Source organism: Lycorma delicatula, chromosome 2, assembly GCF_047948215.1.
Source record: "Lycorma delicatula isolate Av1 chromosome 2, ASM4794821v1, whole genome shotgun sequence".
Classification (NCBI taxonomy): Eukaryota; Metazoa; Arthropoda; class Insecta; order Hemiptera; family Fulgoridae; genus Lycorma; species Lycorma delicatula.
In genome coordinates, this window is record NC_134456.1 from 159,727,856 (window position 1) to 159,783,095 (window position 55,240).

The 55,240-nt window shown below is 31.2% G+C and overlaps 1 protein-coding gene across 4 annotated transcripts; it reads right to left on the bottom strand.

Annotated features, from left to right (window-relative positions):
- Positions 1-5,769: 5,769 nt before the first annotated feature.
- LOC142320288 (macro domain-containing protein PG1779-like) lies at positions 5,770-41,434 on the bottom strand. 4 transcript variants are annotated; one of them, XM_075357988.1, is made up of 10 exons: positions 41,287-41,390; positions 38,294-38,342; positions 28,692-28,821; positions 23,977-24,108; positions 22,678-22,827; positions 21,934-22,050; positions 16,934-17,037; positions 10,556-10,586; positions 6,657-6,730; positions 5,770-6,027 (listed from the first exon to the last, which is right to left on the bottom strand). In XM_075357988.1, the coding sequence occupies exons 2-10, from the start codon at positions 38,327-38,329 to the stop codon at positions 5,938-5,940; spliced, it is 864 nt and encodes a 287-aa protein (XP_075214103.1). In that variant the 5' UTR covers positions 38,330-38,342; positions 41,287-41,390; the 3' UTR covers positions 5,770-5,937. The 4 variants fall into 4 exon arrangements, with proteins under 4 accessions (XP_075214103.1, XP_075214104.1, XP_075214106.1 ...); XM_075357989.1 differs by lacking the exon at positions 38,294-38,342 and having other exon boundaries at positions 41,287-41,434; XM_075357991.1 differs by lacking the exon at positions 10,556-10,586.
- Between the last annotated feature and the right edge of the window lie 13,806 nt (positions 41,435-55,240).

A 55,240-nucleotide genomic window follows, 5' to 3' on the forward strand; every position in this document is an offset into this window, starting at 1 on the left:
AAGGTAATTACCAGAAGCTAAACAGGAAACAGAAAGGAAAGACCTTTATTCTTTACAACAGGCATGACAGACATTAACATGTCCACAAAGTTGGTTGTAATGAATTACCAGTCATAAATCTGTGGAGTTGATCTGAAATCTGCCTTTTTAAAGATTTATGCAAGAATGTGTGAACCACTTCTGTAAAAAAGTTTGGTTATCACCCTCAATATACAAGATGAATTATCAATGAATCGGTAGATTTAAGATCATGCAATTCCCATTTTTTTTTTGTATATGGGTTACAAGAAACAAGTTTCCAGGATCTCAGGAAAATAGCTGTGATTAAACTGAAGTTAAAAAAATTGAATAAATATTTAATGAGCTCACTAATATCCTAAATTACAGTTGGAGAATCCATTCACTCCAACAGCAGCTCTAGCATTCAGCCCTTCATCATTATTTCTGACATCTCATCCATTACCACTGTAAAATTCTAAGGCTCACCTCCAATATATTGTTGCAAGTCAAAACCATTACTGGGTAGACATACTAACTGTAAATAACTACAGAAGTAATTGCTCAGGTGCCCAATCTCCATCCTCAATTCTGTTACCAATTATTTTATCTTATACGTATAGCTTGTATCTCTTGTTAGCTTAGTTAGTCACATAAATTATGGTAATTACCTTGTATTTTTGGTGCCGCTTCTATTTGTTTAACTCATGATCAATTTTTTACAAAGCCATCCAGGAACTACTTTTATAAGAGCAAAAATTGGGATGCACTGATTAACAATTGTGTTGTATCAACTGCAACGATAACTGTATACACAGGATCCCAGTTACCTTCCCTCTTAAATATGAGTGCTTATAATCATATACTGTATATCATCCATCATTATGTATATTAAAGAAACACTTATAGTCACAATTAAGAGGTTGTGTAGAACATCCAGAAGAGCAAATAATCTGCATCTGAGACAATAGTAATTCAAAAATTCATCATGACTAAATCAAGAAAAGATTTATCTCTTGGAGAAATGGTATGATTACCTGGAATATTAAAATCATAGAGTAATATTACTCTGTGTTTGCTGAGGTAGGCTACAAATGTTATCACAAAATATTATTATTAAATTTTATTTTTCCTTGATATTGCCACATAAGCTTCCATTTCCAGTGGAAGCTTATGTGGAAATATCAAGCTTCAAAATTCCATGGAATTTGAGCATATGAAAAATGCTGTGCCTGACTGGGATTCAAATCCATAACCTGCGGATGAAAGGCTAGGATGCTACACTTTACCATGGGATCGGCAAATAATATTTTTAGATTTATAAGTCTAAGTGAATACAAAGCTTTTAACATAATATTGCTTAAATTAATAATAATGGATGAGGTAATAATTTTTTTATGGTATAATTTTATTTTATTAAATTTGTATAGAATTTTATACATGAATTGAGTATGAAGCTCTCAGCCTGCAAACCTAGTTATAGTACTACTACATCAATGCAGTTTCGTCAGCTGGTCAAAATTGGGATTACACTTGTGCCTCATCCACAGTACTACATTATATTACTGGCAGTAGAAGCAGCAGTAATGCGATTATACAGATTTATGTGGTTTTTGCAAATTCATTGATTGAAATGCATTAAAATAAATATACTTACAATTTTCTGATCTCTGAAAAAACTGAATCGCAAAGTGTGTTTTAGTGATTTTGAAAAATTCTCTTAAATAGAATAAGAAATATTTACTAAAAAAAAAAAAAATTAAAATATAAGTAATAGTTCAAAACCTAACAACTAAATTTTCAAAACAGATATCACAATCTTTCACGACTTGAATTTACTACATTCTAACCTTCAGTAAAGAAGCTTAAGCTCAGGAAAACGAGGAGGTATTCAGTTAAAGCTGGGGTATAATAATTCTGTGGTTTAATCATGAAGAATGTTATCATTTTAAAAATTTTACATTCAATTATCATTTAATGTGATTTCATTCAGCATTTTGAGTAAATACATACCGAATTAAAGCATAATAATTTGGTAACACTGAATTAATTCCAAATGATTAAATGATATTATTTAATCAAAATTTTTACATTCCTTCTATTCAGTCATTCTTTTAGCCTCAAATACCTGTTACGATCTATGACCTCAATTTTTTTATAACTAATTGTGCTTTTATGATTTTATGACATATACACCCAATGTGGTTTTTCAAGTAAAGAGCATGATTTGCTACTTTTTTAAATAATAAAAAAAGACATAGCTCTGCTGTTATGTTAACATTATTAATTAATTTAATAGTTAGTTCATTAAAGAAGAGTATGGTTGAGTATTTTTGGCTTGAAATTAAACCAAAAAAAGTGAATCAAACAAGTTTAAAGAAATTATGGACAAATTTTATAACATCTTCAAACAAAACACACTATAATAATTAATAAAAAAAGTAAACATATGCAATAAGTAATGATGAAATTAAAATAATGACTGAAGTTGAAGAAGAAACAGTAAAATGCATACATAGCTCTTTTTTTGTTTAGCTTCCAGAACCACCGTAAGGTATTACTTCAGATGATGATATGTATGAATGTAAATGAAGTTAGTCTCAGGTTGACTATTCCTGAGATGTGTGGTTAATTGAAATCCAACCACCAAAGAACACATATATCCACGATTTAGTATTCAAATCTGTATAAAAGTAACTGCCTTATAAAATGCCTAGTACAATGCATAGCTTAGATGATGTTAAATTTAAGAGAATATTAAATCAAAGGCTGGAAAAAATCATGTAAGAGAAATAGAAAAGAAACTGGGGTTGGGCAAGCCAAGTGGGAATTAGGGATCAAGCATTTGTCAGCGTAGAATAATTAACTTACTAAAGATTTCCTTTTATATCATATTTAAGAGAATAATTTGGAAAACAAGATTACATTCAAAAACGATTTATAAAAATTATTTAAAATCTAACCTTATCATTTTTACTGTTAAACAGTCATCATTAGTAGATATAAAGTCAAATATATAAATAAAAAAATCTGATGTGGACACTACATGACTTCCTTGTACACCTATTAAATTCTGTACTATGATGATTCATAAGACAATAATAATGTAAAATCCTGTGAGTGCTTTTAAGTATATTTTAGTAAAATCTGAGGTGTAATTTACCTTAATATTACCTATAATATTACAGTTTAATGTAATTTTAGTAAATTGTTTTGTTTCTTCATTACCACTTAACAAATAGTCTGGTTACTTAGACCTACAGTGTTTACAAATCTTCTTGATCAAATTAAGGGAGGAGGTCAACCTTTGAACATTAATGGGACATTCTTCAAATAGTTCACTATTATTGATATTTCCATAATAATATGGAAAAAAAAATTGCATAACCATACTTAGTTTTTTAAAGTAATATCTGAACATTACTACCAATTTCTGTAAAAGGTATTTTTTCTTACTAAAGAAAAATGATTACATTTAAATTGTAAATGACTTTGGAATTGTCACATGCTTTTACATTGTTATTGTCTTATGAATCATCATAATACAGAATGACAAGACATTTTCACTGCCAATACTAATTTTATATTGGCCTCTATTCTCAGAAACACAAAACATAAATTTAAACTATCAAAAGAGCAGGTGTTTACAAATTGATTATATATAGGACATGCTAAAAAAAAAAGTTTAAAACTTGAATAAAGGAGCATGCAGCAAACTAGAGAAATTGGCTGTAAACCATCATTGTCTGAAAACAGATACAACAAATTATTTTATTAAAAGCAATAGTTTCTAAAAAATATGTGCTTAATAAATATAAATTAGTTAATTGGGAAATCTACTTTATCAATATGAAGGAGAAATGTGTTTAGCCAAGAGATTCATCAGTAACAGGGAGTTGCAAGAAGTATCCATATATTAATCTGGATCTAAACACATATGACAACTTCATGGAAACTATTTCATACTGACAACTTTCAAGGAAAAATATTAGTTTTAATATGGTGTAATTTGTCAATAATTGTGAACTACTCTCTTATCAAGTCATCTTCATTTGATGTTTACCAAAGAATGGATAAGCAGAATGTATAATATTGTCCTCAAAAAACGATGTTTTAGTGTTTACTTATTTTTTTAACTGCCAAAATTAAAATAGTTAATGTAGTTTATTTAAAAATACATACATACCTATTTTTTTATAAAAACCTTTAAATATTAGAAAAAGCTATATAGATTTTTTTTAAAATTCTTACCATAAAAGAGTTTCATAGCTGAAAACATATTCTTAACAGGTATTTTGATTTCTTAAATATTTATCAAAACTATCAATCTTGAAGGTACAGTAAAGAAAGAAAATGCAGATCAAAATAATACAATTTCCCTAAAACCGTTTTTCCAAGTATTATTTTTCTTAAACTTTTAAATATAAACTTAATAGTGAAATACAAGCATATCAAACAGTTTGAGGGTGGGAGAGAGAAAATTGTAAAAACCTAAAAAACATTACTATAATTTTTATCATACAGAAAAAAATAGACTGAAAGTAACACTTTTTGTAATACCTGTCAAAAAAAAACAACAATATTTCACTTAATTTCTTCTTCAACACTCCCTATTATGCATTTGCTACGACATTCTGGTACATTATGATGAAAGTTAAAACAGCTGATGTCCCTGAATTATTTATTTATAACATACCTTTTTTTTACAATTTATTAAATTTTAAATGGGCTACCAATTATTCATTCATATAGAATGAACTTTCTATAAAAGTAAAGAACTTTCTATACTTCCCTTTCAAACTACATATACCTCTTAGAAAAAAAAACAACAGACTAGCCTATGACAGAATCAATTTAGATAACTTTAATTTAATTCTTCAATGAAACAGTTGATTAGTACTGATCATCAAGTTCTGTTTATTGATTAGGAAGAGGTTGAGCTGTATAAACAGATTTTACCAGATTACCAGACGCCAGTCACCTTTAAATGATAAATCTGGTCAAAGAATTAGCTTTGCAAGAGCCACATATATGTTTCCATTGCTTGCAAATAAAGCAATTATTGTAGGTTCATCTCATGCATAAATTGTAATATTATTTAGGCCTACTCCTAGCAAAAAAATAACCATTAACATTATTATTTTTTCTACCCAGTCAAATCGAGATTCAATTGATCAGATTAATTTACAGCCCGTGAAATCACAAAATTTTATTATCCTTAAGGTAAGCCCAAACATGTTTTGGCATTAAATCTGGAAAACAATAATTACTAGTACAAAATTTAATGTGAACATATTCCTTCTAATTTTTAATGTTCTTATTCCTTGTACAATCAGTATGTTCTCTTACCACAATAAAGAACTTTCTATTTATTTTTTTATCATGCTAGAATCATATCCAAAACAGAGCTTATCAAATTGAAAACGAGGAACACAGGAAAAATCAGGATTAATATTATCCAGGCAGAATACTAATTCAGTTATTTCAATGATGAATATACCATAAATAACAGGAAAATAATTTCTTCTGTTTTAGTTAAGAGTCTTCCGATATTCTGTTACAATGTAGAAAGTGTTATATTTAGGCTATATTTATTTAATGTTATACTTCTATTGTATAAGACTGTAATCTATGAATCTGAACTTTATTAAAAAAGGGTCCTTTAACCAATAATGAACAGGATATAGCAAAATATTATATAAGAGGCATAAATATATATAGATGATGTTAAGATGAAGTAGATGATCATGAATAAGTACAAAATACTTTCATTTCATAGTAATATGTATTTATTTATAAAGACAAAAAAAATAAAATAAATATATAAAATTATCAAAAAAAACCATTATCTGCCATTATGTAATGTAAAAAATTAAGCATAATTAATACGCTGGACTAGTTAATTTATCAGTCCTGAAATGTATGGTTACTTAATGTAGACTATTTTTCAACAGGAAAATACATTTGAAGGAGATTCTCGTAAATTTTTACATCTTCCGGTAGGAATACACAAAATATTACTCTATCCACCTGTAATAAAAACATACATAAATTCTGATTATTAAGTACATATTAAATTCTTCATGTCTATAAAAAAAATTTTTGTTTAATTTTCATTAATAAATTAGACTATTTGTTAAGATTTAGTAGGTAATATTGATTGGATCTGGCATTTTGAATTTTAACAATCAAACATTGATTCTGACCCAGTAATCTTAAATACCCTAATACTAATTATGTATTCCTTTTGCAGACCAACTAATAATTTTTTAAAAAATATATGTTGGATCAGGTTCTATGAACATAACATTTTACGTTTTTAATATTAGAATTGAATCCAATGATCCAAAAACCTGAATTATGAAAAATATTTTGATAATTCAGTACCAAAAATTTATGATACTAAAAAAACTGTAGTTTAAAAACTGATTTAAAGGGTAAAAAAATAATAATTATATTTGATAAATTAATATGAAAATAAATTGAAAATAAAGATAAATATTTGAATTCATCTGTAAAAATCTGAAATTTGGTTTCTTTTAGCTGTAATGGGTTAACAAAATAAGTCAAAACATAAAAAAATGAAAAAAAAAATTAACAACGTAATAGATATTTTAATAGAAAAGCTAACAGTAATAAAACTTTATATTGCTACTTACAGAAGTACTATTCTTTTCGAGGAATGATCTGACAGTCTTTAAAGCAACATGAGCAGCTGATTCCTGGGGATAACCTGCAGACAGCCAAAATAATATTACCATTACATCTGTTAGAAAAAAAAATTGTACATTAGGTATTTTTACCCTATAAGTACTGCAAGAAACGGGTAATATAATGGATATATTTTTTTGTACCAGTTAACTTCAGATTGTGAGTAATGGTTTTCATAAAACAGGTATCAAATAATGATTTATCCAGCTGTATGAATGAACCAAAGTGTATGGGAATTAGAAGAAAACAAAATGGCTGATGGAAAATATTATTCTCTGTACTGTAAAATCTAAATCTATTTAAAATTTATCTAGTCACGTATAAAAGGTGTTTGTAAAGCAAATACTAAAAACATATATAACATACTTTGCAGGATTTTGTAACAATATTATGCATAAAATGTAGATACAAAAATTAAAATAAAGTATATCTGAATTGAATTATTTTTTAAAAGAAATAGTTTGAAACCGAGAATAAAAGAAAGCAAGACCAGCAAACCACACAAAGCTAAATTAAATTAATATTTATTAATTAATTAATTATATTTATAATTTGAATACAGATTTGAAAAAATAAAAAAATAAATTATTTGAATTTTCATAATAAATTATTAAATATATTTTCTATGCCCAATAACTGACAATTTGAAAAAAAAATTTCAAAAACATTATTAAATGAAATTATATTGGTTTTTCTTCCCTTCCTTCATAAAAAAAGTTATTTAATAATAATAATAATAATAATAATTAGTTATTATTAAATAATAAATTTTCCTGAGCTAAGGCAGTGCATGTAATTGTAAGCATTTGAAGAACAAGCACCAGTAAGAATTGCTTCTTCAGGAGTAATGATGATCACTTTGTAGCCAGTTCCTGTGGTAATAGACTAATGTTACAACTTTAGGGCCGAATGTCACCAGTACTTTAATGAACATAAATGTAATGCATCACAGTATATTTAGCTTAGTGAGAAGGCAATGGGGAACTACTTGATACTATTCTCTCCCTAGAAAGGTTACTCAGGATGCTTGTATTCATGAGAATGATTAAACAATTTTCAAATGTAAGTAATTTTATTGATGTGAGGTTAGTTCCCGCCATATAAAGGAAAACCTAACACATATACTGTTAAGAACTTTGTTTTGCAGTTCGTATACTGTGAGACCATTTATGTACGTTACTGTATGTATAGTTTTGCCATTTTTCCCATGAGTGATTTACAGAAACTATATTAACATGTAATTTTGTGTGGGCTTGGAAAAACATCTTAGGAAACAAATTATTAATAGAACAATTTTACAGAGATGATTGTTTAAGAAATACTTATTATTATGAACAATTTATGGTTTAAAAATGGATGTAAACCAGATGATAATGAACTATGCTTGGGAAGCACATTAACATTGACAGATGACTCTCACAAAAGTTAATGAATTTCTGCATTCTAATTACTGTTTAACTGTGCAGTATTCAGGAGACATATGCAACATTTCAATTGGCTTATGTCATAATTTTTTTTTTACCCCCCAAAAAAAATAAGGTATGCACTGGATAGCAGCAAAGTACTTGTCTCAGTTGATGTTAAAAACCAAAAAGATCACTGTAATTTGTGATCTCTCAGGAGCTGTTAAATGGTATTTAAACACAAATTTATGGTTATGACCAAAACTTAAGTTTAATGTTTGCAATTGGCAGAGAAAAATTCCACGACCAAAACATGTCAGGTGCAATCTAATGTTAATTAAACATGGTCATGTCATATTTTTTATATCATGTCATGTTATAGGTCATGATAATTTTTTTTATAGTAAAGATGTCATTAACAAATTTATTTTTTTAAGAAAAGTAAATGAAATTTGCTATCTTTTGAAGTTTAAAAAAGACTACAAAAAAGGCCAGAAGGAAGAAGCTCATACTTTGACACTCCACTAAGACAATCAGCCCTTGCATTTGAAAGTTAATTGTCTTATTAACTTGCAAGTTAATAAGACAACGGCAGTTTTTCCACAGTTCCCACCATTCATGACCCCCCCCCCCCGCCCGTATTCTCCTCACCTAACTGTCAAACTGTTTTATGTTTAGGAAACAAAAAATAGTCTTTAATTCAATATTAACGATTGTTTAATTCAATATTAAAGATGGAAGAATATCACGATTACAGGAAAAATTATAAAAAAATTCACTTGGCCCTGAAGGCAATTCTAATCAAAGCTTTTTATAATTGCTACTTGAAATGGTATGGGGATATTTAAGATAACCTTAAAAATTTATAAAACAGTGCTCAATTACATTTTGAAACAACTGCACAATAATTTTTGCCTTTCCCATATGTAAAATATGTATTCTATTTTTAGCTTTATTGCCTTCATTCATTTCTGATGTCTGAAATAGCTTTCTTAACTATTTTTGTTGTTAAATACAAAAGAGTACAATTGTATTCATTTTTTTTTTCATTTTATATATATATTTTATAAATGAAAAGTAAATAAAAGTCCTGAAACAGTTTATATTAATGTCATAAGTAGATTGGTCAAGCCAAGCCAAATGTAATTTAAAACAGGGTCTAAAATATTATTCGTCTATATTAAATAATTATCACTCTTTTATTTAAAACAATTAAATCCAATATTTCTAAATCTAGTACTCGGTACTAGATTCTAAGTGCTAGAATGTAGCACCTAGTAATACAATATCTTAAAAAGGGCAAGTATAAGTGGCTACCATTTTGTTACAAATTTCATTTTTTAAATCTTTTCAAATTCATATAAATTTTGTAAAATATTATCTTCAAAATAATTACTGACCTCCACGACAGAATATTATACTCCTCTTTCATCTAAAGGTTCCAGGTTTAAATCCTGGTAAGGCTTGGGATTTTTTATGGTACAAATATTCCATACCATATTTCAAGACAATAGCTTATTCTTGAATGGTAATTAACTATTTTTTTTTTAATTATAATTAATTACAACTTAACACTCAAATTATTTTAACACTCTGAATCTCATGCACGTAATTAATATGTCATTGAACTAAAAAATGCCTTGCCCATTATATTACATAGTCCTGTTCTAATGGGATTTCATACTTTTTTTATAAAACTACAGGTATAAAAGTCGGATAAAAGGGGAAATTATAACATACAGTATACTTTTTATTTAACCAATGGAGTTATTGATATATACTTTTAATTTGTATAAATTTACTAAGAATTTCTAATATAAGTTCAAAAAAAAGGTGGTTTTGACCTGTATTGTTGCCAAAGTTCCAATTGTTCCATTTAAGCATATATATATATATATATATAAATAATATAAAAAAGATCACAAATACAACTTATTAAAAAAAGTTATTTAAAAATTTACAATTTAAAAAAAATTAGAATCTGCTTTAATTAAAAGTTTTTCTAATAACATTTATTTATTAAAATTCTATAAGTGTGGAATTATAGAGGATAGTGTATGGTTTAAATTGATCTAAATATCACATTTACGTCTTAATTATTAAATAATGTATTGGTGTTTGAAATTATGAAAATGGTCAACATTTCAAGAAAGATGATAAAATAAATAACTGACAGTCTCAGTAAAAGATTCATAATAAATATAAATATGGTGGTTCTCAAAGTATTTTTTTTTTTTAATAAACTATAAATGTTTTCTAACAAACTTCTAGTTTATCTAGAATCTAAATTATTTGATTCAATAACAAAATCATTTATTTTTTTATTTTCTAATTTGCAGATAAAGTATTTTTAGATGTAACATGAGAAACTTGCAAGTAAAATTTAATGATATTAAATAATAAACAGAAACTTCAAGAAAACTCCTTTTACTGAAAAAACTTACCATATACTCCAGTAGAAATACATGGAAATGCCTGAAAAAAGAATCAGATTAATGAGAATTTTAATTCACTATATTTTAACTGACAAGACATACTAATAAAATTAAAACAAGTAATTCATAATATAAAACACAAAAATATGTGTAATATAAAAAATACAAAAATTGTAGACGGTCAATGGACATCACATGGGAAACAGCAAGGAGGAATAATATCATCTTGTCTTTGGAGTCCAACAAAGCATCAATTATGGATGATAATTGGATAGTTGATGAAACCTTGGTGGCAGTCATTGGATTCCCACGTCCTGGGATTCCTGTGGTAAGAAGGGGTAGAGATAGTAGTTTCATTTGGGCCAATTTAGGGGACATTGTGGTGTTCTCTTTTTATCAGTCACCCAATTAAGACATAGAGGATTTCACTTGTTTCCTAAATTAACTTGGAGAGGAAATTCAAAGAAGAAGAGGCAAGAACATGTTAGTGGCTGGGGTCTTTAATGCAAAGTCCGCTGAATTCGCAGGTAAAGTGCGTAGCATTGGAGGAACACATTTAATTTAAGTGAAATGGTTCACACACTAAGATTGGGGTGTAGTATTAATCAACAAAGAGCAACCTTTATATGGGGTGAATCGCAGTCTGCAATCGATCTTGCATTTGTAAATGAGGAGTATGTGTTGAGGTATACCAACTGGCAGATTTTGGAAGAGGAATCTTTTTCTGCCCATTTGTTTATTACATATGAGATAGTGCTTCAGACTGGCAACACTTCATTGCCAAGAATGGTCACGTCTAGATCAGACTGCACAAGTTTGCGAAGCATATCTGAATAGTTGAGGTGACAGAACTGATAGAATTGGTACAAATAGTAATGGAAGAATGCATAGAAGCCAAGGTGAGGGTGTGTTGCCCACCCAACAAACATGTGTACTGGTGGACAGAGGCATTAGAAGCTCTTTGTAAAAAGGTCTCAAGGCAGCAAAGACTATATCAAAGGACAAGACGAAGGCATGATGCCAAGGAGTATAGAGGAACATTTGAGGTACGTAAGTATCGAGCAGAATATAGACTGGTGATAAAGAGGGCGAAAGAGAAAAGCTGGCAAGATTTATGAAAGACCATACATCAGCACTCTTGGGGGTCAAGCCTTTAGGGTCGTAACAGGAAGACTGGGACATAAATTGCCTGCATTAACGGAAGCTCAGGTTAGAGAAAGTGTTGAAGTCTTGTTTCCCTGGTTACGGGACCCAGTGAGGGAAGAAATAGTTCAATTTGAAGTACACAAACTAATTACTACGGGAAAAACGTTTATGCGGCCCCATAAACGTTCTTGACTGGACAATAATATCCCAGTTGAAGTGGTGCAAATATTGATTGAGGTGGCTCTGATAATGTTAATAACATGATGAATCATATGTTCTTTAACAATTACGTTCCGATGTCGTGGAAATCGAGACTGGTGTTGATCAGGAAGCCAGGCCTGGAGGATAGTACCACATCCTTTCGACCTGTATGTTTAACAATTTATGCAAATTCTTTGAGAGGATGGTGATAGTGAGATTAACACAAGAGATCCTAGATAAAGGAGATCTGAACGATAGACAAATTTGGTTTAGACTAGGTAGGTCGACTGTGGATGCAGTAAGACAGTTAATGACAATAGTAGAGACTGCAGCAGAAGGAATTTGGTGAACTAGAAACATACCGGCGGTTGCTTTTATCGTCGTACATAACGCTTTTAACTCTATTAAATGGGAGTCAATTTTTGAAGCCTTAAAAGCAAAAGGAATTAGTGGTTATCTTTGCCAGATAGTACAGAGATATCTACAAGATAAAATACTAGTTTATAACATGGAAGACTTAACAATACAACTTCAGGCTATGTGTGGGGTGCCTCAGGGCTCTGTCCTTGGCCCAGTTTTATGGAACCTGGTATATGATGGGGTGCTTGGGATGGAGTACCTTAAGGGGTCACTCCAATTGCATTCGCAAATGACCTCGCATTGGTCATCACTGTGAGAACGGAAGAACAGTGAATGCATAAGGCGGGAAGAGCTATAGATATGGTAGTAGAAATGGATGGCAGGGAGGGGTTTGAGAGTTTCACCCAACAAGACTAAACTGTTAGTGATCAGGGGAGGTTAAGACCAATTGACTTGAGGGTATCCCAAGTCCTGATTATCAGTCTGGGTCAGTCAAATATCTTGAAATTTGGCTAAATAGGAGGAGATCTTACACAGTTCACATTAGAAAAAAGTGTGACAAGGCGGAGGTTATGGTGAAAAGGGTTAATAGGTTGTTGAGCAATGTTGGGGGCCCTCAACACTCAAAGAGAAAGTTATACATCCACATGGTGAATTCAATAATGCTATATAGGGTACCAGTTTGGTTCTGTGCCCTTGAGTTGATAGAAATAGGTGCATGATGGAGACTACACATAGCGTTGAAGGTTGCCAGCGTGTACAGATCAGTATTAACTGATGCAATTTTTGTCGTCATAGGAGTTTCCCAATACAATTGGCAGCACATAGGGTTAAAACATACGGGGGAATAAAGTGAAGAGTGGCATACCAGGAAATGATGATAGACTCGCAGGCACAATGGAATCGATCGAATTGAGGAAACATCAAACATTGATGTTTCATTGTTAGAAACATCAAACTCTGGGCTGTGAGGGAATTTGGGGAACTGGACTATTGGTTTACCCAGTTCCAGACCAGTCATGGTTGCTTCTGCCTGTATTGGCACGGAAGAAGGAGGGAGGGTGGAGAACCCAGCATGTCCATATTGCAGCGAGGAAGATTTGGCTAAGCATGTTGTCTTTAGTGTAGGAATTAGATCCAAGAGAGACAGAACTGTGAAGCAAGAGAAGGCAGAGTTTCTGTGGATAATATTATATGGACTATGCTTAAGGGGAACGTGAATTTGAGACAGTAAGGAGCTTTATTACGACTTTACTCAAAGGAAGAACCAGAAAGCGAGCGGGTAGGGACAGCCCTCTGTGGAGCCGTTGCTCGTCCGTGAGTTCACGGGTGGGTGGCAGCGATGAAGTGGTTGGGGACTCCTGAGTCTAAGTGGAATGGTGTTTTGGGTAAGGGCATGAATAAAAGACCAAACCGGTGGGAGGGCCAGAAATGGTTCTCCCATTAGTGGCAAAAAAAAGAAATTAAATCTGAGTCCCGGCTGCTTGGGTGGGGGCTCTGGGAATAGCATAGCCGGGCCTGGAATTACCCCTGTCCTCTCAGTTAGAGGTAGGCAAGAAGGAATAAAACTAAAGATCCAACCGGCAGCCTGACCTGCCATGCCGGAAGGTGGGGACAGCCGTTTAAGTTAAAGGATATCCCCCTGTGCTGAGAGAAACTCCACCATAGATGCAGTACAGGGGGCGATGAAAACAAAATTCTTTGTCTACTATAGTTTATCTATAGCTTACACATTATGTTAACGAAGTTAACAATAAATATGAGCAAACAAAATACATTGTAGGTGCTTAAAATGCTAACTATATGTTGAAAAATGAAAAACATCCTTTAATTAAAATTTAAAAATTTTTTAAAAATGGTTGGTGACAGAAAGTCACTGATTTTGAATGACACTATGCAGTTTAGAAAGTGTTTCACAATAGACTTGTGATGTGATGGATTTTTCAGGTCTATGAAATCAATCAAAAGCACACCATTTTGGTGGTATAATACAGTTGCCATGATTTTTGTTTGAGACTGGACTTGTTTGAATTTTTTTATTTTAAGTGAACTGGAATGACTCTAAGGATTGTTGTTTTGTCTCAGCATTGATGTATGAAAGCCAAGAGATGAAAAAAATTGTTTCCATCATGGTTAAAGTGGTTGAAAAAAGCACATGCAGATATCATTCTATGATCTTCGTGAGCACTTGTCAACATTTTCGGACACATCATGCACATAATTTACAATAGCCAAGAGCATCAGTCACAATTCTCAACAATGTTGTTTATGAAACTTCTACAAATTCTAAAGAAAGGTTGCTAATCGTAAAGCAACACAATTTCTCTTACTTTTGCATTCACACATTCAAAAATATTGTCAGTCTGGACATTAGGGCTGCTAATTTTCTGTTAGTTAAACTCATTACACTATTGACTCACTTTTCTTTCACTCATTGTGGTAGGCCCATATGTTTCATACAATTGATGGTGAAGTTTATTCAGTAGCATTATATCTTCTTGGGTTTAGAAATCTAATCACTGACTGAACTTCACAATCGGCAGGATTTGTTATTAGTGGACTCATTTTAACACACTATCTTGCAAAGACCATTTAAAGCTATTGTGCATGTGCAAACCAATCAGTGTTGTTAATCACTAGTTATAACTCATCAGCCATTACTTTTGAAATGCGCCTCATAGATGGTACTAATTTTGTAATTGTAAGGAAATTCACTCCAAAGTAGTTAAACAGCGTAACTGGAGTGTTGTGTTTTGTTAATTTATTATACAATTTTTGTCAAATTTATTGTATGTAAATGTCTTACTGTTATTTATTGGTAACAGTACAACATTTGTACTCAACTGCATACAGATGTGCTGAATGTAACATTTGACTACTGTAATCTATACTACTATACAGAGAGAAAGAGGGTTTTTGTTTGTTCAGTATAAACAAAAAAACTACATCATCAATCGAAACCAAATTTTTAGCCATGTTCTTTGCATAACTGGGAAGGTTTTTAGATATATTTCATCTTGAAAAAAAAAAAAACTAAAAATAATATATATATAAGTAATAGTGGAGATTTGCCGGCTGAAGCACAAACTTTAATGAACATTGAACTGTGAGTCTCTATCACTGTGTGAGCTAGGTTTGAACTGATTGATTCAAATCCATACTGAATAATATTACAAAAATAACAAAATTAAATTTATATTAAATAAAATAAATATTAAACAGATTAAAAAATTTCTGTTTAACAATAAATATGCAAGCACCTTGTGGGAGGCTAGACCAATCATCATCATCATCAACTGATAACTAACGGGATGTCCTAGCATGCTGTTTTGGGAGGTGCAATGGGGTGCTCTTATAATATCTCTGCAAACTCATCATGGCTTTTGTTAGTAGGTTGAAGGCTAATTTTTGCATGGATCAGGTACATTCTTGATCTAGCTGATCATAATTATTCAGAAAAGTGTGTGTGTGTATATATATACACACTGTCTGTTTATTTGTTATCACATCATGTGAGAACCAACTGACCGATTACTTTTACATTTTAAGGATACAATCGTGTTTTCTCAGGGAAGGTTTTAAGTCATTTACTGAGGCCCTAGCTCCCTTGAAGGTTAAGATATTATCTGCTTTATAAATTAATATTTCCAGGTATGTAACGATTAATATAAAAACAATTACTGATAAATAGTACAGACTGATATTTTATGCTTGTTAAATAAATGGATAAAACATTTTAAGCTTTTCTATCTTGTATTGTAGTGTTATGTTTACTGAAAGACCTTTCTGTTATGTCTATGAGTCATCTATAGCCGTTTGTCACCAACTATTTAAGGTTAATATATTTTTAAAACATATATTAACCTTGGCACACATCAAATAAATTTTTTTTTAAGTTTTTCATGATACTTATTAAATTTTTTTCACACAGAAATAAAAATTTCCCATAACTGCTACATATAAAATTTATTATTTAAAACTATATAAAAATTAATAATATAACAATGAAATAATGCACAGTTAACATAAAAGTGCCATGGGGAAAAAGTTCTGACTAAAAAAAAGGAATCCTTAGAGTAGCACCTTGCAAAAAAGCAAAAATGCTAATGAACAAAGTGATTATATAAACTTCTTTTCGTAGATCAATGAAGGGAACAAAGGTTGAGTGTATTTTCTGTTAGCAATTATTAGTGGTTAATGGTCACAACAGTCAATACAATTTCAAACAGTGAAAAAATGAAGAACATCATCCATAGGACTGATTGTTATGTGGTGCTTCACACATGCTTAAAAAAATATACACTATATAATTTTAATTATAAATGTAATACAAAAGATTTTATATAAAAGGTTCATTCATGTATTCATGTGGAATCTTTTTTTTAAGTGGTAGGTTGTCTTTCTTCCAAGCCAGTACTTGCAGATCTAAGGAATCCATATAAATTTTTAATTGAAATTCCCTGTTCTAACATCAAATTTCTGAATAAACTTGATGTATCAAATAAGGAAAATTTTTATATAAAACAGTGGTCTTTAGAGAATATTCTTATTCTGAAAAAAGTTACCAGAAATCTCAATCTATGCAAAAAAAAGCTTTATAAAAATGTACCTATAAGGATAACTTCTGATATCCTGAGATATATATATGTTTGTGACAAAAATAATGTTTACATTACTTACCACACTTCGTAACTTTTCATTAATTAATATATTCAAGCATGTATTATAGCATGATTCAAGCAATCCTGGTTTTTCTCCTACAGGGCCAACAGTATGAATCACATCTGCAAGAAAAAAAAGTAAAAAAAAAAATTGTAATTAAAGAATATATATGAATCAATGATTCATAAAACCATTAATTGTAAAAGCACTTCAAATAAGACACCTTTTTTTTACACATAAGTAACAGAACTTCTATATATTTCATATAAGTCTTATTTCTTCTTTAAGTAAACGTCTCTTTTCAATTCTTCTGTAGCATGTGTAATATCTTCTTGTTCCTCTATGTATGTACAGCCTAACTTGCTATGTATCTTAAAAATGTTATATTAAATTTGTTACCTTAAAAATAACAACATTAAAAAATTCAATACCATTACTCCAAAAGTAATGGAATTGTGATATAACATATACACACAGGAGTTGTGATATTACATATTTTGTGATTATTAGTGTGTTTATGTGGTTTTTTTTTATCTGTTCCTGTGAAAGTTGACTGTTGGTATTACATTTTTTTTTAGATTTATCTGTTACTGTGTTTTGGTAGTTAAGTTGTAATATTACTTATATTAATTATCTTTTAGCACAAATATATACTGTTTTACTATCAAGATATGGCTAACGAAAAATTTCATCTGGATTTCAGTTCCCCTAGTGAAATGTGGTCATACTGAAATTTTCAAGGCAATATATAACAAGTAAACTTGATGGTTTCTTATGTGTTTTGGTCTGAAAAATCGAATAAAATTGGTCCCAGAACTTCTCATGTAAAACAGAAAAATTAAGTGATAAAAAATAAGTTTTTTTAGGTTTGAGTACAATAACTTAGTTAAAAATGACTAATAAATCCATATATTTTATTATCAAAACTTGTAGAGAATTTATTCCTGAGAAAATTAATGTAATAACATCTATGAAAAAAAAGTCAACTTTTAAATAAATACAACAGAACAAATCTTAACAGAAAAAGTTTTGAATTTGTAAAAATTAAAAACAGCTACTTTTTGGACAATAAATTTAACCTTTGAAATATTCAAATATTTTTAATTTCTTAAAAAAAAAATACTGATTATGGTTTATACTATGAGGGTGAATCATATAAACTGGAATTTTTATCATTGTTGCATGTCTAATGAAGAGGGGCATGGCTTCTCAGTATTATACATAGGAATGCGTGGGATATGAGGGGAACAATCCAAGAAAATGTGGTTACAGATGAGGTTATATGGAACACAATGCTGCTGGCTGCTGCGTGTCACTAAATATCTCTGTTGGCACATAATTAAAAATTTTAGGTTATTTTCTGAACAGACCTTGTATTCACACTAGGCATCCTCATTGCTTCTCCTATGCAACATGGTTACTTGCATTTCCCTCTTGGTAGGGGATATTCCATCTAACTAGGGGACAGAGACCCCTGGACTCCGTTTCATAAAACTCCAAAAAATATAAAATAAAAACTAAAGCTAGTTCAATTTATAAAAAAAATATCAGTGTATTGTAATTTCTTCCGACCAACAGTTTGGTCTGTACAGGATCTGAAACTTTAGAGTGTTCTGAAGAATGCGGGTTTCAAAATAAGTCGCCCTCCACTGTAAAAATATTAGTTATAGTTGGTTACACATCCTTCAAATGGGTAAATATGTATTTTGCACAGCTCATAGCATTACCCCACAAACACTACTAGAAGGTAATCGTACTTCTTTTTCATTTAAAAAAAATTATTTATTTTGTTTTTTAGTTAAGTAACTGGAAGCAGGTGAAGCCAATTTTGACACACAAATAGTAGCAATCATACCCGTTAAAAAATCAAAAATAGTTTTCAGATATTTATCTGAAGAATATTTGCAAACCCAAATCTAGTGAATACTTTGTTCAGTATAGTCGAAAATGAGGGAAATTTGCAATTATTCTTCAAGTTTTTTTTTACCTTTCTTCACCCCTTTTAAAGGTGAATTTTGAAAAATCCAGAAACTGATTTTTGGATACTTTAACTTTTTTAAATTTTTTTTTAACTCAACTTACAATTTCAAAAGATCCTTTCTTAGTGTGTACTTACACCTTCAAAAGATGCATAGAAAGCTTCATCAATTTATCTTCGGTAGATTTTGCTAGGCATTGCTTATGAATCACTCATGACATGTTCTTTTACATATATATGAAAATTATGCATTTTTAGAAAAAAAAAAAAAATTGTAACGATAGAACCAAAAAATATAGGATGTTTGAATGGCTAGAATATCAATTCTCTTGTCATGTATTAATAGCCAATATTTCTTATTTTTATGAAAATTTAAAAGTTGTAATATCATCTCATTAAATTACATTTACCAAATGACAAGACTCTTATGAAAGAATAACATAAGAATGGCGCAAAGTTAGTCTAAAACTTTAAGATTAAACCTGAATTTTTTTGTAAAACTGAATAAAAAAGCCAAATTTTTGTAAAATTAAATTTGGCTGAATGAAGAATTAACATAAATTTTACATACCAGCATAATAAAAATGTTTTAGTAGTACAATACAGCCCCATTATAATGCAGCTCAATTTATTGCAGATACGGATATAACACAGATTATAACATGACCCCCAAAAAATATCTGAGTATCTGAAAATATAAAATAGGATGAAGAAATGCTGGTCACCCTACCACTGTATTCAATATCGGTGTAAAACTCACCATAAATCATTTGAAATTGTCAACAATACGCTTCTAATATAACATCTGTCAATTAGTCACAACCAATTTTAAATCCTTGGAATTCCCAAAAACATGATTCAATACAACTAAACTAGGTTTTAATATAGTAATAGGAAAAATTTTTATGATATACTGCACATGACTCATTTCCTGTAACAACGATAAGACAATCAATGTGCTACCTGTACAAGGCACAGTATATGGTATCTGAATGTTGTTACGTATTGTGATTTATTCCAAGCTGCTTTTTCTGTGTTTATCAGTAAATTTTATTATGTTGGTAAATTTATTAGATTTTGTAGTGTTTGTTTTCATTCGTATTTGCCTAACATGTCATCTAAATGAAAAATGTATTTTGTAAAGGAAAAATTAGAAATTATTGAAAAGGTTAAGGCAGGTTGTTTGAAAACCAGTTTATCCCGGGAATTCAGTGTGCCTGAAGGTACTATACGTGGTTGGGTGAAAGAAGAAGATAAATTGCATTCTTTTATTGATTTGGTAGATGAAACAAAATCGGACTTGATCACAAAAAGGTTAGACTCTGTGATGTTAATGCTGTAGATGAGTGAATGTATGTAAATTTGGTTTTGTAAAAACGGAGTGAAGGAGTGCCGCTATCAGGGCCAATACTTCAAGCTCAGGTTAATTTGTTCATGAACAAATTAGCAATGAATTCAGTACTCCTAGCAGTTGGTTATCGCAAAAAATCCATCATAGCATAGGCCAAGTAAATATTGATGGAGAATCTCATTCAGCAGATGCAACGGCAGCCAAACATTTTTCACCAACAATATTACAATCAATTATAGAAGAGATTAACTTTAGAGATGAACAGTTGTATAATTGTGATGAAACTGCTTTGTATTATAAACTATTGCCAACAAAAATATTAGATGCAAAGTGGGCACCAAATAAGATTGGAATGAAAATGAGCAATGAGGTAATTTTTCTTTTGTATGCCAATACGTCAGGATATCATAAATTGAAGCTGTTGCTGATTGGGAAGTATGCCAGCCCACATTGCTTCAAACACATTAATATGAATTCATTACCAAAAACATATAGAAGCAATAATATCCATTATTGCTTATTTTTTGTGTATTTTTTTTAATTGATCCCCTTTGTGATTTAACGTTATACAAGCATTTTTACTATTTTTTTTTAAAATAGAAAAATAATTGGATGAGGTGTAATATTTTTTTAATGTAGTTTAATGACAAATTTGTGTCTTGTGTTAAAAATTAATTATGAGTTTGAAAATTGAAAGAAAAAGCTTTATTACCTCTTGACAATTGCCCTGCTCATCCACCTTCTGACTTGCTGAAATCTAAAGATGGAAAAATAATTGTAATGTTTTTACCCAAGAACATTACATCTTTGATCCAACCATTAGACCGAGGAGTTATTCGGGCATTTAAAGCTTATTACCAACGAGAGCTACTAACCGCTATCATTAACTCAGCATTATAAGTAACAGAATTTCTTAAAACTGTGTCATAAAAAGTGTTGCATACAGTGCTGGAACAGCATGGAGTAACGCGAATTCTATTACAATTAAAAATTGTTGGTCAGTATTGTCACAGAGTAATACAGAAGACACACAGGATATGTTCATATTTTTACTGTCAAAAATACACTGAAATTGTCAAAATCAATCGGTCAAGAATTGCCTGTAAGTGATCTCAATGAGTGGGTTCAAGAAGACAATCAAACATTCGTTGTCCATTACATGACCGACAAAGAAATTGTAAACTCCATTCTACAACCTAACAATAATTTGTCAGAGGTCGCTGTTATGGAGAGATCTAAACTCTCAATAAAAGACTTTCTGGAAAATATAGTGTAATAATATGGATGGAGCAACAAAGTGATAGTAATGATCATCATTCACTGCAATTACAAAGAAGTGTAAAGTCATATATTATAAAGAAGAAACATACAACCATGAAACAAAAACAATAACTTCTTATTTAAAAAAAATAATTTACATTCAACGAAAAATATTGAATCTTCTGCACTTAACTTGTTTCTATGTAAGTACACATTATACTGTATTGGCTTTTTCTAGTAAACCATTACTGCTTGATTTTTTGCCTGTTTTTTTAATTGATCCCCTTTGTGATTTAAAATTTACTTCTCAAAATAACACGGTTAGCCTATAACGCGGATGTCACATAAGTCCCCTGATAACCAATGATTTACAACATTAATACACTAATTATGAACACGACGTATACATATTATTAAATGTAACATTACATTTTGCTGGAAGGTTGTAGCCAGCTGTAATTTTTGCATCCCCAGTTTCACAACCATTAAGTGTAGCACATTCTTTCTTTAAGTCGGGTCCAGCAGCTCGATGAATGGCTCCATCCACTAGAAAAAAACCAATAAAAAATAGATTTTTATACATTATAATATATCCAAGTTAGTACGGTTACAATGAAAAGTCAGTTAATTGTAAATTTTATTACAAAATGAAATTAAGTGTAATTAAAATTAAATGATATTAATTTAGAGCTATTCATTAGACTGTTATATGACATGATAGAACATAGAACATGATGAGCAAACAAAGAGTTTTTTTAAAAAGAAATGGGATTACAGTTACATTACCCAGAGATACTGAGCATAATGCACAGATTTAAGCTTAAGATAAATGCAAAACAAACCCCCATTTATCAAATATTAAGAAAACAAATCATATAAGCACAGGCTTTAATTTATGCTGGATCCTGGAGATATAAGCACTGATCTTTTAGCTAGGGCCCATGCCTGGTGAGAGTAAATAAGTCTGAAATTTGGGGTTGGTTATTTTATATTTAAAAAAAACTTCAGAAAACTGTATGACTGAAAAAAGTAGGGTGAATTTAGCAGTTTCCTATATGTATCCATAACTGCTCACACAGTTAATTATGTATTAGTTGAACAAAAAGTTATAAAATATATTTTTTGAAACTAATTATAAAAAATGTACAACATAATGATAAATTAATAAATTACCTCCTCCACCACCAAGAAGTGCTTTATTAGCGGCATTGACAATAGCATCTATTTCAAGTGTTGTGATATCACCTCGCCACATGGACACTTTTTTATTTAATTCTTCATTTGTAACAAAATCCTTTGTCTCTCCACCATATGACTTCATAACTATAATCATTACCAAGTAAAATATTAATTTTTACTTTATTCTACAATACATTAATATGTTTATTTACTCAAAAACACAATTAGAAGACAATGACAGTTCAAAGCCACATTTCTTAAAACACTAAATGAAATGCTATAATAACTATTTAAAATATATAACAATACACAGTATTGATAAAACATCTTTCTTTTTAGATATCATTATGTAAAATATTAAAAGAAAACAAAGGACATAAGTAATTTACTACTATTAAATTATATTAACACCATTCTCATTTCATCAACTTTACTATTACAAAACTTTTAATGTGCTTTTATTCGCATAAAAGCCTTTCTTTAACATTTATACTAAGCAGAAGAATGATATAAAATTCTTTCAGATGTTTTGTAAAGAAAAAAAACATACCAATATATACCACTTACTAAGTTACACAAATAATCTGTGCTAATTGTTTTTAGCTTTCACAATACACAGAAATTTGTATTTAAATGTATACTAAGCTGCTGGTTATTTTATATCTAATCCACAATTTTTAATTTTTAAGATAATAATATAAGATGTTCCAGGTATTGTGATGTCATTTGGAAGTAAGGTGATACATATATTTACATTTTTGTACTTTACCAAAGTAATTTACTTTAATGATGAGGGAAAGTACCATTACATTAAGTGGTAACATTATTCTTAGTGTGCTTTACTAAAATTAACTATTATTTGTTCACAGTATTGATTCTGTAATTATTATAAATTTAATATGACCATATATAATTACAAGTACAATGATCATAAAATGACATTCACTGTGCTTATATCATGGAAATATCCAATGACAATTCTTATCTTTCATCATCAGAAAGTTAAGTTAAGCTATGATTTCATACCCAATCAACATTACTTTGGGCTCAGTAATAGAATGATATGTGAAATAATGTGAAATAATAAAAGAACAATGAATGGTAATTTCAGAAATTTTAAATCTAATTCTTAAATCTTAGAAAAATGTTATATACTAATACTCAGAATTTCCTAAAAAAAAAGAAAAAGTGACAAAAACAACAGTAGAGAGTTGATAAATTTCAACTTGCTACAATTACATATTCTAATAACTAAACAATTCCAAATTAAATAATAAATAGTAAAATACTTACACTCCTCTTTAAGACGACTTTTATCTCTTACATAAAAATCTGCCCATGTTTCAACTTTATCAATGGTTTCAAAATTGGTACCACACTTATACAAAGATCGCCTCTCATTTGCTGGCATATTTACATATTTTTCTGGAATAAATGAAAAAAAGTACGAAATTGTAGAATAAGAATCTTCGATGAAAAACATAACAGCTTTAATAAAATTAACTTACTCAACCAAAGTACATTTATAAAACACATAAAACTAAATTTTCCTGGGAAGAAAACCTGAACTCAACAAAGGCTATTTTTCAATGTCAACATTTAAAGTACTAATTTAACCATCCATCAGGTGCAATATGTAAACTAACATGAACAGGCGCATTGTATCTGCAAGATATTTAATTCCTAAATGATCTAAATATAATATTATTTGTATATTTAATATTTTGTTTATTTTATATATATTTATTTATTATTAATTTATATTTAATAGATATTAAATATGCATTAGTAGCATTTAAATGATCTAAATCCATTACAGACACAAAAAAGTAATCTGCTTTTTAACATACATTAAACAAAAACATTAAAATGTTTTTATAACAAAAAAATAAAAATGTCTACTTATGATATATGGTTTTTTTAATACTTTTTTAACCACACTAGGTCAACCGGTAACTGCCTGAAAGAAGTTGCCTCGGTTGACCTAATATGACGTGGTAATGTCTAACCACCACTCGTCAGCATTGTTCAACCATCGGACACTTTCCCGTCGGAGTCTCTCTTGGCTCATTGAGGCATTACGACCTCCGCTTCTGGGCCATAATACCCCTCCCCAAGTGGGCTACCCTTCCCTTTCATACCACTAGTCCGAGTATCCCCCCGACCCTTGTGTGCCCACCCCTCGCACCTTGAGGGTCCTCCATGCCTCATCATAGTGCCCCAACCTTGTCGCTCTTGCGTGCAACAAGACCACAACATCCTCCGCAAGAAGGCTACCTCCCTGGCCCTAAACAGTTCCTCATTTCGTCCCTTCTGGCTATGTCATATTTTAGCCAGTCCCATTTTTTTTTTTTTTAATAAAACGTACGGTGCCTTGCCCACCTTTCTTGTGGCACCCCTCTCTGCCTGTGTCCTGGGCTCCATGTGTTTACACAATTAACAACTATACGCAAAATACAACAAATACAAAGCACCAAAATACAACAACGAATAGTAAATACAAAATACAGCATATAGAATACGAATGAAATCTACTATATTTTAATTAGTTCCTGATTCCTGTTACATTACATTGGCCGTCATAAAACGTACGGTGCCTCCTTCAGTACCACTCTCTTACCGTATACTGGGCTTTATTGTGTTTACACAACTGACAATAATATACAAAATACAAATATACAACAAGAAAATTCAAAGTACAAAATACAGCAGCCAAATGAGCTCGACTGTGTAAAATGGCTCCTGGTTGATCAGTTGCATCACGTTTGCTATCACAGAACGTACGGTGCTTCGTCCACCTTTCCTGCAGCACTCCTCTCTGCCCATATCCAGGTTATTGTATGTTTACACATTTAACAACAATACTCAAAATACGAGGACACAAACAAAATACAGCATATCAAATACAAAATAAAATCGACTATATCTGAAGTGGCTCCTGGTTGAGCCGTTTCATTACATCAGCCATCCCAAATTCGTGCTTCCCTTTCCTTTGTCTGAAGGACTCTTGTGACCCAAGTTGCAACAGCTTCCCATTGTCTTTTCCCCTGACGCATATGATCAACCTACTTATGATATATATATATATATATTGACAATTTACAACAAAAAAATTTATTTACTACATATTTAAAAAAAAAAACAATATTTAAAATGCAATAAAAACTATAACATGAACAGGCACAAAGTATCTGGTAGACACAAAACGTTCTGAACACTAGATCGTGGATACCAATATTGTGGTTGGGTTTCAATTAACCACACATCTCAGGAATGATCGTCCTGAGGACTGTACAAGACTACATACACTTCATTTACATTGATACATATCATCCTCATTCATTCTCTGAAGTAATACCTTACGGTGGTTCCAGAGGCTAAACAGAAAAAGAAAGATACAAAACCTTCACTGAAAGGCAAGTGCACTCAACTCATGGTCTAAGACTGGACTAACATGTAAGGAAGGGAGTTTAGGAAGGTATTGGGAAGGGGAAGCTGTCGGCTTCTAACAATTAGAAACTACAAAGCAAAATAGTTTACCATTATCTGTTAGATAAAATACCCCCAACGGAGGGTTAAAAACTATTTCCCACAATTTCTACATTCGTTTGGCTAACAGTATTACAACAGCTAACAGAAGAGTTATTTTAGGCAGATTTCATAAGAAAACTACCTATTGTAATGGGTACCATGATTTGACTTCCAGAAAATCTTGACATATCTTTGCATTTCACATCTCCCAGACCCTAAAACCATTGTCAGTTCAAAAGTTTATATATATATATATATTTTACTCTCTTGTGGACACATAACTGCCGTAATTTAGCGCCAATCACTTTCAAATTGATACATAAAATACAATGACCAAAATCTAGATCAAGTTCTTTAATGGGCAAAATCAAACCATGGGGGTGGAAATGGGGGGCTATTTGAAAAAAACAAAATATTGCTATAACTTTCTTATTAAGTAAAATATTGAATTTGTTTAAATTTCTTACTATTCTTTGGATAAGAGCTAAATAAAACATATCTAAGTAAAGTTTTTTGATATCACCAACCACTGGCCCACGGGGTGGAAAAAATGAGGTTTCGAAGACAAAAAAAAATCATACCTCACTTAATAGGCACAGTATCGAATCGGTTTGATGTGGTCGTTAGTCCTTCTAAACATTACCTAAAACTCCTGTCTGAAACAATTTTTGATATGACCAACCCTTACAGTGAGGGATGACCAAAATGTTGCTGGAATTTTAAGACGATGGGGCTTGTCGTATGCTGAACATGTGAAACTTTTTCACATGCAACCATTGTCATTTTGAGTAAATTTGAAGTTTTTCTTAATTTTAAGGTGAAAATCTTTTTTATCCCCTACTTACCACCAGTGAAATCTACATCTGTATTCTGGCATGCCAAAAGGAATTTTTTTTTTATGCACATTAAACTGAGTTAAAAAGAGAAAAATATTAAGACTAAGCGATACTTAACAGAATAACTTTAGTTTTTAATAAATGAAATGTTTCTAAAATTTGAAGAATAAAGATAATTTAAAATAAAATACCTACATAAACAGATTCATTTAGTCTAGACATAAAATATTGACAATGTGTTTTTCAGCTATTTACAATAACTTCATTTATAACATATTTGTAATTTTAAGATAATTATAACACATAAAATTACTGAAATAAATTTCAGAAAAGAAAACAGTTTTCAAAAAGATGTTCAACTGAATTCTAAAATCAGACAGCCAGACAAACTAGACAGCTAGATTGTTAAACTATCATCATAATCAGGAAAGAGTAAAACTTATACATTTTAATTTTTTTATCTATATCTTATGATATTAACCTAATGAAATTTTAAATAAACTCGGGACTTTCCAGGCAGCAAACCTTCACGTGAAATACAAGATCTCATTCGCTTTCTAACATAACATAAGTAAGTTGATGTATCTAGACGACCTGCATGAGGGATAACATCGATTATAGTGTATTCAGAGAGCTACCCCAGCTGTTTTTTTGTAGTAATGAGATTTTACTGCAGCATGTGCAATTGTGTTAGTGCAGTAATATACCGGGTGACTTAATTTGTTACTGCTCACCAGTATTTATACTTGATCGTCTATTGTGTTTTTCTTAACATTGATGTAGTTGTATAAATATAGCTGCCATGTAATTAATTCATAAATAACTTGATTCAGTAGGTGCAAAATGAAAACATCAAATAATAAATTAATTATTCTAACATTATTTATTTGTATGTGTATCTTTTGAGACAGTTATTACAATACCACATGATTTGTTTACAACATGATAACTCTTAAAGTGAATAGAGCTGAACCTGTTGTGAATCTCTGACCACATTTAAAAAACTAAAGTTGATATGTCACAATAGATATAGCTTGTCAAGGTCATGGATGTTTACTATTGCAAACTCTGTTCTGTTACAGCAATATAGCAAACCATTTGTATTACACATATTGAAAAATCTTTTTAATTGTCATATTGGCTAAACCAGCTTATATTTTACAAACTCCCAACAGATAATACCTTGTTTTAATTTGAAAACCACACAATAATAAAATCCTAGAAATGCTCCAAGATAAAACATTTAAAAATGAAAATAATCTGATTTGAAATTTCCAGAATAATTCCTAAAGAAGTTTTTCTCATCCACAATAAATTTTGGATAATTTATTGTTCATATCATATTTTCCTTTAGTTATACTACCATAATTATTAATGAGAGCTCAAGAAAAGTGTTGGTTATAAATTAGGGTGTACGATACAATCACTTTCATTAAATATGTAAAAAATGGAGATATAAGTAATTTGTGCTGAGTAACAAAAAAATTTTCCACAAATGTAGTAAATGAAATGAATTAAAAACAATGGTAAAGACTTTGATTTAGTTGCTTAACATTTAATCAGTCAATTTCCAGTGAAGTTAAAAATCCTAACTGCCTAGCTGCAAAAAAAACAGTTTAATACAAAAATAAAAATGCTTACTTTTAACTTCATCGACAGAACTCATCTTTTGTATGTCTGCAGTAAATATTGAGCGTTTTACTTTAGTTAATACTGATGGCGAAAGATAATATATATTTGATAATTCAGGAAGAAAATTATGTAAAGCAATCTGAAAAAAAATGAGACATAACAGTTAAATATTACCTCATACATTAATTAACAACAATAAATATCACAGAATATAGAACATAAATGTTTATAAAAATGCATGTTTTAAAATAGTCACAAATATATTACAAGGTATACAGATGGTCCAAAAGTTGTAGTACAGACTATTATTTCACAAGTTGTAAAGAAAATGAAACATTTGGATACACCAGTGTAAATTAGGTATGAGGGCCCACATTTGGGGGATATCACAACAATGGCCGTCATTTTGAATCACCACCCATTTATTTAAAAGGGAAGGGGGTCATATAACGCATCAAAACAGACTGAAATTTTATCACAAATTTATTTCTGCAATCAGATTTCACATAACTGTTACAGTGTAGGACTTATTGGCATCCAACAATTTCAAAATCTTCTAAAAAATCTTCTTTTGCAGGTGACATATGATGGCTTTGAAGAAGGAAGAGTGAACTGAGGTGATCCTGATGTCTGGTAAACGAAGCACTCAAGTCCTTGCAGCAGATTTCAACAGGTGCCACCCAGAAAGAACACTGATTTCACATAACACTGTTGCATATCTCATATCCAAATTCAAGGAAACTGGAAATGTGTCTAACAGACGACGTATTGGTCATTCCAAATCTTCTACTGATGAGACCTTGATGATGGTCTTCGCTGCCTTTACGAGGAGCCCACAACGCAGCACTTGATGTCTTGTAAGTGAAATTGGTGATAGTTGTTCCTCCATTCTGTGTATTCTTCATAACAAAAAATTGCACCCATTTAAGATGTAAATGCTGCAAAAACTTTCTGAGGATGACCCAGATGTGTCGAGTTCTGTACATGGGCATTACATCAATATCAGAACAACCCTATATTCCCACAATGTATCCTATTCAGTGACGAGGTGAACTGGCAGAATCACTGATATTGGTGTGATAAAAATCCCCACTGGATTGATCCATTCAATGCTGTTGGGAGGTGTTAAAATTATGGTGTGGAGTGGGATATGTGTTAACCACGTGGTTGGACCAATCTTCATCAACAGAACCCTTAATTTCGAGCAATACTTGGACATGCTGAGAGACACTGTCTTTCCTCCCTTTTAAATGAAAATGGAACATTCCCTTAGATTTTTCAATAAGATGGTGCTCTGTCACAATTGGGGCTAAATGTTCATCAGTGGCTCGATGTCCAGTAGCCTGGGCAATGGAATGGTCAGCATGGCCCAGTAGAATGGGCACCAAGATCACCCAACCTTACACCTATGAACTTTTATTTGTGGGGGCATTTGAAGCAACTTGTTTACACACAGAAGATTCGTGATATTCACAATCTGCAACAAAGAATTACACTGCGCTGCAAGGAAATCGAACCAAAAGTGCTTCTGCGAGTGTCTACTGACTGGATTAAGTAACTGTAGTTATGCATTCAACAAAACAGTCGCAACATATTGAACACTCTATTTAGCCCACCAGTATCAATTTTGGATGCCAATAACTCCTACACCGTAAAATTTATGTGAAATGATTGCAGAAACGAATTCCTGTTAAAATTTCAACCTGTTTTGATACATCACATGACCCCCTACCCATGTAAATAAATAGATGGCGATTCAAAATGGCGGCCATTGTAGTATTATGTTCCAAAGGTGGGCTCTCATACCTAATTTATGTTGGCGTATCCAAATGTTTCATTTTCTTTATAACTACTGAAATAATAGGCTGTACTGTGACTTTTGGACCACTCTGTATATTACACAAATATATTAGCTAGGTTGGCAAAGTTATGTGAGGAGATGTTTACTGGCATGTAAATAAAAAAAAAACATCTTATATTAAGCTGAATTCAATGTGGGGGGGGGGAAGGGTTTCATATACCGTCATCTGTTGATTGTTCTGTTCTCAAATTGAAATTTTATTTAGTGCTCCTATTGTTGTACATATGTTGGATAGTTTATACATGGACTGCCAGAATAAAAACAATTTAGTGCCCTACTCAAATTTAATTTGTTATAAAACATTTTCATTGACAATAGAAAATAATGTTATATTCTGACTGTTATGTGCACTACAACTTCTTGGAAGAGGTTTTGTTTCTCTGGAGAGACCAAAACTTGGTTCCGGACATTTTAATTATCCAGTAAAATACTTAAAAGGTTATCATTAGCTTGATGTATACAATATGGTTTTTAAAAGCTATACGTTAGGGCAAAAGAGTACAAATTTTTTCAGTGGATGCAGCATCCTTCTTTGAAGTCTTCAGAAAAAGGAAAATTTACTTTCTGGTGCCACTAATGATATTAAGGTAACACATAAAAATACTCTTCAGCAGTTTATATCTTAAGTTAATATTTGTAGTTGTATTAGGAATAAATGTAGGTTTTTTTCCAATTTAAACAAATTAATTATGGTGACTTCAAAATTCTCATTCTCTGTTAATTTTCAATTCAGAATAATGTTTTTGATTGTTCTGTTACATTTTAAAAGTCATTGATTTGACTTCCAAACAGTAGATTTTTGCAATAGTTTGCAGATGGCTATACAAGATGTGATCATAAAAAAAAACCTGAAGCTGCTATGAGATGACATAATTCACTACAAGTATAAAATTTTTCTATGATTTTTAACGGAAAAGAAAATAAGATAAAAAGGATTAAAGAAACTTATCAGAAAAAATGTACAAAGCAGTTCATGCAGAAAGTAGATGTAATAAGTTTGATGAAAAGCAATATCCATAAATCTATTGAAAAAAAAAAGAGTTAAAGAATAGTAAAGGTCAAACAAACAAACCACGTTTAGCAAATAATTACATAATATTAAGTCCACTTAAGCTATATATAACTGAATTAAAAAAAAACAAAATTATTATACATTACTGTTAAATTTAAAACTTTTGCTTCGATTTCTGCATAAATTTATAGGCACATTGTCACAAACATAAACTGAAGCCAAAGAGTTCTACAAATAAAACTGATACAGTTTAAAATGAAACATAATTCAAATTAAAAAGATAAAATTAGTTTGGTGGTATTTCTCTACATAGCATGTAATCCATAACTATAAATCAATGGATAGATTTTTAAGATATATTTTGGACTACTACCCTTAATAGGTAGTTTATTAGTACAATTTAGTTAAATACTCTATAATGGTAATAGTATGTGGATGTACTAAACGGGTAAATAAGAAATAAGCAAATAAAATATTTAGTTATAACAATCACTTTCAGACTACTCTGCTATATTTAGAGTAACCCAAAAAAATTATGTGAAAAAATAGAAATAATTATCTGAAACAATTGGATTACTGATTTACCAAAAATAACATAAATTTTTAACTTCAATTTTTTTTTTTTGGGGGTGGCTAAAAAGCTTTTTCACGTCACTACCGCCTGGAAAACAAAAATTTTAAATATAAAAATATAAAATGTAACAAACACAAAAATTAAAATAAATAAAAAACTTAAACAAAAATATTAAAAACAAAAAAAAAATAAACTACTATTACAGCTAACTAAGAAATTACTTATAACTACTTTCACAGAAAAACTCTTATGAGTAACAAATATTTAAATTTATGTATGTATACATATATATATAAAACATAAAACTAAAATAAAATTAGATTTAACAAAGTCTAAGAGGAGTGAAAAGAGCTCCTTCTTGATAACAGAAAGAATAAAGATTTAACATGAAATTTATAACAATTATAAAAATAACATTAAATTCTATGTAAAATATTAATATGTTGAAAAATAAAAACACCCGGCCTAAAACTTCTTTTGTCATTGCCCAGTATTCGACGAATGTTCCTGGGCAATGTAAATTTACAACACAAGACCACACAACGTATGCAATCCACAAGGATGTGGCGCACAGTCAAGTGGCAGTTGCATCGTATGCATATTGTGTGTTTACTACTGACAATAGATACCACAATCAGTAGAGGACCACTTCCTCTTAGTGAATTTTCCTGTGGTAGGAGTCCCATGACAACACAGTATCTTTCATATGTTAAAGTTTGTTGTTTACTGCAGCAATCCAGTCATCCTGCCACATTGCGCGAAGAGCGAGTTTTACGCAGTTAATAAAGTCAGATCTAGTAACAGGAGTAGTGAAAGATGGTTGACTACATGTGTCTTTAGCAGCGGAATCTGCATGACCATTACCCAGAAAGCCCACATGGCTATGTGGGTTCAGCAGAAACTCAGTTATGTGTTGCGATGATCCAACTTGGTGATTGCATTATAGATTTCGGTGATAATAGGATGTCTGGAATAAAAATTCTCTAAGGCTTGGAGAACACTACAAGAGTCACTATAAGTAAGGATATGACAGTATTTAGAGCTAATGATATTCAAAGCCTAATTTATACCATACAGTTCAGCAGTAAAGACACTTATAAAACTAGGTAGATCAAATATATAGGTTCTGTCATTAACAATAACTGTACATCCAACGGTATCGTTCTGTTTCGATCCATCTGTGTATACTACTCCATCTGGGTTTATCTTGGAGAGAATATGGTGAAACATTTGCTAAAAGACAGTAGGTAGTGATGATTATTTATTGTATATCGTGAGATCAAACATAAAATTTATAAGGTTGATTCCCATGGAGGATATGAACAAGGATATGTTGGAAAAATACAAGGTGTGTCAACATTTATAAGGTGCAGTAAATGTCAGGTACAAACACCTACAGGTGCAGTATAACTTGGATGGTGCTCATACCTTCATAAATTATGATTCCAAAGAACTGTGTCAAAAGCCGGGTGATTTGACTGTCCTTTAAGACGGGCAAAATAAGATGCTAAAACCTGGTCCCGTCTATCCCAAAGTGATGGCTCTACAGTCGACAAGAATGTTTATGACAGGGCTTGATCTAAAGACACCTGTAGCAAGCTGAACAAAAGCATGATGTATAGAATCCAGCATTTTAAGCACGGTATTATGCGCTGAACGAGTTGGTGACACAACCATAATCTAAATGGAAACGAACTAAGGAATAATAAAAATGCAACATACATGACCGATCAGCTTCCAATTGGTGTTGCTAAGGACTCGCAGCACATCTAAAAGTTTGGAACATTTTGTTTTTAATTTTTTGATGTGTTTGACCGATATAAGGTGGATATCAAAAAATAAACCTAAAAACCTGACATCAGGAGGGATTAGCTCTCTGTTGAGAAAGACTTGCAGAATAAAAGGGTCCTGCAGGCAAGTAAAGACTACACATTTTGTTTTCTCAGGAGAACAGGTGAAGTCAGTAACCTTGGACCAAGCTTAAAAGCGAGATACAATGTTCTGTAGTAGTCTTTATGCTGTGGCTAATGAATGAGACATAATAAATATAGCAAAATCATCAACAAATAAAGAAAATGAAACAGGTGACTGCACACATTGAGTAATACTGTTGATGACTGTACAAATTAAGGTGGCACTTAATGCACTTCCTTGAGGTACTCCATTCGCAAAGATAAACATGAAAAGTTTGATCATTTAAGAAAACCCTAACAAAAGAAAGCATATCGCCCTTGACTCTCCATTCTTTGAGGGTATTTAGAATACAATGTCGCCAGGCCATGTTGTATGCCTTTCTGATATCAAAAAAGATAGCGACGAGGCGCTGGCAGAGTAGGAAAACACTTTGAATAGCTGTTCCCAAAGACACTAAATGATCAATGGAAGATCGTCCTTGTCGGAAACCACATGTTTGGGGGAAAAAAGGCTATGTCTTTCCAAATACCATATAAGCCTGCAGTTCAACATTCTCTCCATTACTTTGCATAAAACGCTTGTCAAGGAGATAGGACGGTAGCTTGAGGGGCTTGCTTTGTCTTTACCAGACAAGCAACTTTAAGTACTTACTGGTACAACATCTTCTGACCAGATGGGTGGGAAGACTTGTGCAGAGAATAAACTATTATACATGTTCAATAGGTGTTGTAGCACCAAATTAGGAAGGTGTGACAGCATACAGAGACAAATGTTGTCAGATCCAGGGGTGGTGTGTCACGCGAGTTTTTAAGTGCATGTGACAAACTCGTTAAATGGGAATGAGCATTTAATTCATCGACCGAATCACCAATGTTTATTGATAATACTTCCAACTGTATCTTGTACCAATGAAATTCATTACTACATGAGGAAGTAAGACACACCCAGTAGAAAGAATCTGCTAAGGTAGTCACTGTAGAAGATAAAAGTTGTTCTTCATGAATAAGCCTGAGAATAGATTGTTTCAGTGATTCGTACATTGCAAGGATCTTTTTCCTTGATACCTGACGATGTCCTATTCTAGCCCGACAGTACAAATTTAGATGTTCAGTTCTAGGCCTGCGGTTAAATTTGCATAGTGCCTACTGTCGTTTGCTAATAGCGTTTTGGCAATTATCATTCTACCAAGAAATGGAAGAACATCTAGGGTTTCCTGATGTTTGTGGGATATATCTATTAGTATTCTCAAGTATCAGGGACGTAAAAGAGGTAAGTTGATCAAGGACGTCTGCACCATTGTCATACTATGATGGGAAGGCTTTATGGTAACTGTTCCTATCTGTCTTTATAACAATCCATCTCCAAGGTCTTTAGTTCACCTTGCAGTCGACACCAAAAGCAATAATAATTGGCCTGTGGCCACTGCCGTGAAAGTCGTCACAAACAGACCAATTAAGATGAGGGAGTAAACTTGCTGAGCAAAAGGAGGTCGATGTTGAACAATGTACCAGACGATAAGGACATGAATGTGTGTGACCCATCATTCAGTAGACAAAAGTCCAAGTTTTGTCTCACTCTATTTATCATATTTCCTCAAGATGAGGAGAAAGATGAGCCCAATGAAATATGATGGGCATGGAAGTCTCCTACTAACGATGGTGATGGGATTTGTGCGAGATTTGACATTTTTAGAGCACTGAACTCAGAGTTCAGTGAGAGATACAAATTGCAGATATGCAATTTGAAGGGACAGAGACCTTCACAGCAACAGCAGGAATGAGGGTAACTAATAGTATCCTTGTAGCAGACACCTCATTCCACATGAAAATAGCAACTCCACCCTCTCTACAACTCTACTGTCTAAGAGACAGTTGTATCTCACAGAAATAACCTCAGAGTATTACTGCATCTTGTTGTAGAAGATACATTATGATCCACATTATAATAATGTGAACCACATTATTAGTGGTTCATGTGCACGCGTCAATTACTTTAACATTTTCAATGTGAGACCGAAGACCTCTAATGTTACAATGAATAATGTTCATAAGTAACGGTAATTATAGATACAAAATTGCGGGTAAATATATAAAAACAATAGTTGAGGATCAGGTTTTTCTTTTTCGTATTTCTGATTTTAAAGAATTCCGATGCCCTGGGGTTGGGCGGTTCCTCAACCATATCCTCCAGTAAACGAGGTGATTGAGAAGGAGATTTTGAAGAATGGAAAGTCACAGATGACATCCCAGAGGGGGTGGTTGTGTGGGATCCCTTAACAAGGAATTTATTAGATGGCTTACTGGCTGTGTTTACTTCTGCCTGTATGGTTAAATCTTTGGAGACAGGTACTTTCAAAGGGATCCCACTGTTGGTTTCAATAACAGACTAACAACTTTTTGTTCGTCTTAGTCAGCTCTGAAACAGTATCTGCAAGTGAAATAACTTGATCAGATAACATCTGGGCAAGTTTTTTTAGCTCACTGCAGGATCCGCACTGCTGTTTACCTGAATTTGTAGGAGCTTGTTTGGATGTAGCAGTAGCAAAAGATACATCTGGTTTAACCAAGTTCCGTGAGCTATTGTCTTTTCATATTCCCTTAGTTCAGCTGGAAGAGATCAGCTTCTGCTCAAAAGAGATTCTGAGAATGGCCTTTTCTTCTTTAAAAGTTGGGCAGTCTCGGAAGCAAGGTGTATGTGAACCACTGCAAGTTTGCTTCTTTTTTTACATCTTCTTGACAGTTAGTGTCATTGTGGCCTTCCTTAGCACATACCACCGATTTTGAACAAGATGTAGAAACACCTTGGCATCTGAAACATTGTCGTCGGTTGGGAATGTAAGGTCATACTTGAACTGAAAGAAAACCAAATTTTATTTTTTCCAGTGGTACTGGAAGGTTGAAAGGCAAGGTATGAGAAGGTGTTGATTCTTGCACTCTGCTCTGCTGTTTCATTATACGCTTCAATTCTATACCATCTTGGGGAAGAAGTCATCAGCTACCTCAGTGACATCCATATCCAAAAGGTATTTAGAGTTTTATGGCATTTTGCACTTATATTTATACTACGCATATTATGAAGATGTAAGTAGATTGACTCTGCTCATCATTAAATGTTTCAATCAGAATCGATCTGATGTTCTTCAGGGAACCACTTGAACCTGTTGTAACTTTGTTTAACAAAGAGAGGCATGAACTTATGGAGGGAGCCACCTTCCTGATTATTTCAGAGAACAACGAATCGAATATTTTTACATTTAAGACTTAATGCATCAGAATTTAATTTACTATCATCTGCATGACAATTATCATTGTCAGATAGTGCTGAAAAAGGCCTCTTCACAAGAATAACATTGGTTTTTTTCAGATGGACTAAAAAACCATCATACAAGTTATTTGTGGACAAGTAATTTTGGTAAGCACTGATGTAATGTACCATTCCAGCAGAGTGCATGCACATTGGAGCTAGAGCTAAATACAAATGGGTTCGCCTAGGTGACCAGAGGACATCATTCGAGACTCATTATGTAGAGCCATTTACCCATCAGCACAACAGTTTCCACTTTGGATTACGATTGTGTATTGAAAGGTGTCGCAACATTACAGAGTATAAGCAAAAGAGGAAATAGTGTAGAATGTTGTTGTGCAGGAGTATGTTGTAATGTGTTTAGTGTTCTTGGTGTAGTGTATGTATATATTGTAGTATTCTGCAGCTCTAGATGTAGTGAGAAGAAAAGCTGCAGAGGCTAGGGCCATGGAGACACCATCCCCCAAAGTCTTAAAGAATAAGACTCACCGTTGAGGAATTCTTCAATTCTATTTACCTAGATATCAATTTTGAAATAATTACAGATATATCAAATCACTAAGAGGAACTCTTTCAAAAATATTTAGAATACTTTCTTCGGCTAAGCTAGTTTTTCTTTAATTTGAAGAAGTTACCTTTAATAACACCATCAAAGATGGTGTGAAAAACATAGTTGCAGACAGTGATCATTCACCATAATCTATGGTGAAACTCATTAAAAATTCCTATGACGTGATTTATTTACAAGTTTGTTTATTTATTCTTTTATATGAAACAGTTTTATGCCAAACAAGTTTGTTTATTTATTCTTTTATATGAAACAGTTATATGCCAAAAAAAAATACAGATTCATTTGTAAGATAACAGCTGGGAATTAAATTTATATCAAGAAAAATTTCAAACAATTTTTTTTAATTTAAAACATTTTAAAAACTACAAATACTTACTGAACTAACAATCACCACGATGAATTTTATGAACATCAATAAAAATAACCTAAAAATGAAATTAATTTATTTTAAAATGATTAACTGTAATACGATTTTATTATTAGTCCAATAAGAAGCAATTAAGTAAAATTGTATGCAACTAATACTATGACAGTTAATAATAATCTTATAAAACATTACAACTGTTTTATAAATCAATACCTTTTTTATAAAGGAGAAAAAAAATTTTTGATAAATAAATATAAATACTGAATGATTAGAATGAGGTCTTAACAAAAGCATACAGCACTAAAACATGTGAGTGTTACATTACCAGGAGTAGATTATAAAGCCTGATAAAAAAAATTAAATACTTTTGCACTTACAATAAATGAACCATAATTTACCACAACAATTTGTTCTGTTTGTATACTGTTTACCAATGTATACTCATATACAAAAATAAACTAAAGCCACTTTTATGATAATAGTTGCAAATAAAATACACAAAATTATCCAGATTAATAATTAATCTATATCTATATCAGTATAAATTATTTATACTGATAACGATTTTAGATGATTACTAAGATAAATTATATTAATCAAATAGCAGTTTGTTAAATTATAAACCAAATGCTTACTGATCATCACTAACACTACTAACAACTATTACATAATCTGCAACATTGGTGGACTGAAACAAATTCATAAGGAAATTTCCAAGAATGACAACTACCGTAAGACTGAATAATGCCTAGGAACATTAAGTCAACATTTATATGTCTGCCATTAAGTTTTGATGACCAGATTAAGTCTAGAAACCGTAAACAGAATGGAATCTAAGTCCAGACTGGCAGACAATATGTCACTCACCTGTAAGAGCTGAACAAATTTCACAAGGAAGACAGTGAAAGCTGCTGTGCACCCTGTCCTGTCTATACATAAGAAATACAGCTAGCACAGAGTCCAATCTCAAATGGTTAAATACAGTGAAAGTTAGATTTGTATAATGTAACTAAAAAAAAAAGTTATAAATTTAACTTCATCCATGATCAATGAAGTACCAGTAGTACTTAGTAAAATAGTAATGGTTGGCATCCAAAATGTACACAACAAAATTCAAGTACTTTCACAATAAATGTGAATTCATTAATTATAATCAATTAAATATTACAATGGTCAACATAAAATTTGGACCTGAAAAGAGAGTAAGTGTTCTGTATAGTATTTTATATGCTGAATCTGAATACATATTTTGAAACAACCCATTATGTAATGTTTTTAAGTTACAAATCCTTAAATTTATTTGTTCATCATTCGTGGAACAAACAATACAAATAAGTTAGTACACATCTGTATGTTTGCTTATTTACATTTCACATCTGATTTATATTGTGATGCATGCTGTAGATACATAACAGTTATAACAGATATTTGATACATAACAGTTGAATGATATCATTTCATGTCAAGCCAGACATGTATAGATATGTCAGTCAGTGTGTCAAATAAGGAGTAATTCAACATGATGAAATTTTCAGTATGAGTATTTTCTTGGTATCAATTGCTGTGTTCTTTAGTTGTGATAGTGGTTTTAACATAACATAAAGATTGTTTCATAAATGATGACATAAATTTAGTGAAAAATTTTTATGACAGAACTTTTGGTATTATTTTATTGAACATCAAGATTTGCTAAGGTGTGTGTATGTGCACGTGTGTGTGTCCAGGGTGAAACAATTTTATAAATATATGAAAATATGAAAGAAACAAATAACAATAAGAAAATCCTGTTAAAAAATGCAGTGCAAGTGCTACTGGTATAATGCTGCAATTAAAAAGTTATAGCATTATTAAAGAGTTTTGCGGTTCAGCTACACTAAATTTTGTACTTTTCTATGCAAATGGGCAAGCAAATCAGTACATCAGCAAGGAATAGCCAAAGCGTAATATAGCACTTACCTCTACTCCATATAAAATTAGGGCTTTTCAAAAACTTTATTAAGGTATGGATAAAAATGATGTTGGCTTTCATGATTTGAAAGAAAAATATTTTCTTGATGCTAAATTGTCAGTTCTTTGACAATTCAAAGAACTGTTATGCTAAGTCAAAAAGTCTACATGGAGATTATTTAAAAGTCTTGTGCAAAGATTTTTAGGAAATAAAAATCTCCCAATTACCATGACATGGTGGATAAATTATTGTGTAATGTATTATGTACATAACATAACAATAATAAATTTTAAATTGCAAGCATTTCCTGAAGTTACAAGGTACAGTTGCGTGTCTTGAAACACACAACATATATTCATTTTTAACTAGAAAACAATAAAAATTTGGGTTACATTGCAAAATATAAATTTAATTTCATAATTTACATTATTTATTAAAGTGAGTAATTAATTAACTTGGTATAAAAACGAGGAAAATTAAAGAGTTAAGGGGGCCATTTTTAAAGCCGTTAAAGAGTTAATCAACCCATTGCCTCTGAAGGGTGTAGTTTAATCTTATAGAAAATCATAAATTTGAACACCTCTTCGCCAGAATGGTAAAAGCAAATAATACATACCAACATAATCCAGTCTTACATAACAAAAATAATTAGTAAAAATGAATAAGTATATAAAATTAGAATAATATAATCACATAAATATTAGGTGAAATATCTTGTAGATTACAAAAAAGGGTTGGAAAAAACAATAAGGTTATGTTAAAAAGAAAATGTCACATGTTGATAATTCAAAAAAGTAACAATAATCAAAAAAAAAGAATCAAATATGCCACATTAAAAACCATTATCAAATCGTACAAACAACTTAAGTCACACCTAATACAGAAAATTAAAAACCACACGTTTACGTACTACGAGTTCAACTGCTAATTTTTAATAATCCTTAGTTGTGCATTAAAAAAAAACACAGTAATATTTCACGCTACCGAATTAACAAGCATTTCAAAAAGTAACAAAATACTAAATAACATTATAAAATACTACTGTTATACATACCATAAACGTAGAGAGAACTTCTTCAAAATCAAATACCCGGAAAAATATTTTTAAATTGCTCTTCGGCAATTAACGCTTGACCTTCGCAAACAACGTCTAATCGATTATTCGATATATTTGACATTTATTATTTCGATAGTTAGGTTTTGTAGTGTTGATTTTTAAAACAATTTTTATAATATTATATATATATTCATCTCAAATTACATTACTCGTGGCCACACAAAAACACAAACATGGTAAATAGAGCAATTAATTACACAAATTATAATGAAAATAAAAGTAAATTAAGCAAAGAAATAGGTATTATAAAATAAATTGGCTTATATAAGGTTATAATCCTTTAGTAGATTATATATATAATAAAAAATGTCAAAAATTAAACACATTAAAACAGCACACAAAAAGTTGACAATGTATATTTAAAATATGTATATACTGATAAAATTGTTGAACATATTTATTTAAAAAAATTTTTTTTTGTTTAACTGCTGGTCCACCATTAGATATTGCTTCAGAGGATGCGATGAATCATCTGTATTCTGTAGCATATATGAAAAAATGCCATGCCTGACCGGGATTGGAACCCGGGACCTCCGGATGAAAGGCTGAGACGCTACCGCTCACGCCACAGAAGCCAGCATCTTTAAAAGTTTATGATAACAAATTTAAACCCACGTACCAGACAAATAACCATGTAATAAAACACCTAATAAGTAATAAAATGTAATGATTCATCTAATTTATATAATTTGGGTGGTATTTATAAAATAGAATGTAATGATTGTCACCATATTTATATAGGAAGACTGCTAGATCATTTAGAGCTAGATTCATGGAACATTCTAGAAATTATAAAAAAGGTAAAGTGAGTTTTTCTAATGTATCTGATCATCTGATTAAGAATAAACATACAATATCTGATATTAGGACAAATTTAAAAATACTGGAAATTAAAAAATATAATATGAATACAAATAGTAAGGGATTTGACATTTTAGAAAGATAATAATAATCTTAATAAAATGGTGTTCATTGATGAAGCAACCTTCCATACCAGTGGTAAGGTGAATCAACATAATGTTCAGATATGGGTGAGTGGAATCTAGTCACACAATCAAATATGTACAGGATTCGCCTAACGTAAATTTTTTTATGCTGTAAGCCGTCACAAAATTTACATTTACATTTCCTTTCTTTTTTTCTAAGTCAACTGTAACTGGCATATCGTATCTGGATTTGCTTGAAAATGATCTAATGCCACAATTAACAGCAGGATATGAGTATAGAATTCATTTTCCAGCAAGATGACATGCCACAACATTATCATTATGCAGTCATATCTCAATAGCAAAGTGCTGACTGGATTGGACGTGGTGGAACAATTTTCTGGCCACCACAATTACCTGATTTAATTCCAGTGGACTTTTCTGTAAAGGGTTAGGTTAGAAATAGAGTGTTTGTACCTCTGCTTGCAGAAAGTGTCAATGAGCTGCAGAACCGGATAACACAAACGGTTGCCATCCTAGATCAAGACATGCTTCATAGGATTCGGCAGAAAACTGACTACAGATGGGACATCTGCCATGTTACAAAAGGTAGAAATATTGAAAATTGTAAACGAAACTTGAAGATATACTGTATTAAACATTTCTGTTGATTATTTATTTTTTTATTATGAAGGGTTAATTTTGTATAACTAATTTAGAAATACTCTGTATGTTATCTTCTTTGACAAATATTGGGTTATTTTCTTTGAAAAGGAATCGATGTGTTCAAGAATTTTATAAGAATGCTCTCAGGTTTTCTTAGTTAATTACAATGTCTTCCCTTCACATCAATTTACTATTCACCTTTATTTATAAGCTTGATTAATCTTGACATAATTTTATTTGTAATACAATGTAACCTTGTGTAAGCATTTCTGCACATATGAATTTTTTTGTCTTTCCTGTCAAAAAAAAGGACGTGATGACTGAGTTTGGATACTTGATTTTTAGGCCTATGTTCTCAAATTTTGTCTCTCAATCAACCCCATCAAGAAAGTAACTCTTTTATTTTTGGTAACTCTTTTATTTTTGAAAGTAACTCTTTTTATTTTTCTTTTATTTTACCACTGTAAATGTTTTTAATAATATTGTCCTTTTCATCATTAAATTAATGTACACAATTACAAAACAAAGTCATGCCCACTGCCTTCTAGATTATGTCATGAATTCAGAAAGTAAAAACCCTGATATACAAAAAAATTAAAATAATTCTTCTTGTGCAGTATTATTTAAATATAATATGGATTGTTCTTGCTTTAGAATTCAGTTACAGATGGTTAGTCAAAACTGAATACAGAAAGGGGAATATTCCGGGAATGTTATCCTTTTAGAACTCACTTTCATAAAATGTCTTCAGATGTAACTGTTATAATAATGGAATTTTCTTCTTTTACATCTCAATCAACAGAGCTTGAAAAAATGAATAAAAAAGGTATTTCAAGCAAAATCACATCACAAAATGTAATATTCCCCTTTTAGATCTCATCGATTCTATTATGGGATTAGAGACTGGTGTTCTCACCAATTTTTATAAAAAGATCCTTAAAATTCCTGGTATATGCTATAAATTGAACCTGTTTTTGTGCATTTTAGTGTGCACCACTAAAGTCTATTTTAGTTAAGAAATGTAAGTAAAATTTTTAAGTTACAGTGTCGATAATGCATTTCCTTGGTCCTCCCACCAAACACCACATTTCTCCTAAAGTGCCTGATTAAAATTCTTATTTTCCGTTTTTGAGAACATCACCAGAGGTCTGAGTAAAAAAGATAAAGTAGAAAATGTGGAAGAAGAATGGGAAAATGTTAAAAAGGAAATTCTTAAGTCAACAGAAGTGAACTTAGGCGGAATAAATAGAACTGGTTGAAAACCTTGGATTTCAGACGATATATTGCAGCTGATGGATGAACGTAGAAAATATAAGAATGCTAGTGATGAAGAAAGTAAAAGGAACTATAGACAATTAAGAAATACTATAAACAGGAAGTGCAAACTAGCGAAAGAAGAGTGAATTAAAGAAAAGTGTTCAGAAGTGGAAAGAGATATGAACATTGGTAAAATAGACGGAGCATACAGGAAAGTTAAGGAAAATTTTGAGGTACATAAATTAAAATCTAATAATGTGTTAAACAAAGATGGTACACTGATTTATAATACGATAGGCAGTGTCGATAGATGGGTAGAATATATTGAAGAGTTATACAGAGGAAATGAATTAGAAAATGGTGTTATAGAGGAAGAAGAGGAAGTCAAAGAGGATGAAAGGGAGGAAACAATACTGAGATCTGAATTTAAGAGAATATTAAAGATTTAAATGGCAGAAAGGCTCCTGGAATAGGCGGAATACCTGTAGAATTACTGTGCAGTGCAGGTGAGGAAGCGATTGATAGATTATACAAACTGATGTGTAATATTTATGAAAAAGGGGAAGTTCCATCAGACTTCAAAAAGAGTGTTACAGTCATGATACCAAAGAAAGCAGGAGCAGATAAATGTGAAGAATACAGAACAACTCGCTTAACTAGCCATGCATCAAAAATCTTAATTAGAATTCTGTACAGAAGAATTGAGAGGAGAGTGAGTGGAAGAAGTGTTAGGAGAAGACTAATTTGGTTTCAGAAAAAGTATAGGGACAAGGAAAGCAATTTTAGGCCTTGGATTAATAGTAGAAGGAAGATTAAAGAAAAACAAGCCAATATACTTGGCATTTATTGACCTAGAAAAGGCATTTGATAACTAACGTTGACTGAAATAAAATGTTCAGCATTTTAAAAAAATTAGGGTTCAAGTATAGAGATAGAAGAACGATTGCTAACATTTGCAGGAACCAAACAGTAATAATTAAAGAGCATAAGAAAGAAGCAGTAATAAAAAAGGGAGTATGACAAGGATGTTCCCTATCGCGCTTAATTTTTAGTATTTACATAGAACTAGCAGTTAATGATGTTAAAGAACAATTTAGATTCGGAGTAACAGTACAAGGTGAAAAGATAAAGATGCTACAATTTGCTGATGATATAGTACTGCTAGTCGAGACTAAAAAAGATTTAGAAGAAACAATGAACGGCATGGATGAAGTTCTATGCAAGAACTACCGCATGAAAATAAACAAGAACAAAATGAAAGTAATGAAATGTAGTAGAAATAACGAAGATGGACCACTGAATGTGAAAATAGAAAATGATTATGGAGGTAGAAGAAATTTTTTATTTGGGAAGTAGAATTACTAAAGATGGACGAAGCAGGAGTGATATAAAATGCCAAATAGCACAGGCGAAACGAGCTTTCAGTCAGAAATATAATTTGCTTACATAAAAAATTAGATTAAATGTCAGGAAAAGTTTTTTGAAAGTATATGTTTGGAGCGTCGCTTTATATGGAAGTGAAACTTGGACAATCAGAGTACCTGAGAAGAAAAGATTAGAAACTTTTGAATTGTGGTGCTGTAGGAGAATGTTAAAAATCAGATGGGTGGATAAAGTGACAAATGAAGAGGTGTTGTGGCAAATTGATGAAGAAAGAAGCATTTGGAAAAATATAGTTAAAAGAAGAGACAGACTTATAAGCCACATATTAAGGCATCCTAGAATAGTTGCTTTAATATTAGAGGGTCAGGTAGAAGGAAAAAATTGTGCAAGCAGGTACCGTTTGGATTATGTAAAATAAATTGTTAGTGATGTAGGATGTAGGGGTATACTGAAATGAAATGACTAGCACTAGATAGGAACTCTTGGAGAGCTGCATCAAACCAGTCAAATGACTGAAGATAAAAAAAAAATAATTCTCCATGGTCTCAAACACCATTTCATGTGCGTTCCTAAAATGTTTGTACAATTCTACATTAATTTTTTGTTGATATAATTTAAGGTGAATCCATAACTTTATCTGTTTACCATCAGCATTGTGTTATTATGGAAGTAACAAAATGTTTCATTACTGTTTGGAAGTACGGTCAATTCATCACTTATTTCATTATTTTCTTTTGTAACTTGCTTAAGTTTATAAGACCATATTATAAACAGTATGATGTAGGTAAAATAGAAATACAAGCATGAATACATCATAATAAAGAATGAGCTTTAGAGTCACAATTTCAGGCAAGGCATAGCACATTAAATCAGCGAAATTGTTAAACTCTTATAAATAAATTTATTTTTGTAGGTAAATTTTTTTTACAGTCAATAAATAAGACAAAATATGTATTATCTGAATAACATAATAAAGAATGACATTGTATATGTAGCCTATACTTGTTCATTTTTTTTATAACTCTGTTATAAAACACTCTGATAATACTATAATATGATAGTTCATTAAAATCATGTAAGGTCATCTTAAATTTTCAAATAGCTGGAAAACTTAAAAATTGTTAATAAATCTGTATTTAAAAATGTGAATGACAAAATTTGTGTCATCTTTAGATTAAAACATTACTCCTGTTTCCAGTCATACTAATATTTATGAATGCTTAATTTAGATTCTTAATTATTTGGAAACAGTTTTTCAGTGTTTTACATTTATGAATTACTTTTTTAATTAAATGCCAACATTAATATGAAAGGAGAATTTGAAATAAATTTAATTGAATCACTATTCATTCATTACAGAAAGAGTTCAAAACGGCTATTATAAAAATCATTTACCTTGTTTACAATTGAAAGTTTGCAAACATTGATTTTACAACATTGAATAAAAAACTTTTAATTTTATTGAATAAGGCATAAAAATTGTTGTCCTGAATAACATTTTATCATATCTTAATTGGAATATTAATTCTAAAAATATGACATCAAATTCACAAAGCCTCAACATATATTTATAAACTAGAGGATCACTATTAAAAAGAGATCACTATTAAAAATTATAAAACTTTTTTTTTCCTCTTTTTTCATATTAAAAATAACTAGTTAACTCTTTTGGTAGATATGTTGACAAAATTTAGCAAAGATTGTTTGTTAAGTGAGCTAATACTGTCAATCTTTGATTTATTTTTAATAACCTAATTGTTTAAAGAACTTAGGTATCAACTGATTAAAATTTAATTTATTTTAAATTCTATCTTCATATTAATCTTCAGATTTATAGTTTATTCCATAATCTTAACTTCTTTTTTTTAACTATTTGGCTATCTAATATAAATATGGCGTGTATTTTTGATAAATGTAAAATTACATAAATCTATTGTATGTATAAACATGTTTCTGTGAATACTAGATCGTGGCTGTCAGTGTTCTTTGGTGGTTGGGTTTCAATTAACATCTTCTGAGGAATGGTTCACCTGAGGCTGTACAAGACTTTACTTCATTTACATTCATACATATCATCTTCATTGAAGTATCTTCTGAAGTAATACCTTATGGTGGTTTCTGGAGGCTAACAAAAAAAAAAAAAGAAGAGAGAGAGTATGTTACTTTTTCACACAAAAACTACTTAATCGATTGATTTTGCATTAATATAGGTTTTATATCTGGAAAGAACAAAATATTATTGCTGTTATGAAATAATTCACTGTTTCAAGATGGTGGCTGTTTTAATGGCTTGCAGTAACAATCGGATCATGTTCGTTGACAACATTCAATTTTACTATGGCCAAACTGTTGATAAAATTGAATTCAGAAACACTTGCATTATTTGAGATTAAATTTTCTACAAAAAAGGTCTCTGTCTTTTATAATATCTCATTTGATATTGAGAAAAGTAGCTTTAAATGTGAGATGATGTATGGCAAACATTCCTTTAGATATCCCCTTCATTTTCATGCATCTCCAGTTTCCACTTAAAATTGCTTTTTCGATGTCAGTAAATAAGACATAAGGAAAGATGCTAATTTATTTAAGTGGCTCTCCACTTGGAAAGTCAATGCTTCTTGCATGAACATCTATATGTGGCTTGCTGAAGGGTCACCTGTGGGAACAATCTGTGTATATACACTCCAGAGCGAAAAGCTGTAAATATTATATATAATTACATTCTTTAGATAGTGCTGTTCACAAACTGTACTATTAAAAAAAGCATGAAAAAGATATATATATATACAATTATATATATATATATATATATATTTATTTATTTTTCTTATGAATATTCCAGAAGTCTCCAGATATTCCATACAGCTTTCTGGATTCAGACCCCCATAGGCAGCTGCATTGCTTATTCATGATGTTGGGGTGAGTATGATCTTTTACAGACGTCAGACCCACCATATCTGAGATATGTGGTTAATTGAAACTCAACTACCAAAGAATCCAAGATCTAGTATTCAAATCCTAATAAAAGCATCTACCTTTATTAGGATTCATACCTGAGAACTCTTGGCTTAAAAATCAGCTGATTTATGTTGAGTTTTACTCAAGAAAAGAAATGAAATATGGTCATCTCATGTTGTTTAATGTCTGGTAATGCTAAGAATCATGCAAAATACTTTTTTATCCATATGAAGGGTGGGTGACTAGTTTTAACAACTATTTTCAAGGTGGCAGCTTACTATTCTGAAACCTGCATAATTCAAAAAGTTTCAAGTCCTGTGCTGACAAAACTGTTGCTCTGAAGAAACTGCAGTACAATGATAGTTTTTACAACTGAACAGGCTTTAATTGTTATTTATCAGTATTGTTAAAACAAGTATGAAGATAATGAACACAGTGGGGAATCTAGGGGACTCCACCTCCTTACCAGGTAATATTTACAAAAAGGAATACATATTTACAGTTGCTGCCAAGTTATGGCAAGCTTGGAGTGGTGACCATTACTACCCAGCATAAAAACATGTTACATCCTCTTAATAATGCTCCTTATCAAATAATTGTTTTATTTTCAACAAATGAATGCAACAATTTTGAAATTAAATACAGTTGGCTAATTCTGTACTGTATATTGTAAAATGTAATAATGGATGACAAAATATTATCTATTACTAATTACATTAAATACTGCAATATATGGTTATTACAGTAACTTTAATTATTTACTGGAAAATTAATTATCCATTTAATTCCTCAGCTACAATGCTCTCCTTGCGCTGTCATACTATCTTCAGTGTAATTATCTCATTATCACTGTCACTACATAACGAGAAAGATTCTGTCAGAGAATCTATTAATGATTCTTGTGTCCAATATTCATCTTCAACTTTCTTAACCTTTTCACATCAAGGTTTCCAAAGTTTGTCGTTCATCAAACTCATTTTATCTTCATACAATTTCTGCATTTACCTCTGACCATACCATTTCAATAGAAATGGTTCAGAGATGAATCATGCACTAAAAGAATCATGGTGTGCCAATGTTTCAGAGAAAAATAGTATGTCAGTGATGTGTGGGCTGATCATCCAAGCTTGCTGTTATGTGTAACTACTGTGCATAAATATATGATATACTTACTTATTTTTATTATTATTTGTTTTTTAACTGTTGAAATTACTTATATGGTATTGCAGTGTACCCTACTCTGTAAAACAATTGTGAATATCTTTCTTAAAAATATTACAAATTTAAGATTTAAAATAGAGTGCAAGTGAACAACAGGCCAACATTTGGCCTATTGGACAAGAATGGCCTCGCAAACAAATGGCCAACATTTGGCCAACAATATTGGGAAAAATTGCTATGGTTGGACAAGGATGGGATACAATATTACTGTCATTATATATTAGTTATACAAAAGTAGATATGATTTGATAAGAAATAAAATAAGTGTACTAAATTTCATAAATCAGCACTGAATTTAGTGCACTATTTGTTTTAATGCTGCCAAGTCCATTAATTCATGATGTGCCAAAACAAAATAATAGAAAAATAACTAATTTTTGTGATGGCATATATAATTTTATAAGCAAATAATGAAATCTGATTAGTTATCACAAACATTTATATAGATGCAGAATGTTCTTAGTGTTTTCATGAACATAGTGAACACCCTCATTCAGAAAAAATATATATTCTGTTACCAACAGAACCATCTCAAAGACTGACTATTATTCCATGACAGAAACATTTTCTTGATAATATCCATTTAATAAGACTGGATGTTATGTTAGGATAGACCCAAATATTCACAGAATTTATAGTGATAAATATTTTCACAGAAGTCAATTAAACATACTGATTGCAACTGAATACCCCCAAGCCATTTTTACTGACAAAGAATAGCTGGGTAAGAATAACCAGTGTAGGAAAGATCTTAAATGAGTTATAGACTTTAAATATATTTATATTTTGTTATGTTGGTAATTAACACAGGGCACAATATATTCTATTCAACTGTTTGCTTAGTTGACTAAATCAATGATTTATTAATAACAAATTTTATACTTTAATGTTGGAAAACTCCTGAATCAAACAGCAGCATTTTTAAATATCTACATATATTCTAACATCAATTTGGAATTATAAGGTAAATTTTTATTATTTACTATGCTTAATTCATTATCATTTTTGAGGTTGACAAGTTAAATAATTAGTGGCTTAATAGATTTATATTTCCATCAGAATTTTAAGTTGAAACCAGTGGAATCCAGACTAATTCCTCAAGAGATCAGGATAATTTATCCAGGTAGAAGCAGTGAATTATGATTTGTGATTTAGCAATCACCAGCACAAACAAATGCTGCAACAAGAATTACTTTTCCTTGGGAGAATAAAGAGTTACTAGGAATAACACAGATATTAAAGGAACAACCTTGCCTATCCCAGGAATACAACCACACTTTAAACTATTCAGCCTCTCACTGGAAGTATTATTCATTTGTAAATATGTTAATATTTAATTTTTTGTAAATTGATATATCTGTAAATTAATGGTCGTATACTATTTTTTTTTTCATTTTACTCCAAAATTGTAGATACTTTGTAACTTAAACTTTAATATTCTTAGGATGCTATGTATAATAAATAGGTATTGTCCCATTAATTTGCTAACATTTATTTATTCAAATATTATTCAAACTTTAATGTTTACCTGAAAATTTCATAATAGAAAATAAGAATTTGCGAGTTCATATGGATTAAAGGAAAAGAGCAAGATGAACACAATATTTTGAATCAAATGAACGTCAGAAGGTTGAGAAAGACATTCAATGAAACAAAATACAAAGAAATGTGCATTACAATTATTTCTGAAATTAGAAAATCTATGGAAAATTCTGGTTGCAGGATTTATTTACATTACTTTTACATATATATATATATATATTAGAACACATTTCAGAAAATTTAAATAATGCTATAAAATATATGACAAAAATATATGAAAGTTTGTAGGAAACAGTTTTCCTCTTACAAAAAAGTAATGTATATATCAAGTACAAAGCTATGAATTTATTACAGCTATGTTTGTATTTCATTATACCCAGCATACAAAAAAGAATATCAAGGTTTTAATTTGTTATATCTCTTGGATGTAGTGAATAGTATTAATTTAAGGCTAGAATCAATACTAAGAACTAGGTCAACTAATTTCAGATTAATGGAGAGTAAAAAAAGACAATAAATTATTTTTAATATGTGACAATATATTTAAGGGTGTTAAGTTCGAGGCAGAAATTAAAACCATCCAGCTGTTTCACTGCTTTCAAATCAATTATATGAAATGTTATCAATATTTACTCACTCTTCTGCTTAATGCTATAGATCTGCATTTGATTGTAGTTATTTTCTTTTTCACTGAACACTGTTATAATTGTCAACACTAATAAACTTTACTGACCATACTTCAATGAAAAATATGGTCCAAATTTTATGATTACATGATCATTACTTCATAGTTTTGAAATTTATGCATCGATATTTAATTATTTATATTAAACCAACAAGAGCTATAAAGATAAATCAAGCAAAGTGAGGGACTGGGATAATCCTAAACAAACTAATACTTACTGGAAAGTAAGTAATTAGTTTTCATTAACTACAGGAGGTCTGAAAATTCTTCCACAACAGGCCAAATTCTAATATTTCTCTGTTTCGTTATGTCTAGTTCCTAGTAATGTTGCTGTTGCAGGAGGAACATGAGAAAATCATCCTGTTGGGTGGGGCCTTGTAGTTTATTCATATTGTAATGTTAGTAATGAGTTTAATTGACATCATCCCAAATGAAAACCGGTATCGAAAAGCAATATGAAGATTGTTGGACAAGTTTAAGAGGATGGTTAAAGTTGCCGATTTACCGCAATCAGGAAGGTCACGGAAACATATATGTATTATATACTTATTATAATATGTATGTACATACTATATGCATATTATAATATTATGCATTATATGATACAATACTATATCATAATCAAAGTACTTTCATTTGGCAATCAAAAGCTGTGATTGCAAAGGACACAATCATTAAATTATTTAGAGAGAGCAGTCCAAAGATCCTCAATATCCTGAGGCAGGGAAAATTTCACTTGATCAAGCTCCAACTCCTGCAACACTTATTGGAAGATAATCCTGATTGTAGGATAGAAATGTATGGTTGGTTTTTGGACAGGATTGTAGATATTGCAGACCCTATCCTCAGTGATATTTTCCAGTGAGGCTAATTTTACATGAAAGATGAAGTCAAAAGAGAAAATCTGTGCTAGGTCATAGAAGATCCCTCAATGTTATGATCACTCCATGCAGCAGGGGTCTGATCATATGACATTGGAATGATCATGGCCTGTACTTTTTTTAAGTTAATGTAGACAATGAGAAGTACTTGTAAATTCTTAGAGATTGACTGATGCTCACATTGGATATCACTGAAGAGTGTCCTGAATGGTTTGTACAAGAGAAAGCCCCACCACACTACGCGAGTGCTGTGTGACACTGGCTGGATGAATCCTTTTCACAACACTGGATTGGTTGAGAGGACCTGTTGAATTTGCTCCATGGTAACCAGATTTGAATCCAATGGACTTTTTATTTTGGGGGTATCTAAAGTCACGGGTGAAGAGTGTGAAAATTTGCAATGAGACTCATCTATGCACAAGGATTGAGGATGAATGCTGGGCTTTAGACAATCACTATGGCCTCAGGATGTTAAACAATCTGAAATTCCACCTACAGACCTGTCTGGAATTCATTGGAGGACATACTAAACAAATAATGTGATTTCACCTATGGTTTTTTTTTCTGGGTGCACAATGACGTGCACAGCGTCCAGACACAAAATTATAATGGTAAATAATTAACAATTAAAATTTACCTTAAAAATTAAACAGATCTAAAACGCCTATGAGGTATGCTAAATGCGAAATAAAGACAATATTTATAATATTAAAATGTGCATGAATGGCATACTCATACATGGGGGAAACATAAAGGATGAAGCAGAGGAAACACATGTTTTTCCCTACTGAATAATTTCGGCTGTTTTAATTATAGAAAAAAAAAATTTATATTAAACAATAATATTTTTATTGCATTTTTGAAATCAACATACCTTAATTAGGTTCAGAAAATAATGACAGTAAGATAACTTGTTGTAGGATGCAAATTTGGAGCCTCTCCTCAAAGCTCTGCACAGCTTTCTCCAACATTTCACTTGACACGGCTTCAATTTCTTGATGAAGGGAAATTTTCAGGTCTTCAATTTTGTTTGGCTTGTTCACATACACTCTTGATTTTAGGTAGCTCTACAAAAAGGTCACAAATCGATAGATCGGGAGAGCATGGGGGCCAAGAAACATCACCTAATCATGAAATTATATGTCCAGGAAATATTTGCTGTCCAGGAAATCGATGTTCTTGCTGTGTGAGCTGTGGTACCATCCTGTTGGAACCACATTTCCCTCATGTTCACCCGTTGCTATCCAGTTCTGGACATAGAAGTTGTTTAACATATCGATGTAGCGTCCTGATGTCACTGTAACTGCAGTTCCCTCCTCTTTAAAAAAGTAAGGACCAAAATCCATATCTTGGAGACACTGCACCACACTGTTACTTTTGAACTGTGGAGAGGTTTTTGGTGTAGTTCACTTAGGTAGTCCGATGACCAGTACCGATAGTTATATACATTAACATAGCCATCCAGAATCCAGATTGGAAAAAGGCTTTGTCATTCATCATTATTAAGGCGTTTGCACACCTTAATAAGCATCTGTAAGAATGGCATTCATTATGCCACAAAATTCTTTGCATTACACAAAACCCCTTTCAGTTAGCTGCTGGACAATCATTATTTTGCAAGGGTGAAATTTGAGATCACTGTGTAAGATATGATGAAGTGAATGACGTAACATACCCAGTGCTACAGCCTGTCGCCTAAAGGATCGTTTCGGACTAGCTAGAACTACTCTTCTCACTCTGTCTACGTTTTCCAGAATTCAGATTGAACGGTTAAGACCAGGTTGTTTTTTCTTCATCACAGATCCAGTACTTCTAAAGTCCTCAACCAATCAAATCCATCTAGAACTGCAGCTCGATGTTTGATATTAAAATTTCAACAGAAAAGACGTTGACTGTGACCACAGAATATTGTCTCTTAAAAACTGCTCGACAGCAAACAAACAATGTTTACGCTCCAACGCATCATAGCGACTGAATCTGCATAGTCTGAGCTACCCACCAGAGGTCGTTGAAAGTCAATATTCCCACCATCGCTGAGAACTAGCGATTTAAAAAACATGTGTTCCTCTGCTCCACTCTTTATTTTAGGAATAATAAAATATGTGAATATAGATGCACGACCTTTAGAAACAATATATTGGATAACATCGCCATATTGTTACCTAAAATATTATGAATGTTAACCCCTAATTTAAATTTCCTATGCAGTTCCACATAACAGATACAAACCATAAATATTTGGTGTACCATTAAATGGCAGTTACAGCGATCACAAACAGGTGCAACAGTCCGAGGCATGAGATGTCCATGAGTGAGACTAGTGTGCCCTATTCGCAAACGGCAAGTAATAACCTTCTGATTATTCGTACATG

Excerpts from the sequence above, each read along its gene's own strand:
- LOC142320288 (XM_075357988.1), bottom strand. The coding sequence starts at position 38,329 with ATGTTCATAAAATTCATCGTGGTGATTGTTAGTTCA. Across the intron at positions 22,828-23,976 it reads AAGTCGTCTTAAAGAGGAGT|TTATGAAGTCATATGGTGGA; the intron begins GTAAGTATTTTA and ends TAATGATTATAG. Across the intron at positions 22,051-22,677 it reads ACTTCTTGGTGGTGGAGGAG|TGGATGGAGCCATTCATCGA; the intron begins GTAATTTATTAA and ends GTTTTTTTCTAG.